The sequence below is a fragment of the Erythrolamprus reginae genome, chromosome 2 (assembly GCF_031021105.1).
Source record: "Erythrolamprus reginae isolate rEryReg1 chromosome 2, rEryReg1.hap1, whole genome shotgun sequence".
Taxonomy (NCBI): Eukaryota; Metazoa; Chordata; class Lepidosauria; order Squamata; family Dipsadidae; genus Erythrolamprus; species Erythrolamprus reginae.
In genome coordinates this window covers 34,922,623-34,994,711 of record NC_091951.1, presented here as the reverse complement: position 1 = coordinate 34,994,711, position 72,089 = coordinate 34,922,623, and the positions used below count along the sequence as shown (strand labels likewise).

At 40.4% G+C, this 72,089-nt stretch overlaps 3 protein-coding genes and 1 pseudogene across 3 annotated transcripts in view; 2 read left to right on the top strand and 2 right to left on the bottom strand.

Moving 5' to 3' along the window:
• Positions 1 to 21,118, top strand: part of LOC139159327 (vomeronasal type-2 receptor 26-like) — a 26,502-nt gene extending 5,384 nt beyond the window's left edge. Inside the window, exons 2-7 of the mRNA XM_070736649.1 lie at positions 2,291 to 2,449; positions 4,660 to 4,945; positions 11,122 to 11,958; positions 18,874 to 19,101; positions 19,647 to 19,773; positions 20,217 to 21,118. Coding sequence (XP_070592750.1) covers positions 2,291 to 2,449; positions 4,660 to 4,945; positions 11,122 to 11,958; positions 18,874 to 19,101; positions 19,647 to 19,773; positions 20,217 to 21,118 — 2,539 coding nt within the window. The remainder of the gene's footprint in view (positions 1 to 2,290; positions 2,450 to 4,659; positions 4,946 to 11,121; positions 11,959 to 18,873; positions 19,102 to 19,646; positions 19,774 to 20,216) is intronic.
• Positions 21,119 to 29,809: 8,691 nt separating this feature from the next.
• Positions 29,810 to 46,552, top strand: LOC139159326 (vomeronasal type-2 receptor 26-like). Its single transcript, XM_070736648.1, has 6 exons — positions 29,810 to 29,967; positions 31,910 to 32,198; positions 37,323 to 37,574; positions 40,733 to 40,969; positions 41,456 to 41,582; positions 45,651 to 46,552. Exons 1-6 carry the CDS (start codon positions 29,810 to 29,812, stop codon positions 46,550 to 46,552), a joined length of 1,965 nt encoding a protein of 654 aa, XP_070592749.1.
• A 1,780-nt stretch (positions 46,553 to 48,332) lies between these two features.
• On the bottom strand, positions 48,333 to 64,109 carry LOC139159325 (vomeronasal type-2 receptor 26-like; annotated as a pseudogene).
• A 4,264-nt stretch (positions 64,110 to 68,373) lies between these two features.
• The window catches only part of LOC139159324 (vomeronasal type-2 receptor 26-like), a 9,633-nt gene continuing 5,917 nt past the window's right edge, over positions 68,374 to 72,089 (bottom strand). The window contains exons 3-5 of the mRNA XM_070736646.1: positions 70,926 to 71,153; positions 69,692 to 69,818; positions 68,374 to 69,275 (exon numbers count right to left, since the gene is read on the bottom strand). Coding sequence (XP_070592747.1) covers positions 68,374 to 69,275; positions 69,692 to 69,818; positions 70,926 to 71,153 — 1,257 coding nt within the window. The remainder of the gene's footprint in view (positions 69,276 to 69,691; positions 69,819 to 70,925; positions 71,154 to 72,089) is intronic.

Here is a 72,089-nt window from a genome sequence, read left to right as displayed (position 1 = left end):
CCCCCCACTAACACCGACTGCGACCGGCCAGAGAGGTAGGAGGAGAACCACTGAAGTACAGTGCCTCCCACCCCCAACCCCTCCAACCGGTGCAGAAGGATACCATGGTCGATGGTATCGAAAGCCGCTGAGAGATCGAGGAGCACCAGGACAGAGGATAAACCCCTGTCCCGGGCCCGCCAGAGATCATCCATCAACGCGACCAAAGCGGTTTCCATGCTGTAACCGGGCCTGAAGCCCGACTGCTGGGGACCTAGATAATCGGCTTCTTCCAAGGACCGCTGGAGCTGGAGTGCCACCACCTTCTCGACAACCTTCCCCATAAAGGGAAGGTTGGAGACTGGACGATAGTTGTTAAGTACGGCTGGGTCCAGGGAAGGCTTCTTGAGGAGGGGGCGCACAAGCGCTTCTTTATAGAGTGATGGAAAAACTCCCCTCCCCAAGGAAGCGTTGGTAATCTCCTGGGCCCAGCTCCGTGTCACCTCCCTGCCGGCCGAGACCAACCAGGAGGGACACGGATCCAGTAAACAGGTGGCGGAACTCACAGCTCCAATGGCCTTGTCCACTTCATCAGGTGTCACCAGATCAAACTCTTCCCAGACAGGTGGACAAGTACGTGCCCCAGTCACCTCGACTGACTCGTTGTCAGTCGACTCTGTTTTACAATTGGAGTCGAGATCGGCCCGGATCTGAGCGACTTTATCAGCGAAAAACGTGTTAAACTCCTCGGCACTACTCTGCAAGGGCTCCCCAACTCCCCCCTGGTTAAGAAGGGAGCGGGTCACCCTAAACAGAGCGGCCGGGCGGGATTCCGCTGATGCAATCAAGGCGGCATGGTACGCGCATCTTGCCGTCTTGAGCACCACTTTGTAAGTCTTAATAAAAGCTCTTACAAGTGTTCGATCAGATTCAGACCTACTCTTCCTCCATCGCTTCTCTAGACGTCTCTTTTGGCGTTTCAACTCCCGGAGCTCCTCGTTGAACCATGTCAGTAATGGGCCATTGTTTCAGATTGATGACCCAGGGAATTTTGATTAGATCTTCTTTGTAACCATGAAGACTGATAGTCTTCTACATTTTGAAAGAAAAAAGACATTTAAACCGAGGCTCCAATAGGTTGTTCAGTATGTCGTGATCTGGAGTTAACCATTCTTTTTCGGGGTATTTTATTTTTATTTTTCTCCATACAAACTTTTTCAATACATTTTAAAATAGTTTCAAAATATAATAAAAACAGTATTGAGTTAGTAGGTTAATTATAGTTAATCTCTCCCCCTCAAAAAAAGTTATTAGTTCCCTATTATTACTTCCAGTATCAATTCACACACACACCCAACCTTGACGTCTAATTTTGTCAACTAGATATCTGATTTTCTTCTAACTGAATTCAAACTTGATTTCCTTTAAACCTTATTAAATTAATATCCTTATCCTTTAGTAATTCAGGTATGCCACAATGCCTACTCCTCCTTCTTATGTATTCTCCAAAACCCAAAACCCAAAAGAAGACTTTATCAACTAAAAATAATAGAAAAAAAGGGAAGTTGTAATTCAGAAAAGGAAGAAAAATCAAAAAAAATCAAAGAAAGAACCAAACTCTATTATTATAACAATATAGAAATTAATCAAACCATTATTTTAAATGCAGTTAACCATTCTAATGTATCTAGCCTTCATTGAGGAAGATGGCCTCATTCACACTGGGCAAAATAAGAAGGAATTATAATGGCCCACTGCCTAGTTCAAGAGTGGGTTTTTTTTCACATTTTAATCTTTAGAATCTCAAGAATAAGTTTAGAGACCAAAAATAATCAGACTTCCATGAATTGTTTCTTTCTCGACTCTCAAATTAGAATTATTCTCCTGAGTAAAGGCACTTTTATGGCAATGATCGTTCTCTATTCCCCTTCTAATTATTAAAATAATCATTATTATTTCTTCTCAATTGAATAAGGTTTATGAGATGTTCACCACAACAATTAGTTGCCAATCAATGTGACAACAAAAGGGATACACAACATGTGATAATCCAATTTGTAACAGCCTCCTGTGATGAGAGCAGAGTTTGGGGTAAAGCTGGGAAAATACTTTAGCAATCTGATATTGCAGATAGCTCTCCAAATCTGGGGACAAACTGGACCTTCTTCACTATAGTTGTGGTCTTTTATGATCTCAGAGATTTAGCTCTGTGCCAAAGAAAGAACTTGCAGTATAGTGTATGTCAAATGTTGCTGTTGCTGTATATACAGCTCTTTCTGCTTCTGCTTCTGTCTCAAATTCCCTGTGTCAGTATGCTGATGAAATGTCCATTAAAGGTGATAATAGAAGAAAAGGACTGGTTCCATTACTACAAGCCAGGAGACTACTGGATTACTGGAATAATGTCTGGAATCGGAGCTCGATTGTACCAACTTACATTCTCCAAGCCTCCAACACACCAGTTGAAAAGGTAATTGTCAGCACGTCCAAGGATTCTGGTGATTGGTTTTATCTGCTCCAATGTTTTTTCTAGGAATGATCTCATTTTGGAAAGGCAAGTCATTATTGCTCATCCAAATTTGCTTTAGAGGAAAGGCTCCTGGGGAAGACTCCAGGTCTTAAGCATAAAACGTATCAGGAAAGACTTAATGAACTCAATCTGTATAGTCTGGAGAACAGAAGGAAAAGGGGGGACATGATCGAAACATTTAAATATGTTAAAGGGTTAAATAAGGTTCAGGAGGGAAGTGTTTTTAATAGGAAAGTGAACACAAGAACAAGGGGACACAATCTGAAGTTAGTTGGGGTAAAGATCAAAAGCAACATGAGAAAATATTATTTTACTGAAAGAATAGTAGAGGCTTGGAAGAAACTTCCAGCAGACGTGGTTGGTAAATCCACAGTAACTGAATTTAAACATGCCTGGGATAAACATATATCCATTATAAGATAAAATACAGGAAATAGTATAAGGGCAGACTAGATGGACCATGAGGTCTTTTTCTGCCGTCAGTCTTCTATGTTTCTAACCTGATGATTTTGTAAAACCTGAGTTTTCAAAGTTTCTTTTTAAGTTCTTGTTAACCTCAACACTGGGAAACACTGGGCTCTGCCAATGTCCCACAATGAATCTTGCCTGGATGGATTCTGCCTGCCTTCAAAATGATTGCCTTGGGACTGTGGAGAATCAGCACCTTATTCATTCATATTTATTTTATTTATTTATTAACAATAGTTAAACAGTAACTCCCAATAAAGTGATTGGATTTTTGGACTTTTCTTCCCTTTCCTTACATTTGCTCTATAATTCCTACCACCCTCTCCACTCTTTCTTTCTCCTGTTCCTTTCAGTTTAAATAAAAAGGGATACAAAATAAAAAGGATAAAATTCAAGGAGGGGAGAAACTTTATGTGACAAGCTAATGTTTAGTCACAGAGGAATCACGTTAAATGTAGTTAACAGCAGAATATAGGGGAATAACTCTAAAGCCATGAGTATTCTGCAACAAATCTCTAGGTCTAAAGAAGGCTTGTTGAAGAGATATCCATCTTCAGATAGGTAATACCTCTTGCTAATTCAACACTTGAATTTAGCAGTTTGTCATCTGCAGAGTGGTATAACAGGAAGAAATCATGTCATATGATCACAATACAATTGATTCCCCCCCCCCCCCTTCTGGAATCTGGGTATGTTTTTCCTATTGCAGTAAATGAGGTTTAATGTATAATTTTAGTAGAGCTGTGTGTGCGTGCATGTGTGTGTGTCTATAAACATACACTTTATATAGTAGATATTGTATTTTTTGTGCTCCTGTGTGTAATATGTATGTACAGATATGGCAAATATGCATAGAATTAAATAGTATATTTTGGATATTCAGTAATAGTAAATAGGGAAATTGTATCTCTTTGAGGCGAGGAGAGAACAAGCACACTAATCCTAATCCAAACCCTTGATGTGCATGATGTCAGGTTAACCACTTTTAAGCCAGTCACATGATCCATTAAGCCACCCCACCTGGTCAAATGATCATCAAGCCACTCAAACCTGGTCACAAAGTCACCAAGCCATACCCACAAAATAAGCCACACCCACAGGGTGGTAGTAAATTTTTTTGCAGTTCTTCACTGCTATGAGTATATCTACTCTGGTGCCTGTGTGTAACAGTATGGTTTTATTTACATTTTATGGATTATTGTGAACTGAAATGAGTGCAAACAGGTAAGTAAATAAAACAAGTGCTTTGGTTTTGCAAATGTTTGTTCTAACCAGATTGAAACAGTTAAAATAGTAAGAAACAACCACATTTTCTTTTTGAGTAAAAGTATCTCCCCAAGTCTGCGGAGAGGGGTGGCATACAAATCTAATAAATAAATAAAATAAATAAAATCTCATTATCTTTTTTGACATTGCACCAAATAAAGCTGTTGTAAGCTGCACAGAGTCCTTCAGGAATTGGGCAGCATAGAAAAATCAAATCAAGTTAATTAAATTAAAAATTTAATTAAAATTTAATTAAAATTTAATTAAAATTTAATTTAATTTAATTTAATTCAATTCAATTCAATTCAATTCAATTCAATTCAATTCAATTCAATTCAATTTAATTTAATTTAATTTAATTTAATATGCATTCATGAAAATCCAAACTGAAGATGATGAAATTTCTTATGTTGCAGTGAGAACATCTTCTACCACATTCTGCCCTTCTTGTTGGCTGTTCATGAAGTCAACCAGAATTCAAGACTTTTACCCAACATCACCCTGGGCTACAACATCTATCAGAACTTTTTCAGTGCAAGAATGACATATGCGGCCATGCTGGATGTGCTGTCTACAGGACAGGAGAATGTCCCAAATTACAGATGTGGAAGACAAAAGAACCTGCTGGCGATTCTTGAACAGATGGATTCTGAACTCTTTGATCATGTTTCCAATGTCTTGAGCATCTATAAAATTCCTCAGGTGTAAAACCAAATAAAATTAATTCCATGCATCATGTGCGTACTCGAGTGCGCACTTTAACTGGTAGTAAAGGGTTTTAGAACCCACCACTGATGTATGTATGTATGTGTAAATATAAATGCGTGCACACACACACATACATACATACACATGCACATATACATATATGTATATACACATGCATACACACACACATATATGACTGTGCCATTGTATATGTATGTCTATATATGTATGTATGTATATGCATATACATATATACTGTATATGCATAGGCATAGGTATTCATGTATATATACGTATACAATACACACACACACACACAGTGTACAGGTAACCTTGAAGTTACCAATATAATAGAGCCTGCCAATTACATTTGTAACTCGAGAATCCATTTGATTGAATCACATTAAATAAATGTTATCCTTCCCTAATTTGCCTAGAGAATTTGCTAATTGAATGCACAAGTCATTAACCCCTTCATGGCTCAGGGCCAGGTTATCTTGGAGACCGCCTTCTACCTCATAGTTCCCATCAACCGGTAGGACATTGTCATAAAATATATGTGCATTGAATCAGCAACTTTTAAACATTTTGAAAATTTATTGACCAATTCAGATTTTTTACAGAATTATAGAATAAAAAGCCCAACTCCTTACATTGAGGAGAATGGTCAGAACACTACAGACAAATTGATGTCCAATTTTTCCTTGAAAATATCCAGCAATGGAACTCCAGAAGGCAGACTATTTCAACTCTTCATAACTCTCACAGTGAGAAATTCCTCATTTTTATAATCTTGAGACAGAAATGAAAAAAAATCCAAAAGAAAGATATGAAGAAAAAATGAATAGATCAAGATAGCTAGAGGGCACCTCCCGAAAGCAGCTTTCACAAATCTTCTCTAGTGTACAAGACAGAAGAAAGTATATTATAATATTCTTTCTTATTTTATAATAATAATAACAACAGAGTTGGGAGGGATCTTGGAGGTCTTGGTTATCCAACATTTACTTTAAAAATTCTAGTGTTGGGGCATTCACAACCTCTGCAGGCAAGTTGTTCCAACTGTTCTGACTGTCAGGAAATTTCTCCTTAGTTATAAGTTACTTCTCTCCTTGTTTAGTTTCCACCCATTGCTTCTTGTTCTGCTCTCAGGTGCTTTAGAGAATAGGTTGACTCCTTCTTCTTTGTGACAAACCCTGAGATATTGGAACACTGCTATCATGTCTCCCCTGGTCCTTCTTTTCATAAATCTAGCCATGCCCAATTCCTGCAACTGTTTTTCATATATTTTAGCCACCAGTCCCCTTCTCTTCTCTGCATTTTTTCTAGAGTCTCAATATCCTTTTTGCATCGTGGTGACCAAAACTGCAGTATTCCATGTGTGACCTTACCAAGGCCTTATAAAGTGGTATTAACACTTCACATGACCTTGATTCAATCCCTCTGTTAATGCAGCCTAGAACTGTGTTGGCTTTTTTGGCAGCTGCTGCACACTGCTAGCATTCATTCATTCATTCATTCATTCATTCATTCATTCATTCATTCATTCATTCATGTTGAAAGGGATCTTACAGGTCATCTACACCTCCTCAGTCAGATGGCAGTACATTGGATCATTCACAACCTCCGCTGGCAGGCCATTCCATTGGCTGATCACCCTCACCATAAGAAAGTTCTTCCTTATTTCCAGGTTGAATCTCTCCTTGTTCAGTTTCCAACTGTTGCTCATGGTCTGGTCCTGTGGTGCCCTGGAAAATAGTGTGATCCCCTCCTCTCTGTGGCAACCCCTCGAGTACCTATATACTGCTATCATGTCCCCCCCTGGCCCTCATTTTTGCTAGACTATCCATGCCCAGTTCCAGCAACCTCTCTTCATATGTCTTGGTTTCTAGCCCCTTTATCATTTGGGTTGCTCTCTTCTGTAACTTTTCCAGCATTTCTATGTCCCTTTGAAGTGAGGTGACAAGAATTGAATGCAGTACTCCAGGTGTGGTCTGACTAGGGCATTATATAGTGGTATAAGTACTTCTCTAGTCTTGGAGTGTATCCCTCTGTTGATGCAGTTTAAGATTGTGTTGGCCTTTTTAGCTGCCGCTGCACATTGTTGGCTCATATTTCCTTGGTTATCCACCAAGACTCTGAGATATCTTTAACAGTCACTAGTGCTAAGTTTGGTTTCTCCCAGTTTGTATATGTCTCTTGTTTTTTCTTGCCTAGGTGTAGGACTTTGCTTTTCTCAATATTGAATATCATTTTGTTAATTTGGGCCTGCAGTGTTAATCTATCAAGATCTTTCTGAATTTTGAGCCTATCCCTATTTAAATGGTTGTCCACTAGGACCCTCTCACAGTTACTACCATTGAGCAATGTACCACATATACTGTACCTTTGCATTTTGTTTTTGTTGCCTAAATACAGAATCTTACTTTTTTCACCGTTGAATTTCATTTTGTTCGATAGTGCCCATTGTTCAAGTTTGTCAAGACCCTTCTGTATTTTGCACCTGGAGTGTTGGCTATTCCTGCCAGTTTGGTGCCATCTGCAAATTTGATAAGTTCCCGATCTAGAGCCTTGGGTTACTCCATTGCATACATCCCTCCAGATGTAGTTCCATTAAGCACTACATGTTGAATGTGGTTTAATAATTCAGTTTTGAATCCATCTGGTGGTGTTGCTGCCCATCCCACATTTTTCTTCTATATTTAGTAGTAGGTTATGATCTACTTTGTCAAAAGCCTTACTGAAGTCCAAGTAAACCACATCAACAGCATTCCCCTGGTCCACTAATTTTGTCACTTTTTCAAAGAATGCTATAAGATTAGTCTGGCATGATCTGTTTTTGACAAACCCAATTTGGCTTTTAGTTATTACTTTCTTTGCTTCTAGCTGTTCATTGACTCGTTGCTTGATTATCTTTTCCAAAATCTTCCCTGGTATTGAGGTCAGGCTTAGAAACATAGAAACATAGAAGACTGATGGCAGAAAAAGACCTCATGATCCATCCAGTCTGCCCTTATACTATTTTCTGTATTTTATCTTAGGATGGATATATGTTTATCCCAGGCATGTTTAAATTCAGTTACTATGGATTTACCAACCACATCTGCTGGAAGTTTGTTCCAAGGTTCTACTACTCTTTCAGTAAAATAATATTTTCTCATGTTGCTTTTGATCTTTCCCCCAACTAAATTCAGATTGTGTCCCCTTGTTCTTGTGTTCACTTTCCTATTAAAAACACTTCCCTCCTGGACCTTATTTAACCCTTTAACATATTTAAATGTTTCGATCATGTCCCCCCTTTTCCTTCTGTTCTCCAGACTATACAGATTGAGTTCATTAAGTCTTTCCTTCTTTCCTGATATGTTTTATGCTTAAGACTTTCCACCATTCTTGTAGCCCGTCTTTGGACCCGTTCAATTTTGTCAATATCTTTTTGTAGGTGAGGTCTCCAGAACTGAACACAGTATTCCAAAGGTAGTCTCACCAGCACTCTAGATAGCGGGATCATAATCTCGCTCTTCCTGCTTGAAGAGGTCTTAAAGGTCTGTAGTTTCCTGGATCGGTTTTCTTTCTCCTTTCTTGAAGATGGGAATTACATCAGCTCTTTTCCAATTCCCTAGTAATTACCTGTTGCTCCAGGATCTTTGAAAGATATAGTTCAGTTATTCTGAGATCTTGTCTGCCAGTTCCTTCAGAACCTTATGGTGTAATCTATCTGATCCTGGTGATCTGAACTCATCTAGGGTGCACAGGTGTTCCCTTACCACCACCACCCCCATTTTAACTTGTGTTCCTAATATGTTTTTTGTGGTGCTGTTTTTGATAGATTGGGCTGTTTTTTCCCTTTGTGTAAAGTCAAATGCAAAAAAACGTGTTAAGTAGCTCTGCTTTCTCCCTGCTGCTTGTCACCTTCTTGCCATTTTCTCCCTGCAATGGACCAATTATTTCCTTGACTTTTTTATGTTTTTAATATGCTGGAAGAAGATTTTTTTGTTACTTTTTGTTATTTTAAACTGGAACTTGGCACAATGCCATCTGTTTTGGGTTATTTTCTTAAAGTGAGGTTATTAAACTGACTTCTGCATTTCAAGTGTTTGAAAGAAATTCAGCCAATGAAAGAGTATACATAGAAATATTTGCTATCAATTATATGAATGAAGCCAATAAAATAATATACCAATATTAAACAATTGCTGTGGGAGGGATATAACAAACAATATTTCAAACCCCACAATTAAGTAAGCAGTTATAATCTATGAAAAATTAATATGTTTATCAGTTTTTTTTAAAAATATTCCACTATAGCAATGATGATGTCACTTGTGTCAGGGGCTCCTTTGGTGGCCTGAATGCTCTGCCAGCAAAAATAGGCTCTCAAGCTCTGTTTATGGCTGGGACTAGTGGTGGGTTGCTACCGGTTCAGAGTGATTTGGGAGAAACATTAGCGGAAATATGGCATGGTTCCCTCAACCGGTAGTGATCTCTGGCTGATCATACCTCCAAATCAGTCCCCCCACTAAGATGCTCACCTGCCTCACGTTTACCACACATACATCCAACTGCTTCCTGCATACATACAGATAAGCATTCATGCTAGCCTACCCCTCTCCCTGTTATCCAGTGCCTCCCAAAGCCGCTGGCATTACAACTGTGGTGGGGAAGCGGGGGCTGCTCAGCAAGCTACAAAGCTTCCTGGGCCATCAATAGAATGATTTTACTGCCTTTCTTTGACCCAGGGCTACCCCATATTTTTCAGGGATTTAAATGCATTCAATGTCTATAATCCAAACCATAAATATGTGTGTGTTTATTTTGTACATCAGGTTGCATAAGTCCAGCTTAATATGCTATTCCTGGTATGTATTGTTTTGTATACAGTGAAAGATGCACTCTTGTGATCTTTGACTTTTAAGCTTGCTATCAAACATCAACCATAATACTAATTACTGTTTTGGACAATGTGCAGGTTGTATTACACAAATGGTTATTCTATATGTGAAATTATGACTGAAATATTTCTGCACCTATATTGGTTCTTGCTGTCAAGAAATTTCCCCTTAGATTTAGGTTGCTTCTCTCTTTGTTCAGTTTGCATCCATTGCTTCTTGTTTTGCCTTCTGGTGCTTTAGAAAATACATTGCCACTCCTTCTTTCTGGCAGCTTCTTAAAAGCCTGTTTCCTTTCATACTCTTGGGCAAAGCATGTGAGCCATTTCCTCCTTTCAGTGGTCTATGAAAGTACATTTATAATATGTAGATAATAAAGTTGAAAACAGATGGACAACATTTTTATAGAACTCTAGATATATTGAGGCTGGGTGTGACAAGGAGTGGCTGAGAGGGGAGCTGCTAGGCAAGTTACCCCTTGACCTGAGTGACAATGAGTTTGCCATTCCCACCCAGTCATATAACCACAAAGCTTCAAATATGGAATAACATGACCACAAAGCCCCAGCCATCTAGTTGCATGGCCACAAAGTCATGCCCACTATCACATGACCATCAAGTAACACTCACAAAATTAGCCATGTCCACAGAAATAGTAGTAAAATAAATTAGAAACCAACCCTGACTGGGATGACCTCCTGCAACGCTCTGCCAGCTAAAATGGAGCTGGGGGTGGGCTCTGCATGGCCCCTGCAAGCTTTTTTTTTTTTTTTTGCTGGGACAGCCTCTTGCAACCTTCTGCCAGCTGAAACAGAGCTTTGGAGGGCCATGTGTGACCCACTGTAGCTCCATTTTTGCTGGTGGAGTCACTGCAGGGTGGCCCTTTGCTATTTCCAAGGTGGCCCCATGGACCAGATCTAAGCACCCCAGGTTTTGAGTTTGATACCCCTGGATTAGAGTCTCCTTCTTAAACAGGTGGTTGGACTAGAAGGCTTTCCAGCTATATTCTGATTGACTAATTTACTGACCCACAGGGTTATAATGTGACCAGAAGTGTGTGCTCTATGAGAACCACCCATGAACATTACCCACAGATAATTCAGAGCTCCCTGGTTTCAAAGGGAGCATACAAGACAACAGGACAGAACATCAAGGGAATTAGCAAAATTCATGTACCTGTCATTTGAAACTTCTCTCAGCAGTGGGGAAAGGCCCTTAGATTTACCATCTGACTTTTAGCATTAAAACTGACACAAACTACCAATACCTTCTCTTTGATCTTAGATCAACTATAGTGTCATCAACCAGATGGCTGAGCAAAATCATCATTTTCCTTTTTCATATCGGATGACCCCAAACCAAGAACCTTCTTATCTAGCAATCATCAAGCTGCTCCTGGAGTTCCAATGGACGTGGATTGGCCTCCTTTCTAAGGACAATGAAAGAGGAGAAAAATTTAAAAGACACTTGGAAGTTCTCGCTCTAAAAAATGGGATTTGCATTGTCCTCTCAGGAACCGTCCCAGAAGCAAATATGCAGACAAGTGCTGGAGAAGCTCTCACACAAGAAAAAAGGGAAATGTTCCGTTCTCTTATCATGAGTCAAATAAAAATTATAGTATGCCAACTGGATTCTCAAAGCTCAGGAATGTTAGCAGCAGTAATACAAAAAATTGATATGACTAATAAATCCATTGTGGGAAGAGTGTGGATTGCAACAACTTTGACAGCTTTAAGTGTAGGTATTTTTGACCTCTGGGTTGATCTCCAAAATAAAAACGCTTTGTTTTCCTTCCTCATCCAGACAAAGAGAAGGACTCAGTATTATGACTTTAATTCTTATGCATCTATGGTCCTATTCTATGGAAAGGAAGCATTCCAATGTTTTTATTCAACTCCTGTGTTATCTAAGAAAGTTTGGAAAAAATGCAGAGAAAATGAGAATTGGGAATTCCCACCCCATGATGTGATTACAAGAATCCTGTCTCAGGATTCCTCCAGTATTTCCCAAATAATTCAAATTGTGGCCTGGGTCCTAAGTATTGCCTCTTCCTTCCAACAGAGTAAGAGGAGAATGCAAGTTGGATACCACCAACCACCCCAGGTTGTACAGCCATGGCAGGTAAGTCTTCTCCTTTGAGGTTCCATTGATTCTCCCCTTCCAATTCCTCAATATTAAATTAGTTGTAGAAATGGGTGAGATATTCCAAAGAGCAGTTGCCCAATTTGTGATACAGTGATACCTTGTCTTACGAACTTAATTGGTTGCAGGACGAGGTTCGTAAGGTGAAAAGTTTGTAAAACGAAATAATGTTTCCCATAGGAATCAATGAAAAAGCGATTAATGTGTGCAAGCCCAAAATTCACCCCTTTTGCCAGCCAAAGCGTCCGTTTTCGCACTGGTGGAATTTCCTTGAGGCTCCCCTCCATGGGAAACCCCACTTCCGGATTTTGCCATGCTGCAGGGGAATCTCAGCAGGGGAATCCCACCAGCATGAAAACGAGTGCTTCAGCTGGCAACGGAAGTCCAGAGGTGGGGTTTCCCAGCGAGGGAAGCCTCATTGAAATCACAGCATCGCAAATCTCCTGCTCTGTCATTTCAATCCCTATTATAACTTTTAATTATGCCACTATTATATTTAAAAATATTACCTTTCTATCCATCATCTCTTGTCCACTTTCAAGCTTTAATTGTTCTTTTCTTAGCTTGCCTCCCGTTCTCTCTTGGATCTTTATCTCTTTCTAATTAGAAACATAGAAACATAGAAACATAGAAGTCTGACGGCAGAAAAAGACCTCATGGTCCATCTAGTCTGCCCTTATACTATTTTCTGTATTTTATCTTAGGATGGATATATGTTTATCCCAGGCATGTTTAAATTCAGTTACTGTGGATTTATCTACTACATCTGCTGGAAGTTTGTTCCAAGGATCTACTACTCTTTCAGTAAAATAATATTTTCTTATGTTGCTTTTGATCTTTCCCCCAACTAACTTCAGATTGTGTCCCCTTGTTCTTGTGTTCACTTTCCTATTAAAAACACTTCCCTCCTGGACCTTATTTAACCCTTTAATATATTTAAATGTTTCGATCATGTCCCCCCTTTTCCTTCTGTCCTCCAGACTATACAGATTGAGTTCATTAAGTCTTTCTTGATACGTTTTATGCTTAAGACCTTCCACCATTCTTGTAGCCCGTCTTTGGACCCGTTCAATTTTGTCAATATCTTTTTGTAGGTGAGGTCTCCAGAACTGAACACAGTATTCCAAATGTGGTCTCACCAGCATTCTATATAGTGGGATCATAATCTCCCTCTTCCTGCTTGTTATACCTCTAGCTATGCAGCCAAGCATCCTACTTGCTTTCCCTACCGCCTGACTGCACTGTTCACCCATTTTGAGACTGTCAGAAATCACTACCCCTAAATCCTTTTCTTTTGAAGTATTTGCCAACACTGAACTGCCAATACAATACTCAGATTGAGGATTCCTTTTCCCCAAGTGCATTATTTTACATTTGGAAACATTAAACTGCAGTTTCCATTGCTTAGACCATTTATCTAGTAAAGCTAAATCATTTACCATATTACAGACGCCTCCAGGAATATCAACCCTATTGCACACTTTAGAGTCATCGGCAAATAGGCAAACCTTCCCTACCAAACCTTCCCCTATGTCACTCACAAATATATTAAAAAGAATAGGACCCAGAACAGATCCTTGTGGCACACCGCTAGTAACCTGACTCTGCTCAGAATACTCGCCATTAACAATAACTCTCTGATGTCTACGCTTCAGCCAGCTGCAAATCCATTGAACTATCCAGGGATTAAGTCCAATCTTCACTAATTTATCTATCAGCTCTTTATGTGGAACCGTATCAAAGGCTTTGCTGAACTCCAGGTAGGCAATATCCACGGCACCACCTTCATCCAACACCTTTGTGACATAGTCAAAGAAATCAATGAGATTAGTCTGACATGATTTGCCTTCAGTAAAGCCATGCTGATTTGGGTCTAATAAGTTATTGTTTTTTAGGTGCTGATTTATCCTCTTTTTGAGTAGAGTCTCCATCATTTTAACTACAACTGATGTCAAGCTAACTGGCCTGTAGTTACCAGCTTCTTCTCTACTGCCCTTCTTGTGAATAGGCACAACACTGGCCATTCTCCAATCCTCAGGAACTTCTCCTGTTAACAAGGATTGGTTAAACAAATCAGTCAGGGGGGTAGCAATGACAGATCTGAGTTCTTTAAGAACTCTGGGGTGGATGCCATCTGCACCCATTGCCTTATTTATCTTTAATCGTTCAAGTTCTTCTAAGACATCGGCTTCTAAGATCACTGGAGCTGAATCTGTACAGCTGGAAGCAATGCTATATCCCTCTATAGTATTATTTTGTAAGGTGTCTTTTGAGAAAACTGAACAGAAGTAGCTATTGAAATGGTCAGCGATCTCCTTATTCCCATTAATGCATGTATTATTCCCGGTACTAAGCTTTGTGATGCCGCAGTTTCTTGGTCAGTTTAAACATTTCTCCCTTCTCTGCCCTATTCCATTATCTAGTTTCCAAATTATCTAGTCTTGCCCCTGTTTCTCTTCCAAAAAAGTCTTCTTGCAACTCCAGTTCCTCTTTTACTTCACTTAAGATACCACTCCCCTAATTTGTTTCATCAGTCATTAATATTTTTGTTTTTATCTCCTTCTCGTCATTTTGTTTTATTTGTTGGTTTGTCTGTTCTGTTTTTTCATTCTCTCCTTTATTAGGCTTCTCCTCTTTGCCTATTTGCTATGGAACTCTGACAGTGAGTTAAAGAGAGATGATAGAGAAAAAAACCTCCAAAGTTAAACAACCTGTACTTTTTGGGATGCTTTTGGACAGAAATAGCTCTATGGTGACAATGTGATTTTCCAAATTAATACAAGCATCAGAATATTCCAGCAATCCTCAACCCTTGATTGTGATGATAATAATAATAATAATAATAATAATAATAATAATAATAATAATAATAATAATTTATTAGATTTGTATGCTAGTCTACAAGCTAAGGAGTTCAGCTGGATTGTTTGTTCTGGATTAAAATTGGACTTTGATGGCTAAAAGTTTCTAACATAGCAACAAGATATAAATCAAAGCATCTTCTGAGGACCACAAAAGGTTCATTCACACATCTCCTGAACTAATGGATATGCTTCCATAGCTATTGTTTGAAAGTGATCACTATGCAATTTTTGTTACATTCCTAGCCCAAAGTTAAATTTCACAAACTTCATCTAGATCAGGACTGATGGTAAAATTGTATTTTCCATCTTCTCCCATTACAAGTTTTCCCATATCTACAAATGGTCTTGCCTCAGATAGGCTGTGATGGTGAAGCAGAAAAATATAGAACAAAAAACATAGAATAATAAGAGTTTTAAATGACCTCAGAGTTTTTCTAGTCCAACCCACTAATTGAGAGGAGACCCTATACTTGTGATGGCGAACCTATGGTACATGTGCCACAGGTGGGATGCGGAGCTACATCTAAGAGCACACCAGGCATTACCCTATATCAGCTCCAGCACGCATGTGTGCACTGGCCAGCTGGTTTTGGCTTTCTGGAGGGTGGGGAGAGGCCATTTTCATGCTACCCATGCTGCAGAAGCTGTGGATGGCAAAAAACAGACCCAATGGACCTACCGTAAATTCAGAATCAAACTTCCAGTAGGCCTGTTGGGCTATTTTTTACCTTCCCCACACTTCGGGAAAGTATCCTGAAACCTGAGGAGGGCGAAAAATGACCCAACAAGCCTACCAGAAGTCTGGAGGCTTCAGTGAACCATATGGGGGGAGGCAGCACATGGGGGTTGTGTGTGTATTGCATGGGGGATTATGGATGTGGACATGTGTGTGCTGTCACATGCACACATGTCCTTTTGGCACCCAAGCAAAAAATGGTTCGCCATCACTGCCCTATACCATTTCAGACAAATGGTTGTCTGGGTCTCATTTTGAAACCCTCCAATGATGGAGCACTACAACTTCTGAAGGCAAGCTATTCCATTGGTTGATTTCTCTCACTGTTAGAAAATTTCTCTTTAGTTCTAGGTTACTTCTCTCCTTTGACAGTTCCCAACCATTGTTTCTTGTCTTGCCTATTGGTGGGTTGGGAAATGTTTTGACCCTCTCAGAGGTGGGTTCCTCCTGGTTTGGACCAGTTCACCCAAACCAGTAATGACCCACTGGTGATATCATAATGATGTCACGGAACTGGTTCTGCTAGGTGCTGGTTCATAGACGCTACCATCTCTTTTTTTACATTTATTTTGAATTCTTTTGGGTGAAAAATTGGGGGGAATTTCCCCCCAGTTTTTTCCCTCTGTGCATATGCAGAAGCCAAGGACAATCTCATCTGTCCGTCCATTACCCTGGGGGGAGAATCATTGACCCGCTCAGAGTGGGTCCGCAACTTGGGCGTCCTCCTCGATCCACAGCTCTCATTAGAGAAATATCTTTCAGTTGTGGCGAGGGGGGCGTTTGCCCAGGTTCGCCTGGTGCACCAGTTGCGGCACTATTTGGACCGGGAGTCACTGGTCACAGTCACTCATGCCCTCATCACCTCGAGGCTCGACTATTGTAATGCTCTCTACATGGACTACCTTTGAAAAGTGTTCGGAAACTTCAGATCGTGCAGAATGCAGCTGCGAGAGCAATCATGGGCTTTCCCAAATATACCCATGTTACACCAACACTCCGCAGTCTGCATTGGTTGCCGATCAGTTTCCGGTCACAATTCAAAGTGTTGGTTATGACCTATAAAGCCCTTCATGGCACCGGACCAGATTATCTCAGGGACCGCCTTCTGCTGTATGAATCCCAGTGACCAGTTAGGTCCCACAGAGTGGGTCTTCTCCGGGTCCCGTCAACTAAACAATGTCACTTGGCGGGACCCAGGGGAAGAGCCTTCTCTGTGGCGGCCCCAGCCCTCTGGAACCAACTCCCCCCAGAGATTAGAATTGTCCCCACCCTCCTTGCCTTTCATAAGCTGCTTAAAACCCACCTCTGCCGCCAGGCATGTGGAAATTGAGATACTCTTTCCCCCTAGGCCTTTACAATTTTATGCATGGTATGTATGTATGTATGTTTGGTTTTTATAATAATGGGTTTTTAACTGTTTTTAGTATTGGATTATTATTATATGCTGTTTTATTACTGTTGTTAGCCGCCCCGAGTCTGCGGAGAGGGGCGGCATACAAATCCAATAAATAAATAAATAAATAAGTAAGTAAGTAAGTAAGTAAGTAAGTAAGTAAGTAAGTAAGTAAGTTAGTTTCTGGCACTGCCCATGTGTCACCATCTTGTTTTTGGCTTTTTTATGAGGGGATTATTGGTGGCAACAAAGGCAGCAACAGCCCCGGCACATACCCCTCCTCTCCCAACATGTCTTCTCCTTCACCATGGGCTCCAGGAGGAGGAGGGGATCCTGTCTCCCCCATTGGATAATGGACTAAATTTCACTGTGCTGCATGAAATAGCCTTTTTCATTCATCAAAGTACATTTCCTTTTGGTGCTTTGAGCAGCAGCACAGTGAAATTTAGCCCACTTCCCAATGGGGGTGGTGCTGGGGGTGCACCATGCATGGCAGGAAAGAGGTGTGATTTAAAGTGACTGGGCTCCAGGAGGAGGAAGGGATCCCATCTCCCCCATTGGGAAATGGGCTTAAAGGCTGTTTCACATGGCTTTTTAATCCCACAAATGATGGCAAGAAATATGACACACGTAGTGTGGGCTGACCTCCATGGCAGAAAAAGAGGAAGAGATAGGAAGAGGAAAAGGGAAGAGAGAGAGAGAGAGAGAGAGAAAGAGGAAGAAACAAAGAAACAGTGAAAAAAGAGGAAGAGGAAAAGGAATGAAGAAAGAGGGAGGATGGGAGGAAGAGAGAGAGATATAAGAAAAAGAGAAAGAAAGAAGGAAAGAAAGAAAGAAAGAAAGAAAGAAAAGAAAAGAAAAAGGAAGAAAGGAAGATAGAGAGAAAAGAAAGAAAAAAGAGAAAGAAAGGAAGACAGAGAAAGAAAGAAAGAAAGAAAGAAAGAACGAACATAGGATAAAATAATATATATTTGATATTCAGTAGTAGTAAATAAATAGACAAGAAAATTGTCACATGATCATGAAGGCATGCCCACAAAACAAGCCACACCCCAGAACTGGTAGTAAAAATTTTTAGAACCCATCCTACTTAGAGGGCCATGTTCAATTTGTCATGATCTTTTTGGATCTTGAGCTTGTCATCTGGGGTGTTGTCTAGTCCTGCCAGTTTAGTGTAGCCTGCAAATGTGATGAGTTCCCCTTCAATTTCCTCGCCTAGATCTTTTTTGAAAATATTGAACAGTGCTAGGCCTAAAATGAAAGCTTGGGGAACCCCGTTGCTTCAGAGGTGGGTTCCTCCAGTTTGGACCGATTCATCCAAACTGGTAGAAACTTGCTAGCAATGTTACAATGATATCACCAAACCAAATTGATCAGTACCAGTCCATGGGCACCGTTATTTTTTTAAAAAAAGAAATTAGATTTTTTTTTGAGGGTGGGAATTCTGCACATGACAGAAGCCGAGTTTTTAGCACTGTGCATGTGTTGCTATTTTGTTTTTAGCTTTTTAAAACAAATGTGGGAGTTTTTGCATTGCACATGCATGCACGGGCACAGGAGGAAGCAAATCAAGAGCAAGGTAAGTTGGAACCCATCCCTGCATTGCTTACTTACTTCCATATGGATGAGATTCTGCAAAGGACTACATGTTAAATATTATTTTTCAGCCAGTTACAAAGTCACTTAATGTGGTGTTATCTGTTCCATGTTTATATGAAAAAGAGCTCTAAATTATTGGAGGAAGACTGAAAGAAGCTGCCCAAGAAATGCTGAATCAATCTGTTTCAGACTCTAGTGCTGATTTGAAAAGGTTGAATTATTCAGAGTACATCCAGAATAATAGCAAGAAAAAAATTGAATAAAGGCTCAAATTGTCCTGTTTTTTCCCTATGTTGCTGCAGCTTCATCGGTTCCTGAGAAACTTCCAACAGCATAATATTTCCAGAGATGGGCTTTCCTTTGATGAAAGTGGAGTTCCTATTGGTGACTTTGATATCATGCACTGGACATCAGTTTGGAACAAATCAGATGCAGGGATGAAAATTGGGAGCATAGAAAGACAAGCTTCCTCAGAAGTCAAGATTTCTGTCAATCAAAGTGCCATCCAATGGCCAACTTTATTTAACAAAGTACTTGTGGCTGCTTGGATTTTGCACTTCTAATTGTCTCCATATGTGGAAATTTTTCTGCTCAGAAATAATTCTTATTGATCCCAATTGAAATAACTTATTGAGAAATTAAAGCATTAATTTAATAGAGATCATTTTACAATAATCTATTGCATACTAGTAACTGCTGCATTGTATTGCGGGACTTGCAATCTACATTATTGAACTGGGATATATTGCCATAATTTATAAATTATTTTGTTTTCAGTAAGAAAAAATTATATCATTCTCATACATACCCTAAAGAGAAGCAACTTTTGCAATGGAACTACTTTCCTTTGGAAAGAAGAATAAGGCAATGAGTCTGTTTTGGAATCTACAATGGACATTGATACAGAAAAAGAATGACCTTTAATTTTCCGCTTACAAGTATAATAATTAAAGTTCATGACACTATTCCTTGACTTATTTTGCTCAATGTGCTCCTGAGGGTCTGGAAGCCAGTGAGTTCAGTAAATCCTTCTAATTCATATATTGCCCTGACTAATATTTCTATTTCTATTTAGATGGTGCCTTATTCCAGATGTACAGAAAGTTGCTCCCCAGGTTATGCCAAGCTTGTGAGAGAGGGAGCCCCAGTTTGCTGCTACGACTGTTCCCTCTGTGTGGAAGGAACATTCTCTAGGCAAGAAGGTATAGTAGGTGGATCCAAAACAACAACAAAAAACAGGATGCAATCAAAATTATCTGTTGATTTTTTGGTGGTATTTGATCAAGAAGCAAGAAAAACATATTTCTTGAAGGCATCCACAAACTTTTCAAAGATTGGGCAATATCACCAAATTTAGTTTAATGATGGGAGCATTAAAATAAATAATGAAAGGTTGCTAATCTCTATTGTGTTGTTACTTTTATGCTTGGTTTTGGGAAAGAGGACAAGTATTGAGAGCTGATAAACACATTAATATTCAGCCTTTAAAAAAAAGTGTTGATTTTTAAAACTAATGTTGTGTCATATGAATAGCTCTGGGCATAAATATTATACTGTATTATTCCTTCAAGATAATATCAGAAATCATATGGTTTTCATGCTCCTACAGCTGCAGAAACAGATACATGCTAACCATTTTTTCCAGATGCAGTCCATTGTGAAAAGTGTCCAGATGATCAGTATTCTAGTAAGAAGCGAGATCAGTGTGTCCCCAAAAGTATAAGCTTCTTATCCTATGAAGAATTGCTGGGACTCATCCTGGCTTTTTTTGCCATTGCTTTGTCCCTAACAACTGCCTTTATTCTGGGAATCTTCATGAAATACCGAGACACTCCCCTAGTCAAAGCCAACAACTGTGAACTCACCTACATCCTCCTGCTTTCACTCCTGTTTTCTTTCTTGACCTCCCTTTTATTCATCGGTCACCCTGTGAAAATGACCTGTCTCCTTCGACAAACTATTTTCAGTATTGTTTTCTCAGTTGCTGTGTCTTCCTTGCTGGCAAAAACTATAATGGTGGTGGTAGCGTTTCTGGCCACAAAGCCAGGCAGCAGCATGAAGAAATTGCTGGGGAAGAGTCTGGCCAACTCTATTGTTTTATCCTGCTCTGGTATTCAAGTAGGCATCTGTATGATATGGCTAGGAATCTTCCCCCCATTCCCAGATTCTGACTTTCATTCCCAACCAGAACATATCCTGCTGCAGTGCAATGAAGGCTCTGTCACCATGTTCTATTCTGCTCTTGGTTACATGGGTTTTTTGGCTGCCATTTGTTTCTTGGTGGCATTTCTGGCTCGAAATCTGCCAGGGGCCTTCAATGAAGCCAAACTGATCACCTTCAGCATGTTGGTTTTTTGTAGTGTTTGGATCTCCTTTGTTCCCACATATCTGAGTACCAAGGGGAAATACATGGTAGCCGTGCAGATCTTCTCCATCCTGGCCTCCAGTCTGGGTTTACTGGGCTGCATCTTTATCCCCAAATGCTACATTATTATCCTGAGACCTGCCATGAACACCAAAGAACATCTAATGCTAAAAAAACTTTAAGTTTCCTTATGCTGATATCTATTTTTGTACAGTTTACATTGTATAAAATCATATACTTTGAAATAATGTTTTATGTGTTGCAGCGTATCTTTCTTCATTCCATGTGGATTTTGAATTATAATAATTGAATAGTAAAGTTTCTAAAAACAATTCAAACAATTTGAATTAATCATATCCTTCAATTGCCACAAGTTTAATTGGTGCCGTCTGAAAACAATAGAGCAATTTAGGTAAGATATTCATTTTAACTGCCAAAATTCTTCCCATCAACAATATTTGTAGTTTAGACCAACTTATTAAGTCTTTTTGTATATCTTTTAAAAATTTCAAATAGTTATCTTTCTTTATTGATGTACACTTTGCTGAGATCCAAATTCCTAAATATTTGATTTTTTAAAAAATTTCCATTACCTTTTCTAATTCTTCTATTTAATTTTTGGGAAGATTCTTCATAATTATTTTTCTTTTGTTTTTATTAATTTTAAGCCAACTTCCTTTCCACAATTTTCCATATCTTTCAATAAGTTGTATCCTGAATGTAAGGTATCTTCCATGATATATTCCATATCATTGGCAAATACTTAGGTTTTATATTCCTCATCTTTTATTGTCAATCCCTTAATATCCTGATTAGCTTCTATTGACATAATAAATAATAGTGGAGAGAGTGGGCATTCCTATCTAACACCTTTTCTAACATGTTTTATCTCTGTTATATCTCCATTGATTAATATGTTTGCCATTTGTTGGGCTTCTATCATTTTAATAAATTTATCACCGAATTGCACTGTTTTTATTTGTGTAATTATAAAATTTCAATTCAAATTGTTGAACACCTTTTGGGTATCAACAAATTTCAAAGCCAGATGTTTATCAAATTTTGTTCCTAGAATTCGAGCACATTCATTATTATCCTAATATTATTCCATATTTGATGTTTGCGCAAAAAACCATTTTGATCTGGATGTATAATTGGATTTAAAATTCTTTTTAACCTTTCTGCCAAAATTGAAACAAAGATTTTATAGTCTGTGTTAAGCAGAGAAATACGTCTATAATTTTGTATTTGACATACAGTGATACCTCATCTTATGAACTTAATTGGTTCCAGGAGGAGGTTCGTAAGGTGAAAAGTTCGTAAGATGAAACAATGTTTCCCATAGGAATCAATGGAAAAGCGATTAATGCGTGCAAGCCCAAAAATTCACCCCTTTTGCCTCATTGCTGCCGGCATTCGGATCCTTGTTGGGGGGGGGTGGAAGGGGGGAGAGACAGCACAGGCTGCCTGGAGGGAGCCTCGTGAGTGCATTGACATGTGAGGGAAGCTGCCTTGCGGCTTGTCAACCGGCTGCGCTCCCACCCTTCTTGAAAGCTTTCTGTGACGAAGCGCTGGGAGAGTGTCAATTCTCCAGGTCCGGAGGCCCCTCCGGCCCCACCAAGCTTCATACAAAGCCAAGCTTCCCAGCCAGCAGAAGCTGCTGTGGTGACGAAGGGGGTGTCAGGAGTTTCTCCCCACGGTGTCCTTGCCCTCCCGATCGGTGGGGAGAAGCTTGGGGAGAAGCTCCTGATGCTGCGCCCCCCTCACCTCCACAGCAGCTGGTGTTTTTGTTTTAATCACTCACGTTGGCCAGGCGCTCGTACACACCACCCAACGAGCTGCTGATTCCCCCTTTCGTTTCTCCTATTGTTGCTTTGAAAATGCCAGACCGTAAATTGCTAGCGTTTTCACTGAGGGAAAAGGAGAAAGTGAAAGGGAGGGGAGTTAGCTTCCTGCTCCGGGAAGACGGAGAGGATGGGGGCTGGGAAGGGAGTTCCCTCGAATGACAATCAAGGACATCAAATCAGTCTTTGCAGCTGACAAAGTGGCTGTGTGTGTGTCCCCCCCTTCTCTATCTCCATTCAAAGCTCTGCAATGCAAAGTCAGTAGCCCAGGTGACCTGATTCTCTCTCCACTTTCGCCTTCTCCTTTCCCTCGTCGAAATCGCAGGCAATTTATGGTCTGGCATTTTCTTTCTGTCTCTTTCCTTCCTTAATTCTTTCTTCCTTCCTTCTCTGCCCACTTTCTTTCTCTGTCTGCCTGCCTTCCTTCCTACCATCTTTCTGCCTTCCTTCCTTCCTAACTTCTTTCTTTCTTTCCTTTTCCTTCCTTCCTTTTCTTTCCTTCTTTAATTTCCTTCTGTCTCTCTTTCTATCTTTCTTTCTCTCTCCCTCCCTCCTCTCGGTGTTTATCGATCCATTGCCTCTCTTTCCTCCCCACCCTTTTTAAGTTTGTGGAGAGCCGAGGTGACAGAGGGAGGAAGGGTAGGAGAGGGCTGTTTCTGTCTCTTTCCCCTCCTGTTCACTCGGGACTGGTGATGAGAGTCACGCACCAGCACCTGTGTTCCTGCACTCTCCCTTCCTCCCTCTCTCTGCCAGTGGAAGTCAGCGGCAAAGGGTGGGAGGGATTAGTTAACTTTGGCAGTGTTGAGAAGGAGGGGAGTTCTGCCTGCCCAACGCACACGTAAACCAGGCAAGAGAGAGCAAAATAGGCAGCATTGAGAGTTGGGATCCCATTTTTCCCCCTCCTCAGCTCTGGAACTTTGGCTGTTTCTTTTACCCAGCTTTCTGCCTTCGCTTCAGCCTGAGTCACTTTCACAGCTGCAGTCACCGTTTGCCTCGGGCCGAGGCAGTCCACCTAAGGGGGAAAAGCTGCCTCCCGAGCCCTCTTGCCTGGTGGGAGGCGAAGTGCTGGGGTGGGGGGTGCCAGGCCAGCCCTCCTGCCTCCCCCCTGTGCTTCGCTTCCCATCGGGCAAAAGCGCTCAGGAGGCCACGGGTGAGGGGCGGGGAGGATCGGGAGGCTAAGTCTGCAATGGCTGTTGCGGTGGGGACCTTTGGGTTTTTGGCTGAGGGGGAAGGTGAAGCACTGGGGTGGGGGTGTTAGGCCAGACCTCCTGCCTCTCCCCCCCAGCCAAAACCCCAAATGCCTCCACCACAGCAGCTGCTGCAGGAGGCTTACTCGTCCCTCGCCTGCAGAGTGCAGAAGAGCACTCTTGCCCGGCGGGAGGCAAAGCGCTGGGGTGGTGGGTGTCAGGACAACCCCCCACCCCAGCTCTTCACCTCCCGCTGGGAAAGAGTGCTCGGGAGGAAGTTCTGCCGGCAACGAGTGAGGGGCGGGGAGGATTGGGAGGCTTAAGTCTCCTACAGCGGTGGCTGCGGCAGCGAGGCTTTGGATTTTTGGCTGGGGGGAGGCAGGAGGGCCTGCCTGACACCCCCATTTCCAGCACTTCACCTCTCGCCAGGCAAGAGCAATCGGGAGGCAGTTCTGCCGGGCATGGGCAAGGAGGATCGTGAGGCTTAAGTCTCCTGCAGCGGCGGCTGCGGCAGCGAGACTTTGGGTTTTGGCTGGGGGGGAGGCAGGAGGACGGGCCTGACACACACCCCTCCAGCACTTCACCTCCCACCAGGCAAGAGCACTTGGGAGGCAGTTCTGCTGGCCATGGGCAAGGGGCGAGGAGGATCGGGAGGCTTAAGTCTCCTGTAGCTGCGGCGGCGGCAGTGAGGCTTTGGGTTTTTGGCTTGGGGGGAGGCAGGAGGACCGGCCTTACACCCCCCCCTCCAGCACTTCACCCCCCAGCAGGCAAGAGCACTCGGGAGGCAGTTCTGCCAGCCATGGGCGAGGAGGATCGGGAGGGTTATGTCTTATGCAGTGGCGGCTGCGGCAGCGAGGCTTTGGGTTTTTGGCTGGGGGGAAGGCAGGAGGGCCGGCCTGACACCCCCTCCTCCAGCACTTCACCTCCTGCCAGGCAAGAGCACTTGGGAGGCACTTCTGCCGGCCATGGGTGAGGGGCGGGGAGGATCAGGAGGCTTAAGTCTCCTGCAGCGGTGGCAGTGGCAGCAAGGCTTTAGGTTTTTGGCTGGGGGGGAGGCAGGAGGGCCGGCCTGACACCCCCCCCCCTCCAGCACTTCACCTCCCACCAGGCAAGAGCACTCAGGAGGCAGTTCTGCCGGCCATGGGCGAGGGGCGGAGAGGATCTGGAGGCTTAAATCTCCTGTAGCGGCGGCTGCAGCAGCGAGGCTTTGGGTTTTTGGCTGGGGGGGAGGCAGGAGGGCCGGCCTGACACCCCCCCCTCCAGCACTTCACCTCCCGCATGCAGATGGATGAGGAAGGGGGGCATCTGGACCGGGTGCTTCGGCGGGGAATCCCGGTGGGTGGGGAAAGGAATGGAAAATCCCATCGGGACAGTCACAAGGCATGGGAATCCCTCTGTCAGTAAGAGCGCACGCGCATTAAGAGAGCCCACGAACCCGGGCTCAGGTTCGTAAGATGGAAAGTGTTTTTAAGACGAGGCAAAGAAATCTTAAACCCCGGGTTCATATCTCGAAAAGTTCGTATCATGAGGGGTTCGTATCATGAGGTACCACTGTATATCTGTTCTTTCTTTTGGTATTAGGGTAATATATGCCTCCCCCCATGGTTTTGGCATTGTACCTTTGTCTAGTACCTAATTATAAAATTCCAGTAATCTATTTTCAAATAAATTTATAATTTTTTATATTTATCTCTGCTGTGATCTCATCCAGTCCAAGGGTCTCATTATTATTTTGCTTTTGGATGGCTTTTTTCCCAATTCTTCCTGTGTGATTTACTTGTTTAATATCATCCTCATCTTCTCAGGCAAGGCTGATTTTTTGATTAGATAAATATCTTACTATCTTTTCTTTGCTAATTTCTTCCCTTTATATAATTCTTGGTAGTATTTCTGTACAATCTTTTTCTTTTCCTGTATTCCATACGACACATTCCCTTGATCATGCCTTAAATGTTGAATTGTTCTCTTTTCTTTTTCCTTTTTTTACCTATGAGCCAGCCATGTCTCAGTTTTATTTGCTTGTTTGAAATACATTTGTTTCATCATTTTTATGTTATGTGCTACTTTCTCTTGTGTCATTAAGTTAATTCTGTGTTTTATTAAGTCTCTGGTTTCTTTATATTGAATATTTAATGGATCTTTCTGGCTCAATGCTTCTACCTCTCTCAGATCTTTCTGCAATTTATTCAATTTTTTAAATGTAATATATTCTTCCTTGCTATGTATGCAATTGATATACCCTTTACATATGTCTTCATTGTATGCCAAATATTTTGGGTTGAGGTCTGTTCTTTAGGATTTTCCTGGAAGAAGTAATCCATTTCCTTTTCCATCTTCTCAAGGTATTGTTTTTCCCGTAAGATACTTTGATTCAATGTCCATCTGATTCTCTTTTTTATTTTCCCTTTCCATTGCTACAAAACTGGGTGGTGGTCTGCTCATCTATTAGTTTGGATTTCTATATTTGCAGTGTCTAAAAGTAATGTCAAGTTGTCCAGACCATGTCAATTTGTGACCAAGACCTATGTGGATGTAAGTAAAATGTATATTGCTGGTTCTTAAGATTAAATTTCTACCAAACATCATGGAGGTCAATTTTTTTTTTACATATCAGTATATGTTTTTGGTACTGTCTTCTAACATATTTCCTATAAGGGCTTTTGTAGTCCATTTTACTATCCGCAATTGCATTAAAATCTCCTAAGATGCCTGTATTTTGCCAATTCATCTCATTTATTTTCTTATGAACATTTACATAAAAATGTTTTTGATTCGGTGCATAAATTCCCACTAATAAAATATTTTTTCCCCATTCGTGATCTCAATCATTAAGATTCTACCCTCTTTGTCTAACTCATCCTCATCTGTAATGAAGTGTCCAACTGTATGGTAACTCCTTCTTCTGTTCAATTAGTTCCCTTCTTCTCCCCATCTGCTTCTCTATGCTCCTGATCTATTTTGAGATTGGTGCCAATTCCCTATGCTTGGTCTAGGCTGGACTGGGGCATTCTGATAGAGTGCAGGTAGGGCTTCTATGCATGCTTCTGCAATGTGTCCCCTCTTTTGGCAGTGGTGGCAGACAGCATCTCTGAAATTCCAGCTGGCTCAAGGGTGATTTCCTAGGCAACTGGAGCAGCTCATCTCTTCTGTAGCTTCCTCTGCTGTCTCGGATCTGCCAGCATCTTTCTTCCTCTTCTTCTTCTCCATCTCCCTCAAACTCTGGAACCTCTGTTGTCCAGTTGGTCTGATGCTGTGTGCGATGAACTGCGGTGGTTGTTTTACTCTCACTGCTTCTACAATGTCTTTGAAGATAGGATTTGGATTGTTAAGTCTCTCATGCCCAGGATGATGCAGTCTTTCATCATGTCCTCTGGGTTATCAAATTCACATTTTGTTGCATTCTGTCTCAGGCTTGCTACAAAGTCATCAATTGTTTCTCCCTCTCTGCTACCTGTGATATAATTTGTTTCTATTCATCATTGGTGGAGCTGAAGGTTGAAAGTGTTCGGTCAGTTAATTTTGTAACATTGACCAGGATATTGATTTGACGTCCACTGGTGCCACAAATGCCTGAGCTACATTGTAAATTTCTGGACCACAATATGTAAGGAAAAGAGCCCTCTTCCCGTTGTCTGGTAGATCATGGAAATTATTCGCCTCCAGGGACATTCTGAATCTGGACATATATGTTTTTCATGATTCCTTCTTTGGATCATAGAGCACTGGAGATCAGCGTTCCCTGTAAGCTGCACGCGTGCGCGTGCGCGCCCCCCAAAATACCCCCCGCACACCCTTTTCCATGGGTACGTGCTCCCTATTCCCCTGCCAGCCCCCAGGGGGTGTGGGGAGGCGCCAGCAGTAGAAGGAAAGGGAGCCGCGGCTGCCCCTGCCTCCCCACAGTGCCTCCGGCCCCCTCACCCCCCTGGCCTCTTGTCCCTGCCCCCCGGCCACCCGATCCACCCCCTCTCCTCCTCTGCCACCTCCTGCCTCGGGGCATGACTTCTCCCACGGCGGTGGCTGCAGCTTATCCTCTTCCACTTCTGCACTCCCTGCCAAGGGGCTGCGAGAGAGGGTTTTCCCCGCATGCTTCGGGAATGCCCGCCTTGCCCCTCTTGTAGCCCCTTTGCTGGGAGTGCTTTTGTCCCGGACTTTCAGCAAGGGGGCTGCAGTAGAGGCAGGGCAGGCATTCCCGAAGCGCTTGGAGAAAGCGCTCTCGCAGACCCCACGCTGACAGAGAGAGAGAGCAACAGACAGAGCGAGAGAGAAAGAGAGAGGGAGAGAGAAAGTAAGTGAGAAAGAGAGAGAGAGTGAAAGTAAGCAAGAGAGATAGAAAGAAAGAGTGAGAGAGAAAGAAAGCAATAGAGAGAGAGAAAGAAAACAAGAGAGAAAGAGAGAGAAAGAAAGAGAGAGAGAGACCAAGAGGGGGAGAGAGATAGAACGAGAGGGAGAGAGAAAGTGAGAAAAAGAGAGCGAGAGCAAGAGGGGGAGAGGGAAAGAGAGAGAAATGACTCTTGATTTAAAGCATAGGGTAAAAAGCACCCAAATAATAACAGAGAAAAAAAAAACCCAGCCGTTTGTGTGTGTGTGTGTGTGTGTGTGTGTGAACTCTTGAACCATTTCCAATTAGCTCACCTGTTATTGGAAATGGTTCAAGAGTTCACACACACACACACACATAAATACACACACACACAAGGAGGGAGGAGACAGGGATGGAAAAAGAGAAGATAGTAATAATAGTAATAGATTTTGGTTTTGTTTTATTATTAATTTCTTTTAATAAAAAAGAAGGGCATTTTTTCTTATTTGTTTGTTTGTTTGTTTGTTTGTTTGTTTGGTCATTCATTCGTTCGTTCGTTCGTTCGTTCGTTCATTCATTCATTCATTCATTCATTTATTTATTTATTTATTTATTTATTTAGATTCACTTAACAAAGGAGATCAAAATCACAGTAACTAGGAAAGGCCTTATTGTATCTCAGCTATAGTGAATGCAGAATGCCAGCCGGCTCCAAGACAAGCTTCTTTTAAGTACTTGCCTTGGAAGTCACCGGCCTCTGATAGCCATTCAAAATTCCCACTCGTGGCTGACCAATGAGCGAGTAACATGCAAATTTCGGAATGTACCACTCCATATAACAATTCCCCATTTAATAAAATAGAGGTAAAATTTTAACAAGGGCCTCTGATGAGGTGTGGAGATAACCATTATGGAGTATCCAACCTTCACTGAAGAAAATTGTTTCATCTACAATACAGAGACTAATTAGAAATTCTGATGTTCCTACTGGCTAATGAAAAAAATGTTCAATTGTTTTAGCACATTGCAGACTTTAAAATCTTAGGAATAAGTTTATGGAGTAAAATACAAACTTTTCTAAATTCCCTTCCGCACTCTTCAATTAGAGTTATGCCCTTGTGTCATGCAAAATTGTTTTTCCCCCCAGTTGCATACCCAATTGCTGTAACAACAAGAAATCACAATTCCCCTCTAATTATCAAAATCATGGTTATTTATTCTATTTTAAACAAAGCTTTGGGATTTTCATCATTACCATTAGTTCTAAACTGATGTGATGGAAATGGGAAAATCTGATATGAAATCATTTTGGGCTCTGCTGAAAGCAGGGACTGTGCCAGTCTGAAATTGAAGGTTCATCTAGCTTGATTTGGGCTGAAGCTGGACCAATTTCACTGCAGTTGTGCTCTTTTGTGAGCTCTGAGATTCAACTCTGTGTCAAAGACAGAACAATAGGAAGACTCTGTCAACACATGTCAAATGCTGCTGCTGCAAATAGAGTTTTTTCTGCTTCAACTTCTATCCAAATTTCCCTGTGCCACGATGCTGGCAAAATGCTCATTGCAAGTGATAATAGAAGAAAAGAAGGAGTTTAATTACTACAAGCCAGGATACTACCTGATTAGTGGAATAACATCAGGAATGATTTCTCAACTCTACCCATATGTTTTCTCCAAGCCACCAACCCACCGATTGAAAACGTAATTTTCTCCATGTACAGGATTCTGGTGATTTTGCATGTTTTAATCTAATGTATTTTTTTTTCCAGAAATATTTTTCATTCCTCAGTTCCTCACCTTGAGAAAGGCAGGTCATTATTGCTTCTTTCAATCTGCTTTAAGAAAAGGTTCCTGCAGCACGTGATGGCTTTGCATACCAAGTTTCTTTTAAGTCCCTCAGTCTCAATACTAGGGAAATCCTGGCAAAACACTCCCAGAATGACTTTTGCCTAGGGGGGGCGGAGGTCACCCTGTTCGCAAAATTATTACTGTTGAGAGTCAGTGAATATTTATTTATATTTGTAAATCAGAGATATATAGTGACATATTTCAGTGATTCAAGTGATTCAATATTTTTGAGTAGAAGTAGACCTCATCTTTTGTATCTCTGCGCCGTCTTTCTTTCATCCCTTTCCAATCTTTCATTCCAACCAATTTCTTGTTGGTTATCCAAGCTTTTATGAGTTCCATTTCACTTTATCCAAGCTTTTATGAGTTCCATTTCACTTTTTGTATATAAAAAAAGGAATACCTTTTGAAAACCATTCACTTTATCCAAGCTTTTATGAGTTCCATTTCACTTTTTGTATATAAAAAAAGGAATACCTTTTGAAAACCAAATTCAAGCAAAATAGAGATATAATAAGTTACTGGTTTGGCTACAGAGGATCATATTAAAGATTTTCAATATAGTGTAATAATTCCCCAGCCATCAATATCTGTAGTAATAATGTAAATATAATATAATATAATATAATGTAATGTAATATAGTATAGTATAGTATAGTATAGTATAGTATAGTATAGTATAGTATAGTATGTAATGTAATGTAATGTAATGTAATGTAATGTAATATAATATAATATAATATAATATAATATAATATAATATAATATAATAATAATCATGGTTGGCTTGTTGAGAAGTGGACCATCTCCAGATGAATAATATGCCATATGCCAGTAATATGCTATATTGCTCAAGAGCTAATTCAGCATTTGACTCCAATATTAGTCACCTTCTCGATGGTATAATGGGAAGAATTCATATAACACAATGTTGCCATCTAGCTATAGTCTTGGCAACACTTCCTTTTAGAATTCTGGAGGACTGTAAAGATCTGGCTCTTTCCCCAAGTACTGGGATGGGAGGTTGAACTGTGAGGATGTCTGGACTGGCCTTTGAGGAGAAGGGTATTTTCTTTTAACTATTATGGATTACTGTGAGACTCCTGAGGTCATAGGTGGCCCTGTAAGATATAAATAAGTAAGTAAATAAAATAAACAATGGTTTTGCAAAAAAAATATTTAAATAGACATACAGCAATTATAGTACTAAGAAACTTTTCCAGGTTTTTTTTACTACTTTTCCCAACTGAATTAGTGAATATGTATGGATTATTTTCCTAATTTTCCCCTGCTCCCTCAAGTCATAATATGGAGAAAACTGTATCTACGATCAGCTCCGGTGGTTTTGGTAGGATCTCTGTCATTCTGATATACCAAGTTCACTATAATGCTTTGGTGTTTGTTTTGGAAAGAAACCCCTATTTGATTTCTTGTAATAGAAATCTGCAAAGATGTCTATCACATGCAAAAGACAAGAAAAAATGATTTGGGGGTTTCCATTTTTTAATCTGAGTGACAAATTGTGACATTGCATTATATAGATATAAATATAATCTTGGTTGGCTTGTTGAGAAGTGGACCATCTCCAGATGAATAATATGCCATATGCCAGTAATATGCTATATTGCTCAAGAGCTAATTCATCATTTGACTCCAATATTAGTCACCTCCTGGATGGTATAATGGGAAGAATTCATATAACACAATGTTATATATAAAATTGGCATGATTTTATGAATGGATAAATGAAATCCAATTTGAAGACGATGAACTCTGAATATCTGTTATGTTGCAGTGAGTTGACCAGCTTCTACCACATCCTGCCCTTTCTTTTTACTGTTCATGAGATCAACCAGAACCGAAAGCTCTTACCCAACATTACCCTAGGTTACAATGTCTATGAGAACTTTTTTAATGCAAGAATACTATATGAAGCCATGCTGGACTTGCTGTCTACAGGGCAGGAGAATGTCCCAAACTACAGGTGTGGAAAACAAAAGAATCTGTTGGCTGTTCTTGAAGTGATGGATTCTGAACGGTTTGATCATCTTTCTACTGTCTTGAGCATCTACAAAATTCCACAGGTACTAATGTAATAGGGACATAATAGCAATAACAATAGAATTATATACCACTTCACAGTAAGCTGGCAGACAGCAGAAGCACTCTCCATTACTGCATTCTAACTATTGTGACACCATGGCTCCTTACTTCTAAATTAGCTCAGAAAACAGTACTCACAAAGCACACAAATAACTTTAAAGGCAGAATATATATTAAAAGACAAAGTTTTTTTTTTTACTCCATTCTACAATATGGAGTCAGGCCTGGAGGCCATCTTTTACCATTTATTTATTTGTTTGTTTGTTTGTTATCTAGTCAAGTAGGTATTGGTAGCATACAAAAATATAACAATGTTTATATACATGATACTACTAAGAGAGAAACATTAAGACAGGGGATGGAAGGCATGCTGGTGCACTTATGCATGCCCCTTACTGACCTCTTAGGAATCAGGAGAGGTCAACAGTGGACTGACCTTTTAGGAATCAGGAGAGGTCAACAGAGTAAAGATTTTGGGATTAGGTGATGATACTACAGAGTCGGGTAGTGAGTTCCATGCAATAACTACTCGGTTACTAAAGTCTTATTTCCTGCAGTCGAGTTTGGAGCAGTTTGCTTTAAGTTTGTATCAGTTGTGTGCTTGTGTATTGTTGTGGTTGAAGCTGAAGTAATCATTGACAGGAAGGATGTTGTAGTAGATGATTTTATGGGCTATGCTTAGGTCGTTTTAAGGCGACATAGTTCTAAGCTTTCTAAACCTAGGATTATAAGTCTAGTTGTGTAAAGTATTGTGTTGCGAGTGGACGAGTGGAGGGCTCTTCTAGTAAAGTATCTCTGAACATTTTCTTGAATGTCTATATGGGTTCCAGGCAGTTGAGCTGTATTCAAGGATTTGTCTGGCAAAAGTTTTGTAAACTCTGTTTAGTAATGTGAGATTACCAGAGCAGAAGCTACATAGGATTAGGTTAACAAATCTTGAGGCCTTTTTGGTGATGTTGCTGCAGTGGGTGTTGGCACTTAGGCATTTGATATGTGTATTCCAAGGTCTCTTACAGAGTGACAGTTGTCTGTAAGGTCTTGTTTGTTCAGCTTGTATTTGGCGGTTTGATTTTTTTTTTTGCCAATATGTAGGACACAGCGTTTTTGGGTTTAGATTTGAAGTTGCCAGATGTTTGACCATTCAGACACAAGGTTCCACCCTTTTGGGAGAGTAGTTGTGTTATCAGTGGTGTTGAAAAGTTTTACATCGCTGGTGAAGAGAACAAAGTTGCTTTAAATGTGATCGCAAAGGTCATTTATATAGAGTACGAAGAGTGTTGGTCCAAGTAATCTGCCTTGGGGTATACCACTGTTAACTGGAACAGGATTAGATACGGCACACCCTATTTTGACAAATTGTTATCTGTTTGATAGGAACGCAGTTATCCAGTCATGGAGGGATCCTGAGATGCCATAAGATTTGAGTTTTAGAAATAGTTTTTCATGAACCATTGAGTTGAAGGCTTTACAGAAGTCAATGTAAATTGCATCTATTGATTTGCCCTGATCGAGATTTATAGTCCATATGTTTTTTTCAGTGAAGGAGTTACAGGTTACAAAATAATTTTTTTCTGAAACCAAATTGTTCGTTAGAAAGTAGGTTGTTAGTTTCTAGGTGGAAGGTAATTGATTGATTTATGATTGATTCCATGACTTTGCATGTGAAGCAGCATAGAGAGATTGGTCTCTATTCAGGCCTGCCACATTTTCTACTGGGGGAAAATGTGAGGGGGGTGGTTATATGGAGTAGGTGATATGTAGTAGTTAAAATAACATTCTTTCCAGAAAGTCAAAGCCGCAGTGCCCTGCAACGGCAATGAATTAACTGGGAGGTATCTTTCGTTTGGGTGGAGAAAACTTGGAAACTTTCAGATTTGGGTTTCCCCAGATTTGCCAACATTGGAACTTTGAGGAACTTCTAACCTCAAAGCTTTATTTGGGGGTGTTTAATGTTATGCTGGCTTTGGGACTGTTCCTCTTCTATCACTATCTACTTTCTTCAAATAGCAAGTAGACAAACTTGAGTCTATTAGTAGAATGTTCATTAAAATTGTTGAAAGGATGAAGAAACCTTAAGGCACACAAATGCTTTAAGAAAAAAACAGGTTAAATGTGCCCTGTTGCAAGAATGTGTGTTTGTTGAAAAGACTTTAGTAATTGTACAAAACAGAATACTTCTGTCCAATTTCCCCCTGAAAATTTCCAGTGACAGAGCTCAAGAAAGTAGGTTAGTACAGCACTGAATCACTCTCATAGTCAGGAAATTTCTTATTTTTAAAAAACAAATTATCAATCTGAGAATCAAATTGCAAAGGATATAGTAGAGAAGAAATACGAGATATAGGAGAGACTATAGGACAGGGGACAGAAAGCATTCTAGTGCACTTACGTACGCCCCTTACTGACCTCTTAGGAATCTGGAGAGGTCAACCGTGGATAGTCTAAGGGTAAAATGTTGGGGGTTATGGGATGATACTATGGAGTCTGATAATGAGTTCCACATTTCAACAACTCAATTACTAAAGTCATATTTTTTACAGTCAAGTTTGGAGCAGTTAATATTAAGCTTGAATCTGTTGTGTGCTCTTGCGTTGTTGCGGTTGAAGCTGAAGTAGTCTTTGATAGGCAGGACATTGCAGCCTATGATCTTGTGGGCAATACTTAGATCATGTTTAAGACGTCGTAGTTCTAAGCTTTCAAGACCCAGGATTGTAAGTCTAGTTTCGTAGGGAATTCTGTTTCGGGTAGAGGAGTGAAGGGCTCTTCTGGTGAAGTATCTTTGGACAGTTTTGAGGGTGTTAATGTTAGAAATGTGGTATGAGTTCCAAACACATGAGCTGTATTGTAGGATGGGTCTGGCAAAAGTTTTGTAAGCTCTGGTAAGTAGTGTGAGATTTCCAGAGCAGAAGCTACGTAGGATGAGATTAACAACTCTTGAGGCCTTTTTGGCGATGTTGTTGCAGTGGGCTTTGGCACTTAGATCTTTAGTTATTAGTATTCCAAGGTCCTTGACCGAGTGGGGATTGTCTGTGATAATTTGTTTATTCAGTTTGTATCTGAAGTTCTGATTCTTTTTGCCGATGTGTAGGACAGAGCATTTGCTTGTTGAGATTTGGAGTTGCCATGTGTTGGACCAGTCAGAAACTGAATCTAGGTCTTTTTGCAGAGTAGTTGTGTTTTCAGTGGTGTTGAAGAGTTTTACATCATCTGCAAAAAGAACACAGTTGCTTGTGATGAGATCGCAAAGGTCATTGATGTAGAGAAAGAAGAGCATAGGTCCCAGTAGGCTACCTTGGGGGAAACCGCTTTTAACAGGGACGGGTGTAGATATGGAACTTCCTATTTTGACCACTTGTTGCCTGTTTGATAGGAATACAGTAATCCAGCTGTGGAGGGATCCAGAGATGCCATAGGATTTGAGTTTTAGAGGTAGTTTGTTGTGGACCACTGAATCAAAAGCTTTGCAGAAGTCAATATAAATTGCTTCTATAGATTTTCCTTGGTCAAGATGAGTTGTCCATATGTTTTTGCAGTGGAGGAGCTGTAGGTTGCAGGATAGTTTTTTTTTAATCCAAATTGTTTGTTAGAAAGAAGATTATTAGTTTCTAGGTGGAGAGTAATTGATTGGTTTATAATTGATTCCATAACGTTACATGGGACGCAGCATAGTAATATTGGTCTGTAGTTGTCAACAAGAGAGGGCTCTCCTTTTTTGAAGATGGGGATGACCATAGCTTTTGACCATAGTTTAGGAAGTGTGCTGGTTCTGAAAGATTTTTCAAAGATTAGGCTCAGTGGTTCTGCTATAGCAGAAGAGATATTTCTTAGGAAATATGAACATAGACCATCTGGTTCGACTGATAGGAAAGGTTTAAGGTCACATAATGCTTTTTCAACTCGGTCTTCAGTGAACTCTATTTGGGTTAGATCATTAAGAGAGCTAATAGACAATAAAGGTGCTGAACTGTTCCTGAAACTCATGTCTCTATCTCTCTGTGCCTCTTTCTCTGCCTCTCTTTCTCTCTCTCTCTCTCTCTCTCTCTCTCTCTCTCTCTCTCTCTCTCTCTCTGTCTTCTTTGTAATTGTGTGGTAAATCAAGTGAGTAAATCAAGTTGTTTCAAAGTATCAATATGTTTTTATCTATTAAGATCACTTGATGACTATCTACTGTACTATGTGGGTGACCCATAGAGTGTTAGGGCAATTGTGAGCCTTAGTTGTTGGCAGCAGAATTGTCCCATTGCATCCACTCCATCTCCCAGAATTAGCTGCATGATTAGGGTTTCACCAGAAGGATGTACTTGCATGAGGTTCATCCATGAGGATCACTGAGAATTTAGCAGATATATCATCAAAGGGAGAGAACAGGACAAGAAATGAGAACAGCAATTGAATTAATAAGTTTCATGTAGGTCTTGTTTTCTGTAAACATCTCTCAGCAGTGGGAAAAGCTCTTATATTTAGACATCTGATTTTTATTATAAAGGTGACACAGACTACCAATATCTTGTATTTCATCTTAGATCAACTATGGTGCTATCAGTCATATTCCTGAGAAAAATCATTTCCCTTTTTTCTACCGCATAACCCCAAAACAAGAAGCTCCTAACTCAGCGATTGTCAAGCTGCTCCTGCATTTCCGATGGACATGGATTGGCCTCCTTTCTCAGGACAATGAAAGAGGAGAAAACTTTAAAAGAAGCTTGGCAACGCTAGCTATAAAAAATGGAGTTTGCATTGTCCTTTCAGAAACTATCCCGGCAGCAAATATGGATATAAGTTTTGGAAAAATGATTATGAAAAGAAAAAGGCAAAAGCTTTTTTTCCTTATTAACAGTCAAATAAAAATTATAGTTTGGCAACTTGATTTTCTGGCCACAGCAATGCTATCAGGATTAATACAAACTTCTGGAAGGAAGAACAAATTCGTTGGGGAGAAAGTGTGGATTGCAACAACCTTGACAGATTTAAGTATAACAATGTTTTACTATGGGGTGGATCTCCAACATAAACATGCTTTGTTTTCCTTCCGCACCCAGACAAAGGCAAGGAAACAATATCATGACTTTAATTCATATTCTTCTTCTGTCTTTCAATTTGGGAAGGAAGCATTCCAGTGTTCCCCCAGAAAGGCTGTGAAATCTAAGAAAGTTTGGGAAAAATGCAAAGAAAAAGAGAACTTGGAATTCCCACTTCATGATGTGGTTGCAAGAATGCAGTCTGAGGATGCCTCCGCTATTTCCAAAGCAATCCAAGCTGTCTCCTCGGTCCTCAATGCTGTGTCTTTCTCCCAACTGAATAAAAGGAAAATGCACATTGGAAACCATCAGTCACCCCAGGTTGTACAGCCATGGCAAGTAAGACTTGTACTTCAAGGTTCTACTGATGCTCCCTTTTCACTTCCCCAATATTAAATTAGAAATAGAGAGGGGTGAAAGATCCCAAATACCATTTGTCCAATTTGTAGTATTTGAGACTGTCGAGAAAGAGATGATGGAGAGAAATCTTCCACATTTAAACTACTTGAGCTGATTTGGAATAGCAATAGCACTTAGACTTATATACCACAATGTTTTACAAGCGGTTTATACAGTCAGCATGTTCCCCCAACAATCTGGTTCTCATTTTACTGACTTTGGAAGGTTGGAAGGCTGAGTTAATCTTGAGCCAGAGAGAACTGAACTGCTAAACTGTTGACAGTCAGCAGAAATAGCTTGCAGTACTGCATTCTAACCACTGCGCCACCACGGCTCATGATGGGATGCTATTCTAAAAGGGATACCTCCAAATTGTCAAGGCAATTTCATCATTTACCAATTAAATAAACATTGGGATGCTTCATCCATCCTCCAATGATAGCACATGCTGGTCTTGTTTAGTTGTTAAACCAAGAAGTTAATCCTAAAATTGTATTTGGATTAATAGCGGGGATTTGGATTAAAAGTGGGGGTTTTTTCCTGCTTGAAACATGCCACCACAGAAAAAAATGTATAAATCAATGTCTGCTCCCAGAATCTCTGAAGGTAATAAAAAGCTCTTCCACACATGTCTTCTATTACTACTGATGCTTCAATAGTTAGTTTTTGAAAGAGACAATGTTGCTATGAATCCTTTGTCTTCAATGATCCCTGGTGGTGCAGTGTTTAGTACTGCAGGCTAATTCTGCTGATTGTCAGCTACCTGCAATTCCAGCCTTTCGAGGTGGGTTAAATGAGGACCCAGATTGTTGGGGACAATATACTGACACAGGTACAATATTTTATTTATTTATTTATTTATTTGTTTGTTTGTTTGTTTGTTTGTTTGTTTGTTTGTTTGTTTATTTATTTATTTATTTATTTATTTATTTATTTATTTATTTATTTAGATTTGTATGCCGCCCCTCTCCGCAGACTCGGGGCAGCTCACAACATATATACCACATATACTGTGCCTGTCTATTTTGTTTTTCTTGCCTAAATGTAGAACCTTACTTTTTTCACCAGTGAATTTCATTTTAATAGATAGCGCCCAATGTACAAGCCTTCAAATATGTTCTAAGCCAGTAATGGTGAACCTTTTTTTCCTATGGGTGCCAAAAGTGCATGTGCGTGCCCTATCACACATGTCCAAGTGCCCATACCCATACTTCAGTGCCTGGGGAGGGTGAAAACAACCTCCCCCTCTCCTGGAGGCCCTCTGGTGGCTAAAAATGACCCATTTCCCAACTTCTGGTGGGCCCAGTAGACCCATTTTTCATCCTTCCCAGGCTCTAGAGGCTTCCCTGGAGCCTAAAGAGGGCAAAAATGCCCTCCCCATTCCCCTGGAGGACCTCTGAAAGCCGAAAACGCCTTCCCATAGCCTCTGTGTGATCCAAAAGTCAACTGGCCAGCATGCACATGCATGTTGGAGCTGAGCTAGGGCAATGGCTTGTGTGCCAGCAGATATGGCTCCACATGCCACCTGTGGCACCCATGCCATAGGTTTGCCACCACTGTTCTAAAGCCTTCAAATATCTCAAATTGCCCTGTCTCAAATGAGGTTCTGGTAGTAAATTAACAGAAGATTGGGTTTACCCTGATTCTATTATCTCCCTTAGTTGTGTGAGCAAACTATCTCACATCTGATGGACAGTGACTTCCCTATATGATTTTCTGGGTTTAGACAGCAAGAGAATCTAACACACAGTATCTTCCAATGGAATGTTAATAGGCCCTTCAGAAATCACTGACCAGGCATCTTCTAGACTTCTCAACTCACAGTTCTAAGTCTCAAGCCAGATGCACATAAAAAGGAAATTTCCTTTACTTGACCTGCAAGCTTGTATATTGGAGTAGCATTGGTTGAAGTGGGGAGTCCCCATATTAACACCAGTGAACAGTCTTTTCAGAAGGAACCAGCAGGTCTGTTGGTGTGTGGGAGAAAAATGAAGGACAAAAACAAGGAAGACAGAAACAGCCCAGGAGACAATCTGAGAGGAAGATGCATCTGTCTTTACACAAAAACGGCATCACAAATTACATATTAGGAACACAAGTTAAAATAGGGAAGAAAATGGTAAAGGAACACCTGTCTACCCTAGATGAATTCAAGTCACCAGGACCAGATGGATTACACCACAAGGTTCTGAAAGAACTGGCAGATGAGATCTCAGAACCACTGAACTATATCTTTCAAAGATCCTAGAGCACTTAGGAACTGCCAGAGGACTGGAAAAGAGCTGATGTAGTTCCCATCTTCAAAAAAGGGGGAAAAACAGATCCAGAAAACTACCTATCAACCTGACCTCAATACCAGGTGTTGTGGTTAGCTCTGGCCCTGCTCCTGCCCCAAGGACTGTGGATGTGGGGGAGACATCCACATGCTGCAGGCCTGTTTTGCCCCCGGTGGAATCTGCTGATGAAGGCTCCTCTGACCAAGAAGACATGAGTGACAGGGGGGAGGAGAGTGGGGCAGACAGCTCAGAAGATCAATTATCTAGCTCCTCCTTGGATTCAGAACAAGAGTTAATGATACAGCCACGCATGCGGAGAGCAATGCATAGGCAACAACAACTGAGAGATTATTATCAAAGAAAATGAGGCCACATGTGGTTGGGTGGGGCTGTGGTAATTAGTGAGGCTGCTATACAATTAGAACAATTAATCAGTAGAACAGCTTGCCTCCAGAAGATGTGAATGCTCCAACACTGGAAGTTTTTAAGCAGATGTTGGATAACCATCTGTCTGAAATAGGGCAGGGTTTCCTGCCTAAGCAGGGGGTTGGACAAGACCTCCAAGGCACCTTCCAACTCTGTTGTCATTATAATGATTCCTTCAAAAAAGTAGAAGATACAATATTTCTGAAAGAGATCTGGTATTTCATAGAAAAGCAGCGACAAAAGCTTAAAATCTGGAATCATCTTCTTGCAGGCCAAAGTGCTGAGCCAAAGAAGTTGAATTACTCAGAGCACTTCCAGTCCAGAATTATATCCATAGAATCATTGAATAAGGACTCAGTGTATAATCTGCACATGTGATTTTCTTTGTCATTGCAGCTTCATCAGTTCATGAGAAACTTCATGAAACTTCAGCTTCAGAATATTTCCAGAGACGGAGTTTATTTGGATGAAAATGGAGTTCCTGCTGCTGACTTTCATATCATCCACTGGACAGTTTTTCCTAACAAGTCTACTGCTGGGGTGGACATTGGGAGTGTAGAAAGAGAACCCTCCTCAGTAGTCAAGGTCTCCATCAATCAAAGTACTATCCAATGGCCAACATTATTTAACAAGGTATCTGATGCTGCTTGGTTTTAAGTCTTCTGTTTACCTCTGCATATGAAAACTTTTCAGTTCAGAAATAATTCTCACTGAGGACAATTGATATAACCTCCAAATAAAGGAGCCCCAAGTCCCATTAATCCATTAGCTAACATGTGTTTTTAAGTGTGTTTCAGTATTTATCACAATCCACTCTTCCACAAATTGTGTTGGGGTCTTTTTATTATTATGATTGTGATTGTGGTTGTAATTAGGATTAGGATTAGTTAGATTTGTATGCCGCCCTTCTCCGAAGATTCTTTGCTATCTTCATTGCTGGCTCCTATTGAGTATATATCTTTACAGCATCAGACTTATCTTTTCTTTTGTGTACACTGAGAGCATATGCACCAAAGACAAATTCCTTGTGTGTCCAATCACACTTAGCCAATAAAGAATTCTATTCTATTCTGTTCTGTTCTGTTCTGTTCTGTTCTACTCTATGATCTTTATATTTAGATGGTGCCTTCTTCTAGATGTTCAGAAAGTTGTTATCCAGGATATGCCAAGCTCATGAGAGAGGGAGCACCGATTTGCTGCTATGACTGTTCTCTGTGTGTGGAAGGAACATTCTCTATGCAAGAAGGTAGGTAGCTCTGAGGAAAAAGTGAAATCAAGGATGCAATCAATATATTCACTGTTATTTTTGTGGGCAACCTTTATTAAAGTTGTTTATTTTCCTGCCAGATACAGATCTAATTTGGAGCACAGAAATTTCATAATTCTACAAAGCAATAAAAATCAAATTTCTCAACAGAATCCACATATTTTTGAAGGATTTGATAAAAGGTAAAGGTTCCCCTCACACTTATGTGCTAGTCGTTCCTGAGTCTAGGATGAGTCTCATCTCTGTTTCAAAGGCAAAAGGCCAGTACTGTCTGAAGACATGTCTGTGGTAATGTGGCCGGCATATTATGCTGTTATGTTCCCACCAAAGTGGTCCTTATTTTTCTACTTGCATTTTTTTACATGTTTTTGAACTGCTGGATTGGCAGAAGCTGGGACAAGTACTGTATTTTATTTAATTTATTTATTTATTTTGTCCAATACACAATTGTTGTGGTTGGCTCTGGCCCAGCTCCTGCCCCAGGGAATGGGGAGGTGGATGCAGGGGAAAATTCAACATGTCACAGGCCTGTGTTATTGCCGACAGAATCAGATCAGAGTTTAGTTTCCTCGGACAAAGAAGAAGGTGAGAGGGACTCGGCAGAGGAGGGCTTGGTACACAGCCAAGGCAGTCAATCTTCTTTATCTTCTATAGTTTCAGATAATGACATTTTGGATGCATGCAAGCGCAGAATTATGTGTAGAAGAGACCAAGTAAGAACATATTACAGGAAATAAGGGAGGCCACCTGTGTTTGGGTGGGGCTCCAGTAATTAGGGCTGTTGCTATAAATAGCAGCATGTGGGTTTGGCCATTGTGGAAGAATATCTGTTGCAGTTTCGTCAGGAATCTTGTGTGCTGGACTTTGTTGCTTTTTCACACCTTTGAAACCAAAGCAGAGCGGCGTGTGTGTGTGTCTCTCTTCGTTGGAAGAAGAAGGGGTGTGAAGTTTCTCCCCAGCTTCAGGCTAAGTACTTAATGACTGCTTAAGGGAAATTGTACAGACTACCTGGTTGTTTTGGAAAGAGTGCTCTTTGCAATACAAAAAGAGTGCTTAGTTTATTTTGACTTTTGTGATAAAGAACATTGTTTTGAATTTTCAAACGTTTGTGTGTCTGAAATTTGTATCCTTGAATTTTCGGGAGGCTCCTATCAGAGAGCCCGACAGAACACACAATACATATTGAAGAGAATAGACATGAAGTATTATATATAAAGAAAAGATATAAAAATAGAGGAGAAGATATATGAAAGGAAGAAAAGATATATGATATATGAGATAAGGAGAGACAATTGGACAAGGGATGAAAGGCACACTGGTGAACTTATGTACACCCCTTACTGACCTCTTAGGAACATGGAGAGGTCAATCGTGGATAGTCTAAGGGAGAAATGTTCAGGGTTAGGGGTTGACACTACTAAGTCTGGTAATGAGTTCCACGCTTTGACAACTCGATTGCTAAAGTCATATTTTTTACAGTCAAGCTTGGAGCGATTAATATTAAGTTTGAATTTGTTGCGTGCTCTTGTGTTGTTGCGGTTGAAGCTGAAGTAGTCATTGACAGGCAGGACGTTGCAGCATATGATTTTGTGGGCAATACTTAGATCGTGTTTTAGGCGTCGTAGTTCTAAGCTTTCTAGGCCTAGGATTGATAGTCTGCTTTCGTAGGGTATTCTGTTTCGAGTGGTGGAGTGAAGGGCTCTTCTGGTGAAGTATCTTTGGACATTTTCTAGGGTGTTGATGTCCAAGATGAGGTATGGGTTCCAGACAGATGAACTGTATTCAAGGATGGGTCTGGCAAAAGTTTTGTAGGCTCTGGTGAGTAGTGTGAGATTTCTGGAGCAGAAGCTACGTAGAATCAGGTTAACAACTCTAGAAGCCTTTTTGGCGATATTGTTGCAGTGGGCTTTAGCACTTAGGTCATTTGATATTAATATTCCAAGGTCTTTTACTGAGTGGGGGTTGGCTGCGAGATTTTGTTTATTCAGTTTATATATGAGGTTTGGATTCTTTTTGCCGATGTGGAGGGTAGAGCATTTGTTGAAGTTGCCAGGTGTTAGACCAATCTGACAGTAACAGGGGTTCACTTCATTATGCAGTGCTAGGGATTCAAACGCTGAACTGCCAACTTTTGATTGACAAGCTTAGCCTCTTAGCCACTGAACCACTATGTCCCCTTAGGATTTGGTACTATCACCCAATTTTGTGTGATGATATGGCTATTAAAATACATAATGAAAGGGAGATGAAATTCCTCAAGTAAACCAGGTTACTTTCTTACCTGGTTTCAGGAAAGAAGACACCTTTTGGGAGACTGGATAATCTTATCGGTCTCTCAGTCTTTAAAACAAAGCAATGATTATTTCTAATTAATGTTGGGATCTACAAATTCTTCAGGGAAGAAATACTGAAATATTTCCAGCTGCAGGCCAGACTTGGTGAGCTAAGAGTCACATCCCATAAAGATAACTGAACTGCAGAAAAAACAATTGCTGCCAACCTGCCTTCCATTGAGGACCTGTATACTGTATGAGTAAAAAAAAGGGCGGGGGAAATATTTACTGACCCCTCGCATCCTGGACATGAACTGTTTCAACTCCTACCCTCAAAACATCGCTACAGAGCACTGCACACCAAGACAACTTGACACAGGAACAGTTTTTTCCCGAACGCCATCACTCTACTAAACAAATAATTCCCTCAACACTGTCAGACTTTTTACTAAATCTGCACTTCTATTCTACTAGTTTTTCTCATCATTCCTATCATCCTTTTCCTCCCACTTTGGACTGTATGACTGTAACTTGTTGCTTGTATCCTAAGATTTTTATTAATATTGATTGTTTCTTCATTGCTTATTTGACCCCTATGACAATCATTAAGTATTGTACCAATAAAATTCTATTCTATTCTGTAATTGAGGGAAAACATAAATTTTACTCCGCTTAAATTAGACATGAATATTTTGAGTTAGTAAATTTGAGTTCACAAAATCAACAAGTGAGTGAACTTGATGTATGAGCCCTTTTCATTATCAAACATGTAAAGAAACATGAGAATTGTATATGTGCGAATATATATTCTCCAATATATATAGAGAGACTCAGTGGGTGGAAACTAAACAAGAAGAGAAGGAATTTAGAACAAAGGAGAAATTTCCTGACAGTTAGAACAATTTATCAGTGGAACAGCTTGCCTCCAGAAGTTATGAATGCTCCAACACTAGAAGTTTTAAAGAAGATGTTGGATAATAATTTGACTGAAGTGGTATAAGGTTTCCAGCCTAAGCAGGAGGTTGGACTTGAAGACCTCCAAGGCCCCTTCCAACTCTCTTATTATTAGTATTACTATGACTTATTGTTGTGGTTATGGTTATTGTCAACAATTCAACACAGCAAACGAGATCACTATGCTGGATTTCATATTTCATCACCAGTTGGGCGTGATGTAGCGGCGAATTATGTGTGCCGATCCCAGTAAAGCGGTTTTCTGCAATTGACAGATGGAAATTTTGTAAATTCTGATGGTTTTCAAATGTCCACTGAGATCCTTTGGTCAAGGACCACTGGGATCACTTTCACTGGCTTATGCCAGAGTCGTTGCAGCTCGATTTTTAGATCTTCATATTTTGCCAATTTCTCTAGCTGCTTGTTATTGTTGTTGTTGTTGTTGTTGTTGTTGTTATTGTTATTGCTACTATTACTATTATTATTTTAATTAAAGGCAAAGATACAGATTTCCACCTGTCTGTTGCCTCAAATAGAATTCAAAATATAACTAAAGTTCCATTTTTCAGGTCATATTCAGCTCCACACTCCATATAATTTATCACTATAACTCATTGTTGATTTATCATTCATGAATTTTTCTCTCACCTTCCAACATAAGCCTCAACTGAGTGCAAAGGGAAAATACTTCTCTACTGCCCTCAATATTCTCTCTCACTTTTAAAACATCTTTTATATAGTGTAGTAGTTGTAATTGGTTTCAGTTGTAATTTTCATGATTTTACAGCTGCAGAACTGGACAGGCTATTTTTTTTTTCAGATGCAGCCTATTGTGAAAAGTGTCCAGATGACCAGTATTCCAATAAGAAGCGAGATCAGTGTGTCCCAAAAAGTATAAGCTTCTTATCCTATACAGAATTGTTGGGATTCATTTTGGCTTTCTTTGCCATTGCTTTGTCTCTGACCACCACTTTTATTCTGGGAATCTTCATTAAATACCGAGAAACTCCCATAGTCAAAGCTAATAACCGAGACCTCACCTACACTCTTCTGATCTCCCTCTTGCTTACATTCTTGACCTCCCTTCTGTTTATTGGTCATCCCAAGAAAATGACTTGCCTTCTTCGGCAAGTCACCTTCAGTTTCAGTTTCTCAGTTGCTGTGTCTTCCTTACTGGCAAAGACTATTATGGTGATAGTTGCTTTTCTGGCCACAAAGCCAGGAAGCAGGATGAGAAAATGGCTAGGGAAAACTCTAGCCAATTCCATTGTTTTGTCATGTTCTGGTTTTCAAGTGGGAATCTGCATGATATGGCTAGGAATATCACCCCCATTCCCAGATGCTGACTTTCATTCCCAACCAGAACAAATCCTGATGCAGTGCAATGAAGGCTCTGTCACAATGTTTTATTCTGCTCTTGGCTATATGGGATTTTTGGCCGCCATCTGTTTCTTGGTGGCATTTCTAGCTCGAAAGCTGCCGGGGATTTTCAATGAAGCCAAGTGGATCACCTTCAGCATGCTGTCCTTCTGCAGTGTTTGGATCTCCTTTGTCCCCACCTACCTGAGCACCAAAGGGAAATACATGGTGGCTGTGCAGATCTTCTCCATCCTGACATCTAGCCTGGGCTTACTGGTCTGCATCTTTGCCCCCAAATGCTACATCATTATTCTAAGATCTGAATTGAACACCAAGGAGCATTTAATGCAGAAAAAAGAATGAGGTCTTCTGATTTTAGAAAAAAATATTTAATAAAGCTCAATTTTATTGCTTACTTGCATTATAACATAATATGCCTTGGTGGTATTTTTTTTTAAGATATTCAAAACAATCTTTGTCTGTCAATGTGGGTTCTGAATTATAATGGGTAGCCAAAGGTAGTTCTCCATTAGCAATCATATATTTGTGCAAGTGGTGTTCATTTGTGTGACCTGAACTCCTGCAAATGGCGCTTACACACATGTACAAAGCCCCATTTGCACAAGCACATGGTGCTTGAGTGGAGGGTGCTTGGGTTTGTGCATAAAATTCCACTTGCATAAGTGCAAGGACCCTTTTGCTAATGGGAGTGGAATTTCGTGTGTGAGAACCAACATCCTCTGCTCATGCGAATGAAGCTTCATGTACTCATGCTTGCCCATCTCTCCCAGGGACCAGTAATGGGAATTCCAGTAAGCCCATGGTGACATGATTACAATATGGTTGCTAGGCAAGTAGCTGTCCCTTACAATGCTTGACACATCCCACCGTGCCATGATAACCATTAGCAAGCTTCTATGCTGGTTTTCCATTAGTAAAGTCAATAGGGCAGATTGTAGGGAAACTTCCAAGTTAATATCACAGCATTTTCCTCCAAGAAGCTTCACTATGAAATATAAGATCTATAGATCTTGTACTCAATAGTGTGCACCTGGAATGCAGCATCCCAATATTTTCCCAGTTGCACTTGTGTCTCAAAGCAGCACTCCTTCCCCAGCTCATATGCACTCGTATTGTGCCACAGCAATCTGTCCTCAGTCTGCATGCACTCATGCTTCACCTACCATTTCCCCCCAGCTGGCACAGTATTCCCATCCAACCTCACTCCATAGCACTCACCCACTCACTTGCCTACTTACAAGAGACCCAGGACTTTCTGCCAGCTTTTTGCAGGAAGTTGCAAGTTGCTGTCATTTGCGTTCTTTCCTTCAACATGTAAATTGTCCCACTAGAGGCAATAATATCTTAGACCATTGCTATACAACAGTAAAATATCCTTACTGGGCCTTACCAAGAGCAGCTGCGGGCCACTCTGATCATTGCATGATTCACCTTGTACCTGCTTACAAACAAAGATTTAAAGCCACAAAACCAATAATTAAATCAGTGAGGACTTGGACTGACAAAGAAAAAGTTAAAGCTACAGGGTTGCTTTGACGGCACAGACTGGAATATTTTTTAAGACACATATGCAGATCTAGATGAACTCACAGATACTGTAACATCATATGTCAGCTTCTGTGAAGACCTATGTGTACCAACCAGGAACTTGCAAATACTGTATACAGTAAAAATAAACCTTGGTTCACAGCCAAACTCAAGCAGTTACGTCATTCAAAAGAGGAAGACTCTCTCTCTTTCTCTTTCTCTCTTCCATCTATCCCATTTATCTATCTCTAACTGATCTTAAATTATCTAGTCAGAAGAGATAATTCAAATAAATACAGCAAAAAATTAGAACATAAAATATAACATTAACATTAATAGTAACAAAAACACACATCATCCATAGCCATTGTCTTTATTTTAATCTAAAAATAAAATGTTTTTTAAATTAACATGATTAAATATGGTTAATTCAAATAGTTTGACTTATTTTAGAAATTTTACTATCCAATTATTAAAGTTCAAAATCCACATGTAATGAAGAAATATAAGCTACAACACATAAAACATATGTTCAAAGTATGTGATTTTATAGTGCATGTAAACCATACAAAAATAGCCAACAACAAAAAGAACCTTAATGTTGTTTTGGCATCAGATGTTCTTTGGTGTTCATGGCAGGTCTCAGGATAATAATGTAGCACTTGGGGATAAAGATGCAGCCCAATAAGCCCATGCTGGAGGCCAGGATGGAGAAGATCTGCACGGCTACCATGTATTTCCCCTTGGTACTCAGATATGTGGGAACAAAGGAGATCCAAACACTACAAAAGACCAACATGCTGAAGGTGATCAGTTTGGCTTCATTGAAGGCCCCTGGCAGATTTCGAGCCAGAAATGCCATTAAGAAAGAGATGGCAGCCAAAAAACCCATATAGCCAAGAGCAGAGTAGAACATAGCGACAGAGCCTTCATTACACTGCGGCAGGATATGTTCTGGTTGGGAATGAAAGTCAGAATCTGGGAATGGAGGAAAGATTCCCAGCCATATCATACATATGCCTACTTGAACACCAGAGCAAGTTAAAACAATAGAGTTGGCCAGACCCTTCCCCAGCCATTTACTCATGCTGCTGCCTGGCTTTGTGGCCAGAAAGGCCACCACCACCATTACAGTTTTGGCCAGCAAGGAAGACACAGCAACTGAGAAAACAATACTGAAAATGGTTTGTCGAAGGAGGCACGTAATTTTCATAGGGCGACCAATGAATAGAAGGGAGGTCAAGAAAGAAAGCAAGAGTGAAAGCAGGAGGATGTAGGTGAGTTCACAGTTGTTGGCTTTCGCTATCGGAGTTTCTCGGTATTTAATGAAGATTCCCAGAATAAAGGTAGTGGTTAGAGACAAAGCAATGGCAAAGAAAGCCAGGATGAGTCCCAACAATTCTGCATAGGATAAGAAGCTTATATTTTTGGGAATGCATTGGTCTCGTTTCTTATTGGTCATCTGGACACTTTTCACAATGGACTGCATCTGGAAAAAATAGTTAGCATGTATCTGTTTCTGCAGCTATAAGAGCATGAAAACTGTATCAGAAATCATTTAGTTTATTTTGAATGAAATAATATGATGTAATATTTAGAAATAATATTTCTGCCCAGGGATATTCATATGACACAACATTCCTTAAAACAGTGAACATTATTTTAAAAGGCTGAAGATGAATGTGATTATCAGGTATCAAAACATGTCCTCTCTCCCAAGCCAAGTAAGAAAGTAACAACTCAATAGAAAGCAGCAAGCTTTCATTATACCAAATTGGTGTTAGTGACCAGTCAAAATTTGTAGATGTCTTCATGTTTTTCTTGCCTTTTTATCAACTACCCCCCTCAAGCCAATAGAGAATAATGATAGTGTCCTGATTTTTGTTGTTTTTGGAACCACCTACTGTACCTTTCTGCTCAGAGAATGTTCCTTCCACACACAGAGAACAGTCATAGCAGCAAACTGGGGCTCCTTCTCTCACAAGCTTGGCATGACCTGGGGAGCAACTTTCTGTACATCTTGAATAAGGCACTATCTAAACATAAACAGAAAGGTAATGAATTAGAAGGGTTTCCTGAAATCAACTGGCTTCCAGAAGCTCAGGAGTACATTGAGCAAAATGAGTCAAGGAGTAGTGGCATGAACCTTAATTACTCTACTTGCAAGGGGTAAATGAAAGGACATTCTCTTTCTCTATCAATCTCCATTGTAGATCCCAAAACAGACTCATTGCCTTGTTCCCCTTCCAAAAGGAATGTAGTTCCATTGCAAAAGGTGTTTCTCCTTGGGGCATGTATGAGAATTCTATAACACATATATATTTCTCTATCTTTGCTTTCTCAGGAAACCTTCAACATCTAGATTTCTCTAGAGTCCATGTCTTTCTCTCCTACAACTGATCATTATATCATCATATGCTAATGACATTTTTAACTGTCTGTATTTCCCTCACCACATTCTTAATTATATCTTTCATTTATGAAATTCAACAGGCTAAACCCTTCATATCTTTTCAGCAATTCCAAATCTTTCCATCCTCCACCATTCAGTCAAAACTGAAGAAGCTTCTTGGATGAGAAGCGAAACATTTACAAGTCCAGGTGCCTTTTGGAAAAGCATCTTTGGCACAACCATGACCTGGATGACTGAGAATCTCTGTAGACCTTCTGGATTTTCTCGTGTTGAAAACAAGATAATTTGATATACTATAAATTATGGTAACATATTCCAGTTTAATAATTGTTGTGGTTAGCTCTGGTCCAGCTCCTTCCCCAAGGACTGTGGAGAGGGGCGGCATACAAATCTAAATAATAAATAAATGTGGGGGGGACATCCATATGCCGCAGGCCTGTTTTACCCCGGTGGAATCTGCTGATGAAGGCTCCTCTGACCAAGAAGACATGAGTGACAGGGAGGAGAAGAGTGTGGCAGACAGCTCAGAAGGAGATCAATTATCTCTCTCCTCCTTGGATTCAGAACAAAAGTTAATGATACAGCCACGCATGCGGAGAGCGATGCATAGGCAGCAACAACTGAGAGATTCTTATCAAAGAAAATGAGGCCATCTGTGGTTGGGTGGGGCTGTGGTAATTAGTGAGGCTGCTATAAAGAGCAGCGTGTGGGTTTGGCCATTGTGGAGGATTATCTGATAATTGTGTTTCATGCCTGCCTTGCTGACTTAGACCTTGGTGTGTTGCTTTTTCCCCGCTTTGAAACTAAAGCAGAGCAAAGGGTGTTTCACTTTGTTAAAGAAGAAGGACTGTGAATTGCCTCACAGCTAAAAGCTAAGTATCTCAGAACTGATAAGGGACTTGTACCAATTACCAGTTTGTTTGGAGATGAGTGCTCTTAGCTATACAAAAAGAGGGCTTAGTTTAAGTGAATTTTCATTATAAAGAACATTGTTTTGAATTTTCAAACGTGTTTGTGTGTGTGAAATTTGTATCTGAATTTTTGGAAGGATTCAGCCAGAGAGCTCGACAGAACAATAATGTAGATTACAAATATTGCAATACAATACAGCAGGTACCATTGTGTGACAGATAATTGTAAAATCTCTAAAGTAAAATAATATCTAATCAATTAAATAAGTTCTCTTATTTGGAAGTTATCTCAATTGGCCTCAATAAGAATTATTTCTGAGCAGAAAAATTTCCAGATATGGAGATACAGTAAATAGAAGAGCAAAATCCCAGCAGCCTCAATTACATTGTTAAATAAAGTTGGCCATTGAATGGCACTTTGATTGACAGAAATCTTGACTTCCGAGGAGCCTTGTCTTTCTACATTCCCAATTTTCACCCCCACATCTGATTTGTTGCAAACTGATGTCCATTGCATGATATCAAAGTCACCAACAGGAACTCCATGTTCATCAAAAGAAATCCCATCTCTGGAGATATTGTGATGTTGGAAGTTTCTCAGGAACTTATGAAGCTGCAGAAACAAAGGGGGGAAAACATGACAATCTGAGCTTTTATTCAATGTTTTTCTTGCTATAAATCTGGATTGGAGGTCATCTGAATAATTCAACCTCTTCAAATCACCACTACAATCTGAAACAGATTGATTCAGCATTCTTTCAGACATTCAGCTTCTTTCAGACATTCTCCAGGAATTTTCAGCTATTTTTCAAATATTTATCACACATTCTTGAAAATATGGAATAGATAACACTACCACCATCAGGTAGCTTTGTAACTGGCTGAAAATTTATATTCAATATATAAACCTCTGTGGAACGTCATCCACATAGAGGGAAGAAAGCAATGAGGTGCCCCAAGCTTCCATTTTAGGCCCAGCACACTTCAATATCTTCAAAAAAGATCTAGTTGAGGGAATTGAAGGAAAACTCATCAAAATAGCAAAAAACTATAAGTTGGCAGGAATAGACAACACCCCAGAATCAAACACAAGATCCAAAAAGACCTCGACAAATTGAACATTGGCCCCTACCTAACAAACTGAAATTCAACATAGATAAAAATAAGGTTTTACCTTAGGCAAGAAAAACCAAAAGTATAAATACAGACTACTTGAAACTTGGCTTAATACCAATGACTGTGAGAAGGATCGTGGAGTTTTAATAGACAATCACTTAAATGTGAGCCAACAATATGTGGCAACAGAAAAAAAATGCCAATGGAATCCGAGGCTACATTAATAAATGAATAGAATCAACAACACAAGATCACATGAAGTTCTAATATCGCTTTACAAAGCCTTAGTAATACCACATTTAGAATACTGCATTCAGTTCTGGTCAATACAATATTAAAAAGATATTGAAACTCTGGAAAGACAGTAGTGATGAGCAACAAAAATGATTAGGGGGCTGGAAGCTAAAACATATGAAAAACAGTTACAGGAATTTGGTATATCTAGTCTAAGGAAAAGAAGGACAGGGGAGATATGATATCACTTTTCTAACATTTGAGAGGTTCCTACAAAAATGAGGGGGGGTTGTCAAAATATTTCCCAAAGCACCAGCAGGCAGGAGAAGAAACAGTGGTTGGAAACTAATGAAGGAGAGAAGCAACCTAGAACTAAAGTAAGATTTCCTAGCAGTGTGAGCAATCAACTAATGGAATAGCTTGCTTTCATAAGTTGTGAGCTGTCCATCATTGGACGGTTTCAAAAAGAGACCTGGACATCCATTTGTCTGAAATGATTTAGGGTCTCCTGCTTGATAGGACTATAGCTTCTAGTCCAACTCCTATTGGTTTCCAGGAGAAATCACAGGTTGTTTAATGTTGGAAGATTTTTCTGTACCATCTCTCTCTAACTCACTCTTCAATACCACTAACTAGGCAACTCCTTTGGAATATCTCACCCCTCTCTACATTTAATATAATATTGAGGAATTGGAAGGGGAGAAACAATATGAACCTCAAAGGAGAAGACTTACCTGCCATGGCTGTATAACCTGTGCTGGTTGATGGTACCCAATGTGTATTCTCCTCTTACTCCGTTGGGAGGAAGAGGAGGCACTGAGGACCCAGGCCACAATTTGAATTATTTGGAAAATACTGGAGGAATCCTGAAATAGGATTCTTAAAGTAATATCATGGTTTGGGAATTCCCAATTCTCTTTTTCTCTACATTTTTTCCAAACTTTCTTAGATGACACAGGACTTGAATAAGAACACTGGAATACTTCCTTTCCATACAATAAGGCCATAGATGCATAAGAATTAAAGTCATAATACTGAATCCTTCTCTTTGTCTGGATGAGGAAGGAAAACAACGCCTATTTATTTTGAAGATCCACCCAGAGGTCAAAAGCTTTGACACTTAAAGCTGTCAAAGTTGTTGCAATCCATACCCTTCCCACAATGGATTTATAAATTTTTTGTATTATTGCTGCTAACATTCCTGAGGCATGAGAATCTAGTTGGCATACTATAATTTTTATTTGACTCATGATAAGAGAACGGAACATTTCCTTTTTTTCTTGCATGAGAGAATCTCTAGCACTTGTCTGCATATTTGCTTCTGGAATGGTTCCTGAGAGGACAATACAAATCCCATTTCTTAGGGCAAGAACTTCCAAATGTCTCTTGAATTTTTCTCCTTTTTCATTGTCCTGAGAAAGGAGGCCCATCCACGTCCATTGGAAGTGCAAGAGCAACTTGACAATTGCTGAGTAAGGAGGTTCTTGGTTTGGGGTCATCCGATATGAAAAAGGGAAATGATCACTTTGCTCAGCCAACTGGTTGATGACACTATAGTTGATCTAAAATAAAAGAGAAGGTAATGGTAGTTTGTGCCAGTTTAATGATAAAAATCCAATGGTAAATCTAAGGGCCTTTCCCTATTGCTGAGAAATGTTACAAATGATAACTGCATGAATTTTGCTAGTTCCACTGATGTTCTGTCCTGTTGTCTTGTATGCTCCATTTGAAACCTTGGAGCTCTGAATTATCTGTGGGTGATGTTCATGGGGGTTCCTCATAGAGCATACTGTACTTTTCTGGTCCCATTATAACTCTGTGGGTCACTCATCCACTCAGTCAATTAATCAATCGGAATAGTGCTGGAAAGTCTTCTAGTCCCACCACCTGCTCAAGCAGGAGACCCTAGTCCAGAGGTATCAAACTCAAGACCCAGGGTCCTTAGATCAAGCCTGCAGGGCCACTCTAGAAATACTAAAGGGCCAGCCTTCAGTTCCTCTGTCAGTGAAAATGGAGCTAGAGAAGACCGTGCATGGCCCCCTGAGCTCCGTTTCAGTTGGCAGAGGGTTGGAGGAGGCTATCCCAACTGAAAACAGAGCTCTGGAGCCTTTTTCCCTGGCAGAACATTTGGGACATCACAAGTGCCCCTGACACAAGTGATGTCAAGATAACCACACCCACTTTAGCCACACCTTCTTCTGAGGTCAAACACAACCCTGATGCAGCCCTCAATGTAATCGAGTGTCACCCTGCCCTTGTCCAAACCCTTGTTTAAGCAGAGGACCCAATACCATTTCGGACAAGTGACTGTTCATTCTTTTCTTAAAATAACCCAGTGATGAAGCACCTACAACTTCTTAAGGCAAGCAGAAAGTCATGCACCACATTTTGATACAAATGCAAAACTTTGGATATACATTATTTGAATTGTCAGGAGTGCGTGTGTAAATTTTGTGTTTCTTCAGACAGATAGTGTGACTGCAGCAGTGTTTCAAAATGGTGTCTGTAAGTGATGTACATTACAAGCAGCATGTCGTAATTAAATTTCTCACTGTGGAGAAGGAAACTGTTAGGAACGTTCACAAATATTTGTGTACAGTTTATGGAGAATCTGCAGTGGGCACACAGGGTGAGGCCATTAGATGGCGGTTCTGCCAAGCTCCAGGATTTGCTGCATTCGGGGTGGCCAACCATAGCTCTCACATCTGACAAGATGCAGCTTACTGATGTGCTCATTCACAAGAACTGATGCAAATTGACTCGGCAGTTGGTACTAAAGCTGTCAGTGAAGTGTGGATGCAATCATCTGTGCTCTTGATTACTCAAAATGTGTGCATGATTGATTCCATGCTATCTTATGATGGACCACAAATTTCTCAGAAAAAAACATTTCTTCTGAGCTGCTGAAATGTTTTGAAGCATTCTTGTCCAGGATTGTGACAGGTGATGAAACCTGGGTTCACGATTTTGAGCCTGAAACAAAACAACAGTTGATGGAATGGAATCATCATCAATCTCCAAAGAGGAAAAAATTCAAAACAATTGCTCCCATCGGTAAGGTCATGAGCACTGTGTTTTGGGAATGTGAGGGTGTCATACTAATTGATGTGATGCCAAGAGGCAGCACCATTAATTCTGAAGCTTATGTGAAGACATTAACCAAACTCAAGAAGCACTTCCAGCGACCTCCGTGCCATAACAACCCAGGTGAATGTTTGATTCAACACATTTCGCATCACACACGTTTGAGGACTTTGGAACATATCACTAAACAGGGTTGGACAGTGTTGCCCCATCCACCCTACAGTCCTGACCTAGCTTCCTCAGACTTCCACTTGTTTGGGCCATTAAAAGATGCCATTTGTGGAAGACATTTTGTGGATGATGAAGAGGTGATTCACCTGGCTTCATGTCCAGAACAAGGAGTGGTACCAACAGGGCATACACACTCTTGTGTCTCGCTGGAGAAAGGCCATAGAATGGGAGAGAGATTATGTGGAAAAATAGGGAGTGTAGCAGAAACATAATTCTTTCTTGTGTGTAAGTTTCATTGTGTTCAATAAATAATTGCTGAAGAAAAAAAATGTGGTGCATTACTTTCTGGCCGACTTTCGTAATATATACTCTCTGACTTTCAATTTATTTGGAGAAATATATACAAGTGCTGCCTTGTAGACAAATCTGAACTATCTACAACATGGGATTAATTTTATACCTGTGGAATTTTATAAATGCTCAAAACATTAGATATATGATCAAAGGGTTCAGAATCCATCTCTTCAAGAACAGCTAACAGATTCTTTTGTCTTCCACATCTGTAGTTTGGGATGTTCTCCTGTCCTGTAGACAACACATCCAGCATGGCCTCATATGTCATTCTTGCACTGAAAAAATTCTCATAGATGTTGTAGCCTAAGGTGATGTTTGGTAATAGCCTTGAATTCTGGTTGACTGCATGAACAGCTAACAAGAAGGGCAGGATGTGGTAGAAGTTGTTCTCACTACAACAGAGGAAATTTTATCATCTCCTTTTTGCTCTATATCGACAGTTTATGTGATTAACTTAAAAGCAATTGTGTTCTTTTTGCAAATGATGTAAAATTATTCAATTCTACAAATAATTCTGTTGTTTTGCAAAGTGATCTTGACTATGTGTCTGAATGGTCATCTATTTGGCAACTTCAAATTTCGATTAATACATGCTCTGTCTTACATATTGATAAACATACTGCAACGCTCTCTTCATTGGGCTTCCTTTGAAGAGTGTTTGGAAACTTCAAATCATCCAGAATGCAGCCAAGTGAGCGGTTATGGGCCTTCTAAAGTATACCCATATATTTACAGCTCTCTGTGGACTGCATTGGCTACCGATTGGTTTCCAGACACAATTCAAAGTGTTGGTTATGACCTATAAAGCCCTACATGGCATTGGACAAGATTACCTTTGGGACCACCTTCTGCCCCATGAGTTAGGTCCTACAGAGTCGTCCTTTTCCAGGTCCCATCAACTAGACAATGTCGTTTGGTGTGACCTAAGGGAAGAGCCTTCTCTGTGGGGGCCCTGACCCTCTGGAATCAGCTCCCTCCATAGATTTGCACTGACCCCACCTTCCTCGCCTTCCGTAAGAGTTTAAAGACTTATCTGTGCCACCAGGCTTGGGGCCATTAGACCTTAGTCCCCTGGCCGATGACTGAAAGTATGTCTTGCTGTGCGAATGGGAATGAGTGATTTTAGAAACATAGAAACATAGAAACATAGAAGTCTGACGGCAGAAAAAAACCTCCTGGTCCATCCAGTCTGCCCTTATACTATTTTCTGTATTTTATCTTAGGATGGATATATGTTTATCCCAGGCATGTTTAAATTCAGTTACTGTGGATTTATCTACCACGTCTGCTGGAAGTTTGTTCCAAGGATGTACTACTCTTTCAGTAAAATAATATTTTCTCATGTTGCTTTTGATCTTTCCCCCAACTAACTTCAGATTGTGTCCCCTTGTTCTTGTGTTCACTTTCCTATTAAAAACACTTCCATTCTGGACCTTATTTAACCCTTTAATATATTTAAATGTTTCGATCATGTCCCCCCTTTTCCTTCTGTCCTCCAGACTATACAGATTGAGTTCATTAAGTCTTTCTGATACGTTTTATGCTTAAGACCTTCCACCATTCTTGTAACCCGTTCAATTTTGTCAATATCTTTTTGTAGGTGAGGTCTCCAGAACTGAACACAGTATTCCAAATGTGGTCTCACCAGCATTCTATATAGCGGGATCTTTTTTTTAAAAAAAATAAAATTTTCATTAAATTTTATCACAACAAACAAACAAAAAATCATAAAGAAATATAGCGGGATCATAATCTCCCTCTTCCTGCTTGTTATACCTCTAGCTATGCAGCCAAGCATCCTACTTGCTTTCCCTACTGCCTGACTGCACTGTTCACCCATTTTTAGACTGTCAGAAATCACTACCCCTAAATCCTTTTCTTCTGAACTATTTGCTAACACAGAACTGCCAATACAATACTCAGATTGAGGATTCCTTTTCCCCAAGTGCATTATTTTACATTTGGAAACATTAAACTGCAGTTTCCATTGCTTTGACCATTTATCTAGTAAAGCTAAATCATTTACCATATTACAGACGCCTCCACGAATATCAACCCTATTGCACACTTTAGAGTCATCGGCAAATAGGCAAACCTTCCCCTATGTCACTCACAAACATATTAAAAAGAATAGGACCCAGAACAGACCCTTGTGGCACACCGCTTGTAACCTGACTCTGCTCAGAATACTCGCCGTTAACAATAACTCTCTGATGTCTACGCTTCAGCCAGCTGCAAATCCATTGAACTATCCAGGGATTAAGTCCAATCTTCGCTAATTTATCTATCAGCTCTTTATGTGGAACCGTATCAAAGGCTTTGCTGAAGTCCAGGTAGGCAATATCCACGGCACCACCTTCATTCAACACCTTTGTGACATAGTCAAAGAAATCAATGAGATTAGTCTGACATGATTTGCCTTCAGTAAAGCCATGCTGATTTGGGTCCAGTAAGTTATTGTTTTTTAGGCTGATTTATCCTCTTTTTGAGTAGAGTCTCCATCATTTTAACTACCACTGATGTCAAGCTAACTGGCCTGTAGTTACCAGCTTCTTCTCTACTGCCCTTCTTGTGGATAGGCACAACACTGGCCATTCTCCAATCCTCAGGAACTTCTCCTGTTAACAAGGATTGGTTAAACAAATCAGTCAGGGGGGTAGCAATGACAGATCTGAGTTCTTTAAGAACTCTGGGGTGGATGCCATCTGGACCCATTGCCTTATTTATCTTTAATCGTTCAAGTTCTTCTAAGACATCGGCTTCTAAGATCACTGGAGCTGAATCCGTACAGCTGGAAGCAATGCTACATCCCTCTATAGTATTATTTTGTAAGGTGTCTTTTGAGAAAACTGAACAGAAGTAGCTATTGAAATGGTCAGCGATCTCCTTATTCCCATTAATGCATGTATTATTCCCGGTACTAAGCTTCGTGATGCCGCAGTTTTTCTTCTTCTTATCACTAATATATCTGAAGAAGGTTTTATCCCCCTTCTTTACAGATTTGGCAATTTCTTCCTTTTTTGAGGCTTTAGCAGCATATATTATCTGTTTCGCCTCCTTCTGTCTCATTTTATATACCTCCCTATCAGCTATACTTCCAGACTCTTTATACCTCATATAGGCAGACTTTTTTTCATTGACTATAGCCCTTACATCATTGCTAAACCATAGCGGTTTCTTCTTCCTTTTACCTTTAGTTATTTGTCTTACATACAGTCCAGTGGCTTTTAAGATGGCCTTTTTTAATACAGTCCACTGGGTTCTCGCTCCTGCCATTTTATCCCTCCCCTTTAATTCATTATCTAAATATTCCCCCATTGCATTAAAATTTGTTTTTCTGAAATCCAATACTTTGGTTGCATTATAGGATTGCTCACAATGAGTTTTTACATCAAACCACAAACATAGATGGTCACTGCAACCTAAATTGTCTCCCACCTTGACCTCTGAAACCCAATTCCCATTTGTAAAAACTAAATCTAGAATATTCTCCCCTCTAGTTGGTGTCTTAACCAGCTGTGCCAGAGCTGCTCCTGTAAAGGCCTCTACTATATTCTTACTTTTGCATGTAAGGGCACTGGGGATATTCCAGTCAACATCAGGCATGTTGAAATCACCCATAACCACAATATCTCCCTTTAGTGCCATTTGGGTAATTTCATCCACCATCTTGTTGTCATATTCCTCAGATTGCCCTGGAGGCCTATAGATCGCCCCAATTCTAATGACAGAACCTTCTTTATTTTGCATGCAAATCCAGAGAGTCTCCAGATCTTGACATGTATTTTGAATTAGTGTTGTTTTTAGACTTTCTTTAACATAAATGGCTACTCCACCTCCCCTTCTCTCTATTCTATCCTTCCTATAGAGTGTATAACCTGGTATGGATATTTCCCATTCATTAGAATCCTTAAACCATGTCTCAGTTATGGCAACCAGATCCAAATTATCTCTAGATATTATGGCCATTAACTCACAGAGCTTGTTGCTCAAGCTTCGAGCATTCGTGCACATTACCCGAAGAACATTATTTTCATTATTAGTTTTCCCCTTATCATCAACAACTACATCTATTTTATTTGCAGCTCCCTTTTCATAAGCTTCCAAAAACTGATTTATCCTCATTGTTCGGGGACAGAAATCACCCACATCAATTACATCTCTGTCCCCTTTACCTAGTTTAAATGCCTGTCCAAAAATGTTCTGAATTTCTCACCGAGCACCTGGGTACCTCTGTATGATGGATGCAAACCATCCCTCTTAAACAACTCCATATTAGACCATCTACTGACATCATGACTTACATAGCCAAAACCTTCAGCTTTACACCACTGCCTTAACCACACATTAAACTCTCTGATACACGTTGTTTTATCCTCTTGGCCACAAACCGGTAACACCTCTGAGAAAGTCACTGAATCAGTTATTTTACCCAGCTCCACACTTAGACATTGAAAATCTCTTTTTCCTACATTAACATTTCTCTGGGACAAATCATTTGTGCCAAGATGCACCACCACATCAACGTTATTACCTTTACTCACAGCCTTGACAATGTTTGTAATCCGCCTCCTGTCCCTGCTGGCAGTGGCCCCTGGGAGACACCTCATCTCCTTCACCACATCCTTACTCTGTCCCAAATAAACACCTCTAACAGTCGAATCACCCACAAGAAAATGTGTCCTCTTTTTATTTCTACTAACTGCACTTGATGGTTTGGTGACACTATATACCTCACTTAGAACAACTTCCCCTTTGAACATCCCCTCATTCTCTGCCTGAGGGACCTTGCTAATATCTCCAACATCCTTACTATTTAAATCCGCAAGAACATTATAAGAATTCAATACAGAGAGACCAAAATTGCTATGTTTTTGCTCAACTGCACGCAATCTTCCTGAACCGACAGTTGTCCACACAGCCCTCTTCCATGGGGGGCGCTGTGGAAGTGGAGGCTGCACACATGGCTGCATTACAGCCCGTGGCTGGGACAATCTTTCCACTTCAGACTGCAAGCTACAAACTAAGGACTGCAATCTAGAGATCTCGCAATCTAATCTAGATGTCCTTATGCAAAGAGGGCAGTACCCCAAGTTCCACAAGGTACTACGGAAGACAACAGCCAAACAAGTGTTACACTGCACCAAGCCAGTCATCTTAACAATGTATTGAAATAACATAATAACATTTTAAATGTTATTAGGATTTTAAAGACATTTTAGCTATATTAATTGGATTTTTAGATATGTATACTGTATATTGGACCCAGTGTTGCCCAGTGTCGAGGCTGACACTTGTGGAACAACGTTAAAATAACTTTGCAAACTCAGATTTTTCAAAATCATCAGGTTCCTCAGGACCCTTTCCTCTAAAGCAAATTGGGAGAAGCAATAATGATTTGCCTTTCTCAAATGAAATCATTCCTAGAAAAGACATTAGAGCAGATAAAACCAGTCACCACAATCCTGCTGACAGCTACCTTTTCAATTGGTGGGTTGGAGGCTTGGAAAATGAAAATTGGTATAAATGAGCTGTGATTCCAGACATTATTCCAGTAATCCAGTAGTCTCCTGGCTTGTAGTAATGGAACCACTCCTTTTCTTCTATTATCACCTTTAATGGACATTTCATCCGCATACTGGCACAGGGAGTTTGAGACAAAAGCAGAAGCAGAATGAGTTGTATATGCAGCAGCAGCAACATTTGACATACAGTATACTGAAGGTGATCCTTTCTATAGTGCTTTCTTCAGCACAGAGTTAAATCTTAGAGATCACAGAGGACCACAACTACAGTGAAGAAAGTCCACTTCCCATCAAAATTTAGAAGAGCTATCTCCAATTTCAGATTGCTATAGAATTTTCCCAGCTTTATCCCAGACTCTGATCTCATCACAGGAGGCTGATACAAATCAGATTATTGCATGCTGTCTATTGTGGTGGTAGAAATCCCATAAACCTTGTTCAAAGGAGAATAATCATGATTATTTTAATAATTAGAAGGGGAATTGGGAATGAGCATTGCCATAAAGGTGTGCTCTTGGAGAAAACAGTTTTGTTTGACTCAGGAGAATAACCCTAATTTGAGAGTTGATAAAGAAACAATTCAGAGAAGTCTGATTGTTTTTGGTTTCCAAAGTTATTCTTGGGATTCTAAAGATTTAACTGTGGAAAAACAGTTCAACACTCTTGAAATAGGCAGTGGGCCATTATAATTTCTTCCTGATGTACAGGTGTGAATTCTTCTAAGTGTGCACCTAAGACCTCTCTCCGTTACACCCTCCAAAACCATTTGATGGAGTATAAATTAATAAATAAATTAGTTATATATATTGCTTGGAAAATCATTTTACTGGTGTGATTCAATTTTTTTTAGTACTGTTCCTGTAGACGTGGTTTGGTGGGCATGGTGTGGCTTGGTGGGTGTGGCTTGGTGGATATTGCAGGGAAGGATACTGTACAATCTCCATTCCCACCCAAAAATGTCCCCAAAAACTGATAGAAACCCGTGAATGGCATGACAAAATTATGCACACAGTTATTACTACAATAGATTTTCAATGTCACATTGGATTGGATTGTACTTTTGAAGATTATCACCACCATTACAGTCTACCAAGTATATATTGTGTACATTATGATTATATTAACAAACAAATAAAGGCAGCAGTTGATAAAGCAATGACTAAGAGAGTCACTAAGAGAGTCAGGATGACACCAGGGGTAAAATTCAGCAGGTTCTGGAGAACCATTAGTGGAATTTTTGAATAGTTTAGAGAACTGGTAAATGCGACCTCTGGCTGGCCCCAGAGTGGGGTGGGAATGGAGATTTTGCACTATCCTTCCCCTGACACACCCACCAAGCCATGCCCACAGAATTGGTTGGGAACATTTTTGAATTTCACTCCTGGATGATACCCAGGATTTCTTTATAAGATGGAAAAATTATAATTTTAGGGAAACATTTAGTTTGCTTCATATTTGGAATTAGGAACATCTGGGCACCTTTCACAATGGGCTATATCTGAAAAACATAAGCAACCCACCAATTCCACAATTTGGTAATGTGCATAAATATAACCTTAAATATTTATTTTAGGTTGTCTCACAGTCACACTGCCTGGTCTTTTCTTAAAGGCTTGATTGAATTTTCTGCTGTACTAATCACTTCAAAGCACTCAGGAAATGGCTATATACAGTTCCAAAACAAATCTCTGACTTCTAGGGCACTTTAATAGAAATTAATAGCAAAGTAGGTTCCCCAGGACATGAAAATCTATGATAGACTAGGAAGTTAAACAGGATTGTACCTGATATGGGATTGAATAGTGTTGTGGTTCAGCCTGAGGCAGATCAAGGACCAGCTGCGTCTCTGCTGGCTCCATGCCCGGAGGAGGATGACAGCAAAGAGGAGGGGGCTGGGCAGTCGGACGGGGGAGAGTTCAGTCAGGAATGTGACGAGGAAGAACAGCATAGGAGCCCCGGGGAGGGGCTCTCCCCAGCCAGTAGCTTGGAGTCTTTGGAGTCATTAGGTGACGAAGCACAAGCTGTCATTGACATGCGACAGAGACGTTTAGATCAAAGGAAGGATCAATTGAAGAAATATTATCAGCATTGAATAAGGAACACCAGGGCTTGGGTGTGGTCCTCATTAGCAGGGAAGGGTTTATAAGACAGGCAAGCTCTTGAAGCCATGTGGAGTGTTATCAGTTTGGAGTTGCTGTAACCTGCATTGTTTTCTCGGCGTTTCTGTTCCTGGCTCGTGGCCCAGTAGTCTTGAAGAACCATGGGAGGTGTATGTCTGTTATCTACAGCCTCATCTTGGCAGCAAGAATCCTATATTGATGCATGGACAATTGCCTTTGTGTATATATTTGGAGTTCCAGTGTTTTCCTGCTTTGTAAGGACATTTTCTGTTAGCTTCATTTCTCTTGAACTTTATAGAACTGTATTTGAATTTTACTGGTGTGTCTGGCTTATTTTTTTGGGTTGGTCATAGCTTCCGGAGTGACCCAGACAGAACAAATAGTATCCTTTCAATGCTCCTTAGCCACCTACCTTCTTGGGTAGAGATTGAAACTTTCATACATGGACGATAATCATTAGATAATGTCAACATAATAATTAGATAAGTCAATATAGGCTTTTTGGCTGCTATCTGTTTCGTGTTGGCTTTCTTGACCTGAAAACTGCCAGGGACTTTCAAGGAAGTCAAGTGAATCACCTTCAGCATGCTGGCTTTGTTAGGCAAGTAGTTCTCTAATACAATGGTTGCTTGCTAGACAAATAGTTCTTCCATACAATGGTTGCAACATCCCGCAGTGCCATGATAACTGTTAGCAAGCTTCCCTGCTCGCTTTCCATAAGCAAAGTCAATGGGTCAAATGGTAGGGAAGCTTGCAAGTTACTCTCACAGCATTCCCTCCCCCTCCTCAAGAAGTTTTACAATGGATTACAAGATCCACAGTTCTTGTACTCCATTGTGTGCACTTGGGATGCAGCATCCCATTACTTGCCCAGCTGCACTTGTGCCTCAATGCAGCACTCCTTCCTCAGCTCACATGCACTTGTATTGTGCCACAGCAGTCTGTCCTGAATTCCTATGCTGCCACCTCACTCCATAGCACTCACCCATTCACTTGCCTGCCTTCAAGCCACCCTTATGAGTTTCTACCAGCTTCTTGCAGGAAGTTGCAAATTTCTGTTATTTGAGTTCTTTCCTTAATGTATCACAATTTTCACTTAAAAACAGCAATAAGTACTGCCACGATTGCCATCACTAAGCAATGTAATCACAGGACACCATACTTGATGATCACATCACTTAGAGAAAGAAAATATGGCCCAATTGCTATTGTTAAGCAAGAACTATTATTAAATGCCAGAATTATTAAATGCCAGAAGTATGGTCAATAAGATGTCAGAATTCCTCCTCCTTCTTTACTCCTCAGTCTTTGATATCACAGATCGAGTGAATAAGGAGCCCCAGGTTTGGTGGATTGGATGGAGAGGACATTGCCGATGGTATTCAAGCCCCCCAGGTGGACTTAGATGCTGGAGTGCTGGCTGGTGGGGGCGCTCGGTGTTGGAAGGTCTGCCGGATGATGGGCCTGCGAGAAAGACTGGGCCTGGCCACGGCGGTGGAAGAGATGGCTGCCAGAGAGGAGAGAAAGCCGAGGGCGATGTCAAGATTGCACCAAGGCCACGCGGGAGTGCCCAAAAGCATTCGGAGGTGTTTTGAGTGTGATTGGAGGTGTTGGGAGCATTTGGGAGCATTTGGAGGCCATGCCACGCCGCTGGGCAAGTGGGAGTTGAGAGTTGCAGGTGATGAAGTGGACAAGGCCATTGGAGCTGTGAGTTTTGCCACCTGTTTACTGGATCCATGTCCCTCCTGGCTGGTTTCGGCCAGCAGGGAGGTGGGTCCAGGAGATTGTCAACGCTTCTTTGGGGAGGGGGTCCTTCCCGGCTCCCTACAAGGAGGCACTTGTTCACGCTCTCCTCAAGAAGCCTTCCCTGGACCCAGCCATCCTTAACAACTATCGTCCAGTCTCCAACCTTCCCTTTATGGGGAAGGTTGTTGAGAAGGTGGTGGCACTACAGCTCCAGTGGTCCTTGGAAGAAGCCAATTATCTAGGCCCTCAACAGTCAGGGTTCAGGCCCGGCTACAACACAGAAACTGCTTTGGTTGCATTAATGGATTGTCTCTGGTGGGCCCGGGACAGGGGTTTATCCTCTGTCCTGGTGCTTCTTGACCTCTCAGCGGCTTTTGATACCATCAACCATGGTATCCTTCTGCGCTGGCTGTAGGGGTTGGGAGTGGGAGGCACTCTCCTTCAGTGGTTCTCCTCCTACTTCTCCAGTCAGTCACAGTCAGTGTTAGTGGGGGGTCAGACGTGGACCTCTAGGTCTCTCCCTTGTGGGATACCTCAGGGGTCGGACCTCTCCCCCCTGCTATTCAATATCTACATGAAACTGCTGGATGAGATCACTCAGGTGCATGGGGTGAGGTATCATCAGTACGCTGATGATACCCAGCTGTACATCTCCATCCCATGTCCAGTCAACGAAGCAGTGGAAGTGATGTGCCGGGGCCTGGAGGCTGGATGGGTATGGATGGGTGTCAACAGACTCAGACTCAACCCTGATAAGATGGAGTGGCTGTGGGTTTTGCCTCCCAGAGACAATTCCATCTTTCCATCCATTACCCTGGGGGGGATTATTCACCTCCTCAGAGAGGGTCTGCAACTTGGGTGTCCTCCTTGATCCACAGCTTACATTAGAGAACCATCTTTCAGCTGTGGTGAGGGGGGCGTTTGCCCAGGTTCGCCTGGTGCACCAGTTGCGGCCCTATCTGAACTGGGACTCACTACTCACAGTCACTCATGCTCTCATCACCTCGAGGTTCGACTACTGTAATGCTCTCTACATGGAGCTACCTCTGAAGAGTGTGTGGAAACTTAAGATTGTGCAGAATGCATCTGCGAGAGCAAACGTGGGCTTCCCTAGGTATGCCCATGTTACACCAACACTCCACAGTCTGCATTGGTTGCCGATCAATTTCCGGTCACAATTCAAAGTGTTGGTTATGACTTATAAATCTTTGGCGTGGAGCTGCCACTGGTCTGGTTCTCTCTCCAAACTGGTTTTCGTATCTGGCGGCACGGTCCTGGGCAGATGAGATTTTAGTCTCGATGGTCAAACAGTTCTCGTAGAGTTCATTTAACATGTTAGATGTTGGTTGGCATGTCATCTCATGCACAATTCTGGGTTTCAGGCCATCTTGGAACAGTTCCATGAGGGCTTGCTCATTCCAATTCAGGGGTGTGACTAGTTTCTGGAAGTTGGAGATATGCTCTGAGATGGTCTTATTGCCCTTGTGGAATTTGCGTAACAGAGTGATAGTGTTTTGTACATGCATGGGGTCTTGAAATTCTTGTTCAAACCTCTGGCGAAAAGCCAACCCCCTACTTAGGAAGAAATCCCTATACCATTTCATTATTGTTGAGTTCATTCTTGTTCAGTGCAGAGCTCTGGGCACTTTGATTTGGAAAACGGTTGGAAGGAGGAAATGATTCCCATCTTTGCAGATAACCCAGACCTGGTTAGGGTACGTACAGCACTACATTGACAGTTATCAAAATTAGAACAATCTAAAATCCTGTTTTAGCAAAATGAATTTAAAATGGTGAGTATGTGAATAAAAATACATTGCAATTGCATTTGGGAGGGCTTGGCTTTTCCAATGCTTTCTGACTATCCAAAGAGAGATAGTGTAGAAGGCATAGGTAATGGAACTGAGAGACGATTATCAAGACAAGGTCAGCTAAAAGTACTACTGATTTACAGTATATGACACAGCTTTCCTAATCTGTAACACACTGAAGGACTGACTGACAAAAAGACAAAGAAAAAGAAAAAACAAATGAACAAATCATGTTATATATTTTTAGGAAAAGGTATAGGTAAAGGGTTGGTCAGACATGACCAAGCCAAGGGGTGATGCACATCTTTCATTCTCAAATGAAGAGCCAGCTTTGTCTGAAGATGCTTCCATGCTCATGTGGCTGCCATAACTGTATAAAGATGCATGGAACATTGTTACAGTCCCACTGGACTGGTAACTATTTATCTACATGCATTTACATGCTTTTGAAATATTAGGTTCCAGGTTACACACAGAGAGACAGATGCTATGCAGTATATGAATATGGATATGGATATGGATATGGACAAAAAGCAGGAAACAGTTTTAACGCTCCTCATAAGAACACCTTTATCACATCAGATGTCTATATGATTTCCCTCCTCCAAATCAGAGATGTACATTTCTTTAAATTAAAGACTGTGTATAATAATAATTTGTCTCATTAATTTATTCAATGAGATGGAGGAAAAAATTAAAGTTGAACCAATGTTCATGTTGATATTTTATCTTTTCTTCATATATAGAATGTTATCTGTCTCTCTCTTTCTCTTTTTCTCTTCCATCTATCCCATTTATCTATCTCTAAGGGATCTTACATTATCTAGTCAGAAGAGATAATTCAAATACATACAATAAAAAATTAGAACATGAAATATAACATTAACATTAATAGTAACAAAAACACACATCATCAATAGCCATTGTCTTTAATTTAATATAAAAATAAAATGTTTTTGAAATTAACATGATTAAATATGATTAATTCAAATAGTTTGACTTATTTTAGAAACTGTACTATCCAATTATTATAGTTCAAAATCCACATGTAATGAAGAAATATAAGCTACAACACATAAAACATACCTTCAAAGTATGTGATTTTATAGTGCATGTAAACCGTAAAAAAATAGACACCAACAAAAAGAACCTTAATGTTGTTTTGGCATCAGATGTTCTTTGGTGTTCATGGCAGGTCTCAGGATAATAATGTAGCATTTGGGGATAAAGATGCAGCCCAGTAAGCCCATGCTGGAGGCCAAGATGGAGAAGGTCTGCACAGCTACCATGTATTTCCCCTTGGTACTCAGATATGTGGGAACAAAGGAGATCCAAACACTACAAAAAACCAACATGCTGAAGGTGATCAGTTTGGCTTCATTGAAGGCCCCTGGCAGATTTCGAGCCAGAAATGCCACCATGAAACAGATGGTGGCTAAAAAACCCATGTAGCCAAGAGCAGAGTAAAACATAGTGACAGAGCCCTCATTGCACTGCAGCAGAATATGTTCTGGTTGGGAATGAAAGTCAGAATCTGGGAATGGAGGAAAGATTCCCAGCCATATCATGCATATGCCTACTTGAATACCAGAGCAAGTTAAAACAATAGAGTTGGCCAGACCCTTCCCCAGCCATTTACTCATGATGCTGCCTGGCTTTGTGGCCAGAAAGGCCACCACCACCATTACAGTTTTGGCCAGCAAGGAAGACACAGCAACTGAGAAAACAATATTGAAAATGGTTTGTCGAAGGAGACATGTAATTTTCATAGGACGACCAATGAATAGAAGGGAGGTCAAGAAAGAAAGCAAGAGTGAAAGCAGGAGGATGTAGGTGAGTTCACAGTTGTTGGCTTTCGCTATCGGAGTTTCTCGGTATTTAATGAAGATTCCCAGAATAAAGGTAGTGGTTAGAGACAAAGCAATGGCAAAGAAAGCCAGGATGAGTCCCAACAATTCTGCATAGGATAAGAAGCTTATATTTTTGGGAATGCACTGGTCTCGTTTCTTATTGGAATACTGGTCATCTGGACACTTTTCACAATGGACTGCATCTGGAAAAAATAGTTAGCATGTATCTGTTTCTGCAGCTATAGGAGCATGAAAACCGTAACAGAAAATTTAGAAATATGATGTAATATTTCTGCCCAGGGATATTCATATGACACAACATTCCTTAAATTACAATCAACAGTATTTTAAAAGGCTGAAGATGGATGTGATTATCAGCTCTCCAAACATGTCCTCTCTCCCAAAGCCAAGTAAGAAAGTAACAACTCAATAGAAAGCAGCAACCTTTCATTATTTATTTAATGCTCCCCTCATGATACCAAATTTGGTGTTAGTGACCAGTCAAAATTTTGTAGATGTCTTCATGTTTTTCTTGCCCCTTTATCAACTACCCCGTCAAATCAATAGAGAATAATGATAGTGTCCTGATTTTTGTTGTTTTTGGAACCACCTACTGTACCTTTCTGCTCAGAGAATGTTCCTTCCACACAGAGAGAACAGTCATAGCAGCAAACTGGGGCTCCTTCTCTCACAAGCTTGGTATAACCTGGAGAGCAACTTTCTGTACATCTTGAATAAGGCACTATCTAAACATAAACAGAAAGGCAATGAATTAGAAGGATTTCCTGAAATCAACTGGCTTCCAGAAGCTCAGGAGTACATTGAGCAAAATGAGTCAAGGAGTAGTGGCATGTACCTTAATTACTCTACTTGCAAGGGATAAATGAAAGGACATTCTCTTTCTCTATCAATCACCATTGTAGATCCCAAAACAGACTCATTGCCTTGTTCCCCTTCCAAAAGGAATGTAGTTCCATTGCAAAAGGTGTTTCTCCTTGGGGCATGTATGAGAATTCTATAACACATATATATTTCTCTATCTTCGCTTTCTAAAAAAACCTTCAACACCACATTCTTAATGATATCTTTCATTTATGAAATTCAACAGGATAAACCCTTCATATCCTGGATTTCTCCCAAAGGTGCTTTTCCAAAAGACAACTGACCTTTATTTTCACTTGAAGACATTTCAATTCACATTTCATAAGCTTCTTTATTTCTGACAGAATGGTGGTGGAGTATGGAAGGATTTGTATTCCTTGCAGTTATATCATCATTAACAGTCTTCCTGAAAGTGGTTGAGGCCACTTGGGATTTATCAGTGCCCCCAGGGTCACTTGAATAGTGCGAATGGGTGTGAAGCCTTTGTTCAACTGCTGAATCTATATCTTGTTTGCAACACACTCTTTTCAGCAATTCCAAATCTTTCCATCCTCCACCATTCAGTCAAAACTGAAGAAGCTTCTTGGATGAGAAGCCAAACAACATCAAGTCCAGGTGCCTTTTGGAAAAGCATCTTTGGTACAACCATGACCTGGATGACTGAGAATCTCTGTAGACCTTCTGGATTTTCTCGTGTTGAAAACAAGATAATTTGATATACTATAAATTATGGTAACATATTCCAGGTTAATAATGTAGATTACAAATATTGCAATACAATACAGCAGATGACATTTTGTGACAGATCATTGTAAAATCTCTAAAGTAAAATAATATCTAATCAATTAAATATGTTCTCTTATTTGGAAGTTATCTCAATATGCCTCAATAAGAATTATTTCTGAGCAGAAAAATTTCCAGATATGGAGATACAGTAAATAGAAGAGCAAAATCCCAGCAGCCTCAATTACATTGTTAAATAAAGTTGGCCATTGAATGGCACTTTGATTGACAGAAATCTTGACTTCTTTGGAGCCTTGACTTTCTACATTCCCAATTTTCACCCCCACATCTGATTCGTTGGAAACTGATGTCCACTGCATGATATCAAAGTCACCAACAGGAACTCCATTTTCATCAAAAGAAATCCCATTTCTTGAGATATTATGATGTTGGAAGTTTCTCAGGAACCTATGAAGCTATAGAAACATAGCGGGGAAATCATGACAATCTGAGCTTTTATTCCATGTTTTTCTTGCTAAAATTCTGGATTGGAGGTCATCTGAATAATTCAACCTGTTCAAATCACCACTACAATCTGAAACAGATTGATTCAGCATTTCATTGGAAGCTTCTTTCAGACATTCTCCAGGAATTTTCAGCTATTTTTCAAATATTTATCACACATTCTTGAAAATATGGAATAGATAACACTATCACCATCAGGTAGCTTTGTAACTGGCTGAAAAATTATATTCAATATATAGCCCTCTGTGGAACGTCATCCACATAGAGGGAAGAAAGCAATGAGGTGCCCCAAGCTTCCATTTTAGGCCCAGCACACTTCAATATCTTCAAAAAAGATCTAGTTGAGGGAATTGAAGGAAAACTCATCAAAATAGCAAAAAACTATAAGTTGGCAGGAATAGACAACACCCCAGAATCAAACACAAGATCCAAAAAGACCTCAACAAATTGAACATTGTCCCCTACCTATCAAACTGAAATTCAACATAGATAAAAAATAAGGTTTTACCTTAGGCAAGAAAAACCAAAAGTATAAATACAGACTATTTGAAACTTGGCTTAATACCAGTAACTGTGAGAAGGATCGTGGAGTTTTAATAGACAATCACTTAAATGTGAGCCAACAATATGTGGCAACAGAAAAAAATGCCAATGGAATCCTAGGCTGCATTAATAAATGGATAGAATCAACACCACAAGATCACATGAAGTTCTAATATCACTTTACAAAGCCTTAGTAATACCACATTTAGAATACTGCATTCAGTTCTGGTCAATACAATATTAAAAAGATATTGAAACTCTGGAAAGACAGCAGTGATGAGCAACAAAAATGATTAGGGGGCTAGAAGCTAAAACATATGAAAAATAGTTACAGGAATTTGGTA

What these genes read in the sequence shown, in the direction of transcription:
- LOC139159326 (XM_070736648.1), top strand. Translation starts at nt 29,810, where the DNA reads ATGCTGGCAAAATGCTCATTGCAAGTGATAATAGAAGAAAAGAAGGAG. An exon ending in CCAACCCACCGATTGAAAAC is followed by an intron (nt 29,968 to 31,909) that starts GTAATTTTCTCC and finishes GTTATGTTGCAG; the next exon opens with TGAGTTGACCAGCTTCTACC. An exon ending in GGCCAACATTATTTAACAAG is followed by an intron (nt 40,970 to 41,455) that starts GTATCTGATGCT and finishes CTTTATATTTAG; the next exon opens with ATGGTGCCTTCTTCTAGATG.